Genomic DNA, 72089 nt, shown 5'->3' with positions numbered 1-72089 from the left:
ATAATACTATATGATTATTAATTTTTCTAATCAAATAATATATGCAGATAATTAGCAATGCAATTACCTTATAGGAAAAATTGATGATAAAGAAATGAAATATCAATCACATTTTTCTATTACTTATACTTGAACAAGGTTTCTAACTCTAATTAGTTGGAGGATGTTTCATTAAAAGACATCTTGATGAATGCAAGTTGAATTCAAGATGATTACAAATTTAAATGTAAAATTACATTGACTTTGCATTTTCTTGTTAGATTTTTGTCATGCACCATTACAAATTTTCTCTTATTGTGTGTGTGAACTTTGGAGTTACATACTAATCTTTAAATTCTCTCTATTTGTTTTATTTACTGTTTGGTAAAAATATATAGTTATAATTGTCTCCTCCATGATAAATAAGCAATAATGTTGAGAGTGGTTGTTTTATTTTCATAGAAGGCCAGATGTTTTTCAAGGAATAAGATATCGGGTGAAAACGATAACACTAACATGAAGCTCAGAGTGGTAAGTAAGTGAATCTCAGGATGTCCTGAAATTGTCACTATATTATTAAGTCCTATTAAATAAACACGAGCCAATGAACCCAAAATAATAACAAAAGTAAAACCCAGAATTCATGTACTTGCTGTTTGGCTGGTTAATAAACCCTTCAACTAATGGCCATATTGTCAAGCATCATACTTGTTGAGATTGTAATAAATACGTCGTCAGAAGGAAAGTGGAAAGCAGTAGTGCTATTATCAAATTTCAGGTCTATGTCACACATTGCTAGTTGCTCTAACATTGTGCTCTCAGTCTTAGAAATTGTTGTAAAGCAAAATAAAAGCAATATTTTTCAGAGATATAATAGATACTATCTTAGGGTTTTCTAGAGAAAAAAAGGTGGTAACTGACAGAAAGAAGATGATAGATAGATAGATAGATAGATAGATAGATAGATAGATAGATAGATAGATAGGCAGGCAGACAGACAGACAAACAGACAGATTGATGATATAGAGACAACTAGATGATTTGGGGTATTTATTAAGTTGGTTTGCATGATGCTCAGAGCAGTCTAACAGTGGCTGTTTCAGACTATGGTGTGTGGGTTTGGGGATGAATACTCTGTTGTCTGTAAGTGTGGATGCTTCAAAGACCCACTCTAGTATTGTAGAAACTGGGATATTCATGAACAACTGATGGTCTCAGTCCATGTTGGAAACCCCAAAACTTTAATTCTAATATGAGTTAAGAAATCTTTAGTGGCAGCAACCAGATAGAGTAACTTCCCATCAAGAATAAGTCAAGTTTTCCTGCTTCCAGATCCTTTATCTGAGCTGCCAACAGAGGTTCTACTCATATTTAGTGTGATTTTTCTCAAATCAAATAATCTAATCAATGAAATCTCTCAGAGGATAACCCAGGGAATTGCCTTCTAGTTTAAACCAGATCCAGTCAAGCTGATAACTGAGGGCTTTCAGAGACATCACAGTCCTTAGCTAAGAATGAATCATTTAGCTACAAACTGGCAGAGCTAACATGCAAATTCTCACATTTCTGCTACCTTTCTCTGACAATATCACAAAAGATTTTGAAATATATATTCAATTAAACATATGCAAATCAATTATTGTAATAGTGTCACATAATATAAGTATTATAGGATGGTATTATATTTTGCATACCTTATTTAGGAAGTTTTCTAATCATTAAACTCACTGTACAGTGATTTCCTTAAACTAAAAGAACACTGCATGAAATTAGATTATCAAATTCAGTATATTTAAATCTCTTAACAGAAATGATTTTTTTTTAAGTCAGTAAGATCAATTACTTTTTTTTTCATTTTCTTTTCTTTTCTTTTCTTTTTTTTGGTGGGGGGATGAGAAAAGGTTTCTCTGTGTAACAGCTTGACTATCCTGGTGCTCACTTTGTAGACCAATCAGGCCTCACATGTGCCTCTGCCTCCTGAGTGCTAGCATTAAAGGTGTGCAGAAAAACACATGTTCTGAGTGAATCCTGGTACAGCAAGTATTGGTAATATACACTTAGAGTTGATACAAATATATCAATTCACATACTGCATATTATATGGTATTTATAAATAATGTGATGTTTTCGTATTATTTATAAAGATTAATAGCATTCCTAAATTGATTTCTCTCTACCAGGTTTCACAAACTGGAGATACAAATATAAGAGACTTCTGTTCATCTTTCCTTCTCCCAAGGTTTAAATCAAGATAGAGAAAATCTTTTTCCCTCAGATTATTCAAGGAAGAGCCATTTTGAAGTCACCTTTAACTTAAATCTACCTTCTTCATAACAAGTTTTATTTGTCTCCAAAAAGCTAGCGAAAGAATTTCATTGATTAGAATACTAGAATTCACTTCTCTGTGCCTAAAGTCTTCATGGAATGACTTTATGTTTGGGTAAACCTGTGAGTCAGTCTTTGAGAAAAAGTTTATTTAGCCCTCTCAACACTTCTAGGGGAAGCTAATACTTTAGCAAAATGTGAGTGAGGGCTGATGTGTATCAATTTTATATAATTTATATAACACATTTGTAGTAATATGAGCGGCGGCTGGGCTGCGTCCCCAATACCCCAGCCGCCCGGCTCCGGCTAGCTTATGCCCCAAATAATTACACGGACACTGTATTCTTTTAAACACTGCTCTGGCCCATTTCTAATAATCTATGTAGCGCCCCTAGGTGCGCTTACCGGGAAGATTCTAGCCTAAGTCCATCCTGGGTCGGAGCTGGGGCATGGCATGCGTCTTCCCTGGAGCGGGTAGCATGGCGTCTCTCCTGAGGCGTCTGCTCCGGAGAGGAGAGCTGTGGAGTCTGACCTCACTTCCTCTTCCTCCCAGCCTTCCCTTCTGTTTACTCCACCCACCTAAGGGTGGGCCTATCAAATGGGCCTAGCAGTTTCTTTATTGCTTAAACAATGAAATCAACAGATTGATATATGACACTCCCACATCACTTCCCCTTTTTCTGTTTAAACAAAAAAAGGAAGGCTTTAACCTTAACATAGCAAAATTACATATAACAAAACAGTTATCAAGTAAAAGTTACATCAGAAACATTTATACATATAACAAAATTGACCTTAAAATCCATACCAATGCAAATTATTCATACCTATATCATTTCCCCCTTTAAATGTAAAAGAACATTTATAAACTATATTTGGGAACATGGGCGCAGTTTTTTCTCTCCAAACTGCTTCCTGCTGAATGGGGGCGTCGTTAATCAGATTATTTAGGGTGTAACCTGTGTGCCAGGTTTATCTCAGTTGGCAGTTGAGCAAAGCAATTTTCTGAAGATGTTCACAGCAACCCTTCAGGAGGACGTGGTCCATCATACCAAATCGGAATAGAAGAAATCCATAGAGTCTCATCCTCTGTGAAAACAAAAGAAGACTCTCTCCAAAGCATCATATCCTTAGACCCAAATTCTGAAATCGTAATACCCTTATATCCATTCTGGTTTAGCTTGGCAGCCCATGTAATGAAATGTCTCTCTGTACTTAGCTCCTTCACAGTCAAAAATTTTAAAGAAAACACAATAATACAAAGAATCCAGACTCTCTGTGAATTTTTCATCTTTACGCGGCTTATTTTTACTCTATCACTTTACTTTATTCTGTCTCTTTAAAGACTTTACCTTTTTTTTTTTTAAACCATTAACTTTATTCTCTATATTCTTTTTCTTCTCTCTCCCAAGCCTACGTACATTCATCCAACAGTGTGACTCATTCAGTGGTCTGAATCTGTCCTATTGTGAATCTGCAATTTTTTACTATCCAGGAGCACTTTTGATTTACGCCTTTAAATCACTAGGCGCTTAAGAATCTAAGCTGTGACATTTCTAGGTTAACTTTTTGCTTTTTGAGCGCATATCTTTGACCTGGAATAACCCTGTAGACCAGGCTGTCTTTGAACTCTCAGAGATTCGCCTGTCTCTGCCTTCCAGGCATTGGGATTAAAGGCGTACACTACTACACCTTGAACTCACAGAGATCTGTTTATCTCTGCCTTCTAAGCACTGGGATTAAAGGCGTGTGCTACCACACCTTGAAGCCACAGAGGTTTACTTTAAGAATTTTAACTTTTAGTCTGCATATATTTTTAACACTGTAAATCATTTAAAATTTTTCTTTGTCTTTGAATCTCTCTTTACTGTGTATCTCTCTTTTTCTGACCACAAGAGCCTTTAATTTACCAAGCAATATCAGTAGGACTGAAGGCGTGGCTTTGCCAGCTAGATCCAGTCCATTCCTTAGCTTTCCAGCCTCATGGCTGAGGTATTGGCTGCAAGGTCCCTGCCAGCCAGCGAGCTACAACAGACAACACTCAAGTCCTCTCTCTGTAGCCGGCCCTCCTGCCTCAAACAGTCAGAGTTTGCCCTGGCAGGATGGCCCAGAAAGCCAGCATTTTTAAACGGCACAGCTTTTTTCCTGCTACGGCTGAAAACCGAAAAGCATGTGTTCAGCTTTTCATCAACACTGTTTAAGTGTTTTGTGGCAGGACCTCTTAATGAGCCGCAGGGTTTTGCAGCTAAAGCTGAGTCAGGAAGCCTCTTGGGGCTACCAGGTAGGAGCGGCACTCAGCTCTTTAATTCTGAGACTGAGCGTGCAGCACAGAAATTCTTTTCATCCAAGTTACATCCAGATCTGACACGCAGAGCACTACGCAGTCTGAAAACACATCTCTGTATGGCAGCAGAAATCCGCCATGCTCTTCCGCCTGCCTAAGCCTGATTCTGCCTTCTGCCCAGGAGCAGGCGGGGAGCTCTGAGTCATCGTCAAGGTCTCAGAGCACTCTCCTTCCGATCCCAAGCGGGAACACAAACATAAAGCCAGAGTTTGCACTGGCGGCACAGCCCCAGGAAGCCACTCTTTGAAATGACACAGCGTTTTTTCTGCTGCTGTTGCCGAATCAGGAAATCTCTCTACAGCACGCCATGAACAAACAGCAAAAATCTGTGTTAAACTCTCCCTCCATTATTTTTAAGCCTTCTCAGGTTTTTTAAGTGGGTTTAGTTAGCCACACGTCTGGGCGTCATTTGTAGTAATATGAGCGGCGGCTGGGCTGCGTCCCCAATACCCCAGCCGCCCGGCTCCGGCTAGCTTATGCCCCAAATAATTACACGGACACTGTATTCTTTTAAACACTGCTCTGGCCCATTTCTAATAATCTATGTAGCGCCCCTAGGTGCGCTTACCGGGAAGATTCTAGCCTAAGTCCATCCTGGGTCGGAGCTGGGGCATGGCGTGCGTCTTCCCTGGAGCGGGTAGCATGGCGTCTCTCCTGAGGCGTCTGCTCCGGAGAGGAGAGCTGTGGAGTCTGACCTCACTTCCTCTTCCTCCCAGCCTTCCCTTCTGTTTACTCCACCCACCTAAGGGTGGGCCTATCAAATGGGCCTAGCAGTTTCTTTATTGCTTAAACAATGAAATCAACAGATTGATATATGACACTCCCACATCACACATTTTTGTTAAAATATGTTTCTGTTGCATCATGACACAGTTAAGAACACAGACATTTTGCATGGTTATTGACCTGTGCAAAATAAGTAGTTAGTATTGACATTGCAGGATTCAACTCAGTCTGTTTTTTTTTGTGTGTGTGTGTGTGTGTGTGTGATTATATTTGAACACAGCGTGAACTATTTGACTATACTTGTGACCTAGGTCACAAAGACAGGCAATTTATTTTTTAAGGACACCATGTACAGTGGTTGACATTATTTTCCTTATCTCATCCACTTTCCAAATGTTTATAGCAAAAACCAACCAAGCCTATAAACTGAATTGAAAATAGGAAATAGTTCCGAATAATTTCCACTGAGGATAGACTAACAGAAAATGGATCAACACATATTTGGTTTTTATATTTAGATGTCACTATCAGACATCTGTATGTCCTTACATACCAGTATATGTTTTAATTATTTCATAGAAAAGCCCACATACATTTTACTTGCTAATGCCATTTTTTTTCATGTATAACTGAAACAATACGCAATAAATGAGTCAAAGTTAAAAGGTAGATTCAGAGGTGATGGTAATTATGCTGTGTAAATTTAACAAAACAAAATCTCCTTGTATTTTTATTTATTCAATTTTCAACAAATATTTTCTGGTGCTATCGTCAGCCAAATGATTTCATAAGCCTCATAAGCATATTTATTAGACGTCCATCTCTCATGGTACTTATCCTCCTGAAGACAGCTTTCAGGGAGCCCCTCCATTTTTGGGGTGCAGCCAAATCCATTATTTAAAACGCTTTGCTTCTAGAATCTGGCACAAATCTAAAGTTCCAGCAAGCTGGATTTCAAATCCGGGCTCAAATATTAATTAACTGTATGAACTTTGTTAATTCCTTTTATTTTACTGATATTTACTGTCCATAATTACCACAACAAAATAAGATATCTGGTAGTATTGAAATAGTTGAACAAGTAACACGTGTAATATATTCTCTAAAAAAATCTATTTCTACCTGTAATTAAATAATCACTTGGATTTTAAGTTAAAAACAGCACAATAAAAAAAGTAAAATCATTATTCTTAAAACTCCTTGGAATGTCAGTTTTAAAGAATTATATTTTAACATTCCATTTCTCTCCTTTTCTTTACAGTGTGACTGTCTATTTATGTATAAAAATGTAACTCTTTCTCTCCATCACTCAAACATCTCAGAGGATATAAAAGGATCTAAAGTTTCAAAGAGGAAGAAAAGGAAGCATGAAAGCATGCCTTTCATCATATCAAGTGTGTGGTGTTTTCTCCTAAAACTAAAGTTACAGTTCACAACGGCATTAGAACAAAGACTCATGACTTTGTAAGCACCTTCTCGGTAGCCTAGTAATAATAGTAGGCTAGATAGTCTGATTTTAGTGCCAAATAAAATTGGTCAGTACAATTCTGAAGGATCTGAATACAGTATATAGCTATGTAAAATACTTTGCGTGGCCTTTCCCCAGGGATCCAGGGTTACCTGTTGAAGATATTTCATCTACATTATTCCTCTTTCTCATTGTCAAAATTATCCTCTAAGTAGATATTCTAGTTGGAATGGAAAACTGGGGGGAGAGGGGGAGAATACAACATTCACTTTTGGCAGCAGTTTTCCATGAAATTTATAAGACTGCCCAAATATAAATAAGTCGTGGAATTTATTTGTATACTATAGAGAAAAAAATTTAGAGTCTGTTGGAGGTCATTATTTTTGAGAGTCCCCTTCAAGCTGTCAGATCTCAGAGACCAAGTTCTTAAGTGCAAAGGAATTGGGCTACAATGATTTTCTCATATTCTCTCTCCAGTGAGAATGTTACTTTTAAGAAATACTAGCATTAGCTTTACTTCTGTTGGGGCTCAGAGGACATGGTTGTAGACTGGAGAGATATTAGCACTCTTTTTTTTTTTCCTTTCTGGGGACTCTTGGTGAAATTTCTATTGCTACCTTTGTTGTTTTTCTTTTTAAATTAAAAAACATTATTTTTGTATATGAATATTTTGTCTGCATATACCATGTATATGCCTGGTGCCCATGGAAGTCAGGAGAGGTTGTGGGATCCTCTGGACCTGGAGTTTATGGATAGTTGTGAGCCACCATGTGGATGCTGGGAACTGAACCTGGATCCTCTGCAAAAGCTACAAGGACTTGGTCTCCTCTGACATCTCTCCAGGTGCTAGATGTGTTGTTTTCCCCATCCCAACCTGTGCAATTAAAAAAGGGCTGCTTAAAAAAACCCAAATTATCCTGCTGTTTTACTACTTGGATTTTGCTGTGTTGGGTTGGGGATTGGGGCAAGCGGCAAGATAAACACAGGAAATGACGTTTGGAGCTTGTTGCTTTGAAGCTTTGCTTTTGAATTGGTGCCATGCATTTCATTTTAATCCCTAAACACCCATGCTAAATGTTTTAATTTTCTTACTGCTTAAGTATTTTACAGATATGTATTATCTGTGTAATAATCAAAGCCATTAAAATGTCTTAAAACTTCTGTGAGAAAAAAAAGAAATACAAAAATTAAAATTGAAATTTGCTTTGGTGCTAATTGTAGTCTAGGTCCAATTTTGGGAGGGTTCAGACACTGTTCCAAAGGTACTGGGAGTGCTGCTGAATTAGAACTTAGTGCACAATGTTGTTCATCTGATGAGTATCACAACAGAAAGACAGTTTCCACAAATGATTTTCAGTCTAGCAAAATTTCCCTTGCTGTGTGTCAGTTGCATGGGGTTAGAGATGCGAGGTTAAAATACAAAAGTCTGACTCCATGGACACACTAGCAAGAACTTGTCTGCTTATGTTCTCAGAGTCTAGAAAAATAAGTCAGCACAGCTTTAACCGCTGTCCTCAAATAACTCTCTAATTCCTTGCTTACCACAGAGGAGTAATAAAACTGCCCTTTGCAGAATCCTAATCTCTGGAAGAAATCTCAGATGCCCCAAATCAAAGGTGAAACATAGTCTGGACCCAATGAAATTTAAGGATATTTTCTTTCTCAAGTGAGAAAGACATTCACAAGAAGTCTGGGAATTAAAACTAAATTTCAAATTCAAATGTTTTGTTATGCATAGTTTCCAAAAATATGAATATCAGAAATTATGAATGACAATTTTGCCTAAGAGTTTGTTGTCATGAATGAAACATTAGATAAAAAATTAACTATTTTTAATATTTTATTTCATATAATAGAATATAGAGACTGTGAAAACAGTCTATATGATTTGAGATTTATATTTTATATCTGTCATGTAAATATATTGGCCTAGAACTCTGATTGCAAGAATTGTATTCCTAAACCGGGCAGTGGTGGTGCACGCCTTTAATCCCAGCACTTGGGAGGCAGAGGCAGGCGGATCTCTGTGAGTTCAAGACCAGCCTGGTCTACAAGAGCTAGTTCCAGGACAGGCTCCAAAACCACAGAGAAACCCTGTCTCGAAAAAAGCAAAAAAAAAAAAAAAAAAAAAAAAAAAAAAAAAAAGAATTGTATTCCTGTTTGTACTACAAGAACACAAGATAAAGGAAGTTCAAAAACCTTCTTCATTGTCATATCAGATATAAGAGGAAGACCCAGGATTTGAGCATAACACTAAGTAGATGTGATCTAAGATTACTTATGCTTCTCAGCAACTAGCAAAGTAGCTGAAAGTTTATAACTTAGGTTCCTAAGCCTTTAGTATTTCTTTATATTGTATGCCATTTACAATACAAGATAGTACAAAAAAAGGAAAGAGATATTATGTAGGAGTGAATTTTATATACACAGCAAACATTGAGTAATAATGTGAACTAACTTATTGCAAGTTAACATGCTATTTATGGTCTAGAACATCTAAGGGAAAAAGAATAATAATATTAAAAGCACTGGAAAATACTTAAAATATTAACAGACACTACACAAAATTATTTATTATTGATTGGATAAAATACAAAAAAGCATACACAGACACAACTGTATACAGATACTTGTACAGCTATCATTTATTCATCAATTTGTCACATTTTTATACCTTATCTCTCTGTCCATCTTCTATAGGTATTTGCCCTTGGCATAATGTCAGAATATAGTCCAAAATGGAGTCATGTGAGAACTTTGAGTACTTCTGAGAAAACGCCCAGAAAATAATTTTGTGATTTTGATTTCTTCAAAGCACAGAATTGTTTTGGAATGGGTTTTTGTGCTCTTTCCAGTTTTCACAAATTGAAGTGAGTTTACTTCAACTGTTATTCTTTTATCCCTCAATAAAAAAACAAGTTTTTACCGTGTGTGATTTGCCCTTGGGCCTAAACACCGTACTCATGTGATTCTTCTTAATTTTCCTTTAGAAGATAAATTGTCTGATGCTTTGAATAGGTTGGCTATTGCATGAGGACTTTAGCCTGCCACACTTATTGGCTCCATTCTCTAGCTTCCATCAATTATAGAATAAGTAATGGGAAACATATTTAAAAATTGAGAGTCATGGCTTGTTGCTGGTGTGTATTTGAAGTCATTTCATTAAATAGCACAGCTGTTAAGCAAATAAGTTCAGATTAACTTTGATATTATAAGTTTATATATTATATAAATATATAAACATTTATATGTGTGCTATATTTTAGACTTATTTATGGACAAAATATAATTGGAATTATTCTCATTATTGAGAATTAGCAAAAGTAGAAATAGTCCAAATACATATGAATCTATGAATCAGTAAGAAGCATATAGCTCATTAGTGGATGGACTATTATCACCAAAGTTGTGAAGTACTATTGCTTATTATAACATGACTGAAGAATAACAGCATTACGAGTAAATGAATTCAGAAAAATGTCCATATATTGCATAATTTTATCTCTATGAAATGTCTTATTTAATAGGGTAATACCTTAAAAATAGACCAATGGTTTCAAGAATCAGGTAGAGCTCCTGTGTGACTAGTTAGTGTGTTAGGAATTACTTAAGAGTGACAAAAGTGATTCCCACACAAAATTGAGGTATGTGAAATATACTACTTTAAAATATTGAAATAATTATTTTTTGTGTGGGGTTATAGAGATTATCATGACACAGCATTCATGTAAATTTAAGAAGACAAATTAAGTGTGTTATATCCCTCCTTCCACCATGTGTGCCTGAGGTTTGAACTCAGATTATCAGCTTTGGTGGCCGCAGGTTTTGAACCATATATTTGCAATTTATGCAAATTTAGAAGAATTGTTTAAGAGGTATCATTGACATTTGCATGTGGTTCAGTCAGTGTACAAGAAGATTATTCATGGTGTTCATGTCCTGTCTTTTCTTTGGGGTTGAAGATACATTGCTAAATTTCTTCACTGCTGAATACAATATTCCCAACTGAATTTATTTCTCACAATATCATAAAAAATAGCAGCTCTTTCATTCACAAAGTATGTTCTCTAGGAACCCAGTTTTCCTGCAATAGTACTGGTGATTCATAAAGAGCTTTAGCTAGTGTTGGTCACATCATCATCCTTGACAGAGCATCACCCTTCCTTCTTTCCATGAAATCAAGCTTCCAGCTGTTCCACTGGACATACTGCTTCATTCTTTATATGATGGCCCAAACTCCAAGTTTTAACTGAGAGAATGCAGGGAAATGTGAAAAATATTTTTTTATTTTCATGATGGATTAGTAACTGGAATCTTAAGCAAATATTTGAATATGATAGCTTAAATGATAGAATAAATAATTTTAATAAGATGATAATAAAATAAAAATAAAATAATAACTTTAAGTGGTACATGTTCTACTTAGGTTTTGTAGAAATAGCATGTGCATCTCAAGAGATGGTTGACTCTCTAGGACATTCCATTAATGTTGTAATAGGAGTGGCGGGGCTGCGTCCCCAGCACCCCAGCCGCCTGCTAGCTTATGCCCTGAAATAATTACACGGAAACTGTATTTTTTTAAACATTGCCTGGCCCATTAGTTCCAGCCTCTTATTGGCTAGCTCTTACATATTAAACTAACCCATTTCAGGCTCCCTCTCCTCAGCTGCCCAAGGATCTAGCTGGGGACATCTCCATGGACACCTGGGTACACCTCTAGAGTCAAGTCTCTTGCCAACCCTAAAATGGCTCCCTTAATTAAAGATATATACTTCCCTGCTCCCATATCCACCCTTCCTCCATCCAAACTGTCCCATTCCCCCATGCTCTCCCCATTCTCTCTTCTCACTTTTTTCTCCCCATCTCCTCTTATCCCCACCCCACCCTCACCCCCAAGTTTCCAATTTTTGCCTGGCAATCTTGTCTCCTTCCAATATCAAGGAAGATAAATATATGTTTTTCTTTGGGTTCACCTTCTTATTTATCTTCTCTAGGATCATGGATTATAGGCTCAATGTCCTTCATTTATTGCTAGAATCCACTTATGAGTCAGTATGAGTCAGTACATACCATATTGGTCCTCTTGGGTCTAGGTTACCTCACTCAGGATAGTGTTTTCTATTTCTATCCATTTCCATGCAAAATTCAAGATGTCATTTTTTTTTTACCACTGAGTAATACTCTAATGCATTCTTTATCCATTCTTCCATTGAGGGGCATCTAGGTTGTTTCCAGGTTCTGGCTATTACAAATAATGTTGCTATGAACATAGTTGAACAAATGCTTTTATAGTATGATAAAGCATCTCTTGGGTATATTCCCAAGAGTGGTATTGCTGGATTCTGGGGTAGGTTGATCCGGAATTTCCTAAGAAACAGCCACACTGTTTCCAAAGTGGTTGCACATGTTTGCATTCCCACCAGCAATGGATGAGTGTTCCCCTTACTCCATATCCTCTCCAGTAAACGCTATCATTGGTGTTTTTGATTTTAGCCATTCTGACAGGGGTAAGATGGTATCTCAAAGTTGTTTTGATTTGCATTTCCCTGATCGCTAAGGAGGTTGAGCATGACCTTAAGTGTCTTTTGGCCATTTGAACTTCTTCCGTTGAGAATTCTCTGTTCAGTTCAGTGCCCAATTTTTTAATTGGGTTAATTAGTATTTTAAGGTCTAGTTTCTTGAGTTATTTATATATTTTGGAAATCAGACCTTTGTCTGTTGTGGGGTTGGTGAAGATCTTCCAGTCAGTAGGTTGCCTTTTTGTCTTAATGACAGTATCCTTTGCTTTACAAAAGCTTCTCAATTTTAGGAGGTTCCATTTATTTAATGTTGTCCTTAATGCCTGTGCTACTGGGATTATACGTAGGAAGTGGTCTCCTGTGCCCATGTGTTGTAGAGTACTTCCCACTTCTTCTTCTATCAGGTTCAGTGTGTTCAGATTGATATTGAGGTCTTTAATCCATCTGGACTCGAGTTTTGTACATGGTGATAGATATGGATCTATTTTCATTCTTAATATGTTTATCTTACACCTTTCAAGTTCCTTAGGGTCGATGAAGAATATTTAAATCACCAAAAATTGCAAATATTTGAAGAAAATTGATATAACATCTGAATTCAGATTTCAATGCTTATGATTTTACGGTACATTAAGATGCATCAGTTGTCTGGTGAATGGATACAATGAGATTTCTAGTATAAAATGAAGAATATTTCCTGTTTTGTTTTCATTTCAAGGAATTACCTAGTTAAAATTTCCACCTGTTAATATACTATTCATTTTTTTAAAAAATGGCTTTTACTTGTGATAAAATAAGCTCATGCAGATCCACTTTGTATTTGACAGTTTTAGTGGGGATGTTGCCTGAAAATCCAAGATTTATTTTTTTAAATACTGTTCTTTGTGCAAAGCTTTTCATCATTTATGGGTATCTGTGGCAGATTCTGTACCACTTGACTGAGAAACTTCTTAAGGAGAAAGTTGATTTTTTTTTTGTCCTTCAGTATCTTGACTTTTCTTTGAGTATTTTATTTTTTTAATTTATTTATTTATTAAAGATTTCTGTCTCTTCCCCACCACCACCTCCCATTTCCCTCCCCCTCCCCCAATCAAGTCCCCCCTCCCTCGTCAGCCCTGAGAGCAATCAGGGTTCCCTGACCTGTGGGAAGTGCAAAGACTACCCACTTCCATCCAGGTCTAGTAAGGTGAGCATCCAAACTGCCTAGGCTCCCACAAAGCCACTACGTGCAGTAGGATCAAAAACCTATTGCCATTGTTTTTGAGTTCTCAGTAGTCCTCATTGTCCGCTATGTTCAGCACGTCCGGTTTTATCCCAGGCTTTTTCAGATCCAGTCCTGCTGGCCTTGGTGAGCTCCCGATAGAACATCCCCACTGTCTCAGTGTGTGGGTGCACCCCTCGCGGTCCTGAGTTCCTTGCTCGTGCTCTCTCTTCTGCTGCTCCTGATTTGGACCTTGAGATTTCTGTCTGGTGCTCCAGTGTGGGTCTTTGTCTCTGTCTCCTTTCATCGCCTGATGAAGGTTAATATTCAGGAAGATGCCTATATGTTTTTCTTTGGGTTCTCCTTATTTAGCTTCTCTACCTATGCTCATACTGGATGACTGTTCCTTCCTTATATAATATAAAAATGCTCCCAATTTATATTTAAGAGAACTGAGAGACGGTGCTGTTAACTGATTATTCTTGTGGCTTTCATTGTCATTTATATGATGACCTTTATTTCTATTCTCTATATGGTTACCTAGTAATCAACCTAGGATTAAGTTGAAATCTACAGTTTGTTTTGTTTCTATGTCAACCACTCTGCTCAAATCCCATGTCCCTTATAAATGTAGAAGAGATATATAATAAACTAACATATTAATTAAAAGGAAACATATTTTACATTCCTCATCTTAGAACAGTTTTATAAAGTCACTGAGTCATAAAAGTATAAAGTATATAATGTTATAAAAATATTCAGAAAATAGTTTCTTAGTGAGAATATTTTCGGTAAGTTAAAACATTTTTCTAAGGAGAGATTTTTGTGTTTTCACTTAGGCCTTGGAGCAAAATCACAGCTAATGAGAAACAGAGGTCAAAGAAACAAGAATAAAACTGAACTGTTGGTAATAAGGAAGGGCACAGATTGAGTGTGCTAAGATATACTTCAAGGTCTTAAAGATGAATAACAATGAAGAAGATGGAGTAGAAAATCAATAATGAATTTTAGTTCTAAGTCTGTGAATCTTCTCACCAATTTAGTGAACAATATTTATTCAATCCTAATGCATGATAAGCCCCATGTTTGCAGTGGGGAAAAGCATATTACCATGGGTACTATAATCTAAAATACATACGACAAAATTAAAAGAAATGAGTCAAATGAATTAGAAATTCAACTATGATTAGTAAACTACGTACAGGGTTAACAACTTTGTGTGGGAGAAACTAAACTAGCTCCTATATTACTGGGGAACAGGCATAAAATGTCTGTAAAAGGATTACATAGGAGTTTAATTTGACTGATAAGAGCATGAATCTTAAGTAAAAGGTTATGAAAGGTTAAATGTTAGCAGTGGGAAATACTATAATATGCCTTAAGCATGGAGGAATCTTTGGAAATGACACGTGGAATCTGGGGGCCAAAATCGTTTATATTATATATGATACTTTGTTGTTCACTCATGAAGGTAATGAAAAACCAAGCTGGTCTATGTGGCTACAATGAAGATATTCTGTCACTATCCAAGGAGTCTAGAAAGAAGACTGGATTTCATAAACTCTAAATATACCCCAAGTTATTTTCACTTACTATTAACCACAGCCTGTGTTTCAACCCTTAATGTAGGAAGAACTTTTTTTGTGTAGGGTGTAGGAGGTCCTCTTGTCTATGTATATCTTTCATTGGTTAATAAAGAAACTGCCTTGGCTTGTTGAAAGGGCAGAAATTAGGTAGGTAGGGAAGACAGAACTGAATTCTGGGAGGAAGAAAGCAGAGTCAGAGAGATGCCATGAAGCCACCAGATACAGACACTGGGAATTTTACCCAGTAAACCACTGCCATGTGGCAATATACAGATTAATAAAAATGGGTTAAATTAATATAAGATTTAGCCAATAAGAAGCTAGAGCTAGTGGGCCACACAGTGATTTAATTAATACAATTTTTGTTTGATTATTTTGGTTCTGGGTGGTCGGGACAAACGAGTAGCCTCGGGGCCCTCCCCCTACACTTGTTACTTGTTTCTATTTCAAAGAATATAATAAAATATTGGACACCATTGTTCACAGTAAAAATGCATAACTATATAGCTTCTAACCAGCATCTCATTTGATAGTTTTATTTTTATTTACTTTTAGTTTTTCTTTTTTTTCCATTTTTATTGATTTTTATTGAGCTCTACCTTTTTTTTTCTGCTCCCCTCCTTGCCTCTCTCCTACCCTCTTCAACCCTCCCCAAGGTCCTGGAATTGTGGTTTGTAGGCTGGTTTTCTTTACTTTATGCTTAAAAAACACTTATGAGTGAGTATATGTGATAATTGTCTTTCTGTACCTGGGTTACCTCACTCAAAATAATGTTTTCTAGCTCCATCCACTTTCCTGCAAAATTCACAATGTTATTATTTTTTCTGTTGTGTAGTACTCCATTGTATAAATGTACCACATTTTCCTTATCCATTCTTCAGTCGAGGGGCATTTAGGTTGTTTCCAGGTTCTGGCTATGACAAACAAAACTGCTATGAACATAGCTGAGCACATGTCCTTGTGGCATGATTGAACACACAGTGGTATTACTGGGTCTTGAGAAAGGTTGTTTCCCAATTTTCTGAGAAATCACCACACTGACATCCAAAGGGGCCATACCAGCTTGCATTCCCACCAGCAATGCAGAAGTGTTCCTTTTACCCAACAACCTCTCCAGTATAAGTTGTTAACAGCTTTGTTTTAATGGAGGCACAGCCATGTTTGTTGGACAAACACTCAGAGGAGTCTACCCCCAGATCCACTCTTTCTCTTGTTCCTTTCAGAAAAGAGCATAGGTACCATGGATATCAACTGAGCATGACAAAACAAGAGACAATACGACGACACAAATCTTCAGTTCAGGACTGGGTGAGGCAACCCATTAGGAGGAAAAGGGTGCCAAGAGCAGGCAAAAGAGTGAAGAACATCCCAACATGCCACCATTAGGAGTCTCACAAAATCACCAAGCTAACAACCATATCATATATACAGAGGACTGATCTCAGACTCATGCAGGCTCTGGGATTAGAGCTTGGGTCTCTGAGCTTCCATGATTTGTCTCTGGGAATGAGTCTGCTCTGTGCTGGAGGCCACTTCACAAGGTTTCCACATTGTCCCTAAGTGCCATCCAATTCCAGTCACTGCTCATCACACTCCCTCCATCCTCCCCCATCTACCTCCTCCCACCTGTTCCCTTTCCCACTATCTCCCACTCTTCCCTCAAAATCTATTCTATTTCTCCATGAAGATTCATGTGTCCCCTTAGAACCCCCCTTGTTACTTTATGGATGTTTCTGGGTCTGTGTGATTTTCTTTTACTTAACATCACTTTAGAATGTGATTACTCAGCACTGTTTAAGATAGGTGACTAATTTGTGGAAAAGAATACAGCATTAGATAAGGACAAGTCAATGTTATCTAGTAGTTTCCTACAAGACTAAAATCTTCTGTCTTAGAGATCTTTGCAAGAGTCAGTATGTTTTAAAAGGGGTGAGGCATTTCATACTGCAGGGAAGCTCCTTAAACCCAGGAAGTAAGGTACAAGTCCAGAAGTTTCTGATCCTGACACAATTAGTCGACCACTACTTCCAAAGCTTCTGTCTGCAGTAATAACTGCAGAAAGATACAAGTAAACCAACTGAGCTTAAGACATTTAGAATACTTGAGCTGTCTAGAAGGACATTCTTACAATAAAGTGATATCTAAACTTTAATGAGATGTAACCTATATTGGGATGGGCTTCTGGTGATGCAGCTGTCTTTGAGCCACTTCAGTTCCTTGTAATTAATCCTTCAACACACTTCAGTAAGAAATCCCAAGAAAACTCACTAATTCATCAAGTTCAAATTTGATGGTACACTTACTTTGGTTTGCTATAGTTCTCATAGATGAGCTGAATAAAAGTGTGTTCACAAACTCCCAGGAATAGTGTCACACAATGACAATTTCATGACATGGATGCAATTTTTGGATATACTCCCACAGAACTACATTCATATAAGGTCCTGGTATCATTATATGTATGAAGCTACATGTTTCTGGAAACATGCAGTTTTGCTGTGATAATTTGGCTAAAGCAAACTGAAGACAATGAGCTTTGTTTGGTTCTTCTGTAATGAATACTGATTAATTTCCCTAACGTGGAGAGGATGATCAAAACCTGAAGACCTAGGCGAACCATGAAATAAAAACCATTCAAATCTTTATAAGGTGTCCAGCATAAGGCCTGAATACTTTGACAATCATTATACCCCTGTATAAAAGTTAATGGATATTTAATATCTGTCACATTTCTCATGTATCTCACAAACATGCTGTTGCTCAAAATTATTAATGCAGTTACAATTTTGCAAAATATATTCCTACTAAAGCTTATATGTAATCATTACCATTTTTCAGCTTAAGATTTAACAGAATTCACCTGTTTTGCTATTGGGATGATACAATGATATGTCATATCTCAGAATTGGTAAAAATACCTTAAGGCAGGAAATATCTTTCATCCACAAATCCCTGGTATTTACAACTATCAAAACATATCATTACAAGCAGAAGGCAGGGCGATAGGAGGGAATAACACATGCATTATTCAAGGCTTCTCTTTTCTTCTGCTAGCTTTCTCAGAACTGTCTTCTTTAGAAGATGCCCAGAGGCATGCATTTAGATTAGTTTATTAACAAGGTCGTTAATCCATGGTCGGAAGCCATGGTTTGTTGATCAGCAATTTTAAAGCAGCATGTTGACTATAGAATGATATGCTATCTAAAATAGTTGAAATACATTAATAAACACCTCAATCATGATTTGGCACTCTAATAATCCAGTAAATAAAAAATTCATGTGTGATTAATTTTCTTTACAAATCCCAAACCAAAGAAATCATATATATCAAAAAGTTATGTGTGTGTCTATTGGAAAAAAACAGTTTTATTGGAATTAAAAAGTAATTTTTCTGTTTTTCATTAAATATTAAAAATAGAGTATAGAAATTATCCTGATCCCCAGTATACTAGTAGGAAAGTTGAGCTAACAGATTCTTCTAAGTCAGTGGTTGTTAGAAAGTGCAGGTTTCTTTCCATTTAGTCAGTACCTGCCTAAGTCTTGAAACCAGTAATTTGTGATAAATAAAATTATGCTATCTGTGAACTTTATTTAGTTTATTTTGAAACTTATTATTAAGCTGATAGTATTTTGGAGAAAATCATTAGACCTAAAAATATTTTAGAGAACATTTGCAGTCTAAATACTAGCATTATAAATAATAGTTACTAAATGTCTTATAAATGAAGAACAATCTCTGTTATAATTTTTTCATTCCATAACATGAAGATATTCCATCAAACACATTCCTTAAATATGCAGTAAGGCATTCATTTTACAGATCTGTTCTCATCATCAAATACATTTGAATTTAATTGTTCTGTTTCCAAGAAAACTATATAAGTACCTAGAATCAAAGAAAAATTTCAGTTAGAGTACTGTTTTGTAGTTACTATTTTTATGGTGCATATGCATTCTGGAACATAAATTATGTGAAAGTTAATAATACCATCAAAGTGGAAAAATGCAAATCCCCCTCCTATTATTAGTGAAGAAATATCCTTACTTTTACTTTGCTCAACATTAAGTATAAGATTCAAAGTATTTGTCTAATGCCATGGTTACTTATTAAATTTGCATAATATTTGTAAAAATCTATTTATAATATTTATAATATAATATATAATGTAGATCTTTCTTTAAATCTTTAAATTATTTATATTTAGAAGTTTCTGTGAAATCATTTTTTTGATCATTGATCTATTAAACTTTTATTGATAAATCACACAGCTTTTTTTCCTTAGGAAAATCATATGCATATTATGTAGCATTTAAGAACCTGAAAAAGCAAAAGAAAAATGATTAATTTTCCCAGGAACAAGGATAACTACAATGATAGAAGTGGATACTGTGCCTTTTTTACTTGTTATTTTCAGGGCACTTGCATATTGGTTTACTAAAAATCAAATATATGATCAATTTCTCATCCAGATACCTGCAGAAACATTAATTCCAACAAAATTGCATATATTCCCCTTTTAGGATGAGAGAATATAATGGTTAAAATACCCGACAGGCTAATTGCCCAGTCTATCCATCATCCAGTCCTCTTTGCCAGGTTTTGTGGTACAAGAACTCTGGAGGCAGAGAGAGGTGACTCTCTGTGAATATGATGTGAGCCTTATCTACATTGATAGCTCTAGGCCCACCATGACTACTAAAAGAGACTTTCTCTCGATAGATCGATAGATAAATAGATAGATGACAGATAGATAATAGATAGATATAAAATCAATAAAATGAAAGAAAAGAAAACCTGTGATACAATTTTCTATTTGATAAAAAATCATCAATACCAACACCAGCAAAACAGCCAAAATAAAAAAGCCAAGAGGTGCAGTGATTTAAAATTATGTTTAAAGGTTTCCTTTTTAATTTAATCTCTACACTATTATAAAATCTATTATACAGAAATAATAATAATTATCTTGTCTAGGAAGGACATTGTTGAAAGGTTTTCTCACACATCTAATACTTAGCCAGAAATGTTTCTTGTTGTGCATTCACTATAGGCTTCACTCCATGACCCATCTCAAGAATCCAAGCATATGTTGTACGCCATTTAAATAATAACAAATATATTGTGTGCTATTTAAATAATGACAGGTATATCTATGAATAAGGTATTTTCTGCTTCTTTAAGATAAGAATATTCAAAATCGGTTCTATCTGTTGGAAATGTATAGTTTATTAAGACATCTATATTCAATATTTTAGTGTATTATAGTCACTATTTTGCATAACATATCTACTTTCGTATAATTGTTACTCAGTACCTACTGGTCAGCCTTCCTTTTTCCAGGATTAAGTAAATATCATTGAAAACTCAACTTATATAAAATCAATATTTGAAGATTCCATTTGCAAGTAAAATCTTATCTTTCAGAGCCTGGCTAATTTCACTTAGTTTAATTATCTATTGTTTTTTATTATGTAGTTACAAATGGCAGGGTTTCATTCTTTTTGTGATGTATGTACCTTAATTTCTTTATACATTCAACTGATAGAATTTTTTATTTTTCATAGTTCTTGAGTATTATGAATAGTGAATGAATAAACATGAGAGCACAAATAGTTTTCTCAGACTATTGATTTTATTCCTTTTTACTATAAATACACAGTGATGGGATTGATCAAAAATAACATTCAGGACATTTTTAAACAATTTCATTTAAAGCTCCAACGAATTGACCTTGAAATGAAGATTTAATTACCAGTCTTTAGATTTTTCTTTGAGCTTGTTTCATTTTAAACAATGAATTTTTTCAATGAAAATTTTATTTTAAATTTTAATGTTAATGAATTTTTATAGGTACATGCTCAGCCATGCTCCCTGCAATTTTATTCACAATAGCTTATAAGGGAAACAACCTAGAAGTCCTTCATCTAGTGAAAGGATAGTGGATGAATGGATAATGGAAATGTGGTGCATACACACAATGGACTCCTATTCAGCTGTAAAGAGAGGGGAAATCATGAAATTTGCAAACAAATGACTAGAACTGGAAAATATGACCCTGAATGACGTAAACCTGGCCCAAAAGATGAATGTCACATGTTCCCTCTAATGTATTAATCCTGGTTCTGAATCTTTATATTTGTGTTATAACCTGAAGTCATTTCAGATGCCAGGAAATTTTTAAAAACTATGGGATAAGAGAAGTTATAGAGAAGGTCACAGTGGATGCAGCTGCTATGAGGGGAGAATCAGGCACTCTATCAAGGGAGGAGTAAGAGAGGGTTGTTTAGGTGAGAGAAAGAAGGGAGGGATAAATAATAGTGTGTTTGAAACAGCTAAATAATCTGGAAACAAGCACACACTCATATTGTGAAGTTACGACAAATGGGGTGATAATTATTTTCCCCAAGAACCATAAACTATCTAACAAATTCCACCAGAGTCAGGCATAAGAATCATCTTTTCCAGCTGTTGTTTAATGGTGGGCGATGGTGGAAGGATCCAACAGACTCCAAAAACAATATAGACTCTTTCCAAAGACATCACAAACTTTAGAGCCTATTGGAGGAATTGAGCTGGAACTTACTGGAAAACTCCTCCCTGATAACTAGCTTCCATGGTATTATTGGATGGTGATATGAAGGATACTGAGAAAGAAAGCTATCAATAGTCCTAACCAGCTGTAAAATCTATGAACCATCCCAGTGAGATAATCCCCGAGGTTTAATACTGGAACTTGGGATAACAGTCAAATGCCTAGCTGAATCAGAGTCTGGTGCTATAAATCTAACCAACTCCCTGTGAACTAAGAAGTGTTAGACCCCAGAAGAGGACCTACTACTGTCATTTTCATAAACTGATGTGATTTCTAGTTGCACCCAGAGATATGCACTGTTCATGAATGAGTGCAGTTTTTAGAAAAAAAACTTAAATAAGTCACACTTTTATCATACATACTAATTTTAAACATGAATTTTCTGTTTTACCCCAATTCAATCAGATGTCATGTGTGGAATACAATATTTCGAAATTCCAACCTTTGTTTTCTGTAATTTATTGTAAACCCCGCTCCTCTTCCTTAAGAGCTAAATTAGGTAGAATTTGTTTCACCAGAAATAGTGACAGTGAAATTTTGCATTTAAGCTTTATCTTGGTTGAACTGATAATGTTACAAATAAATGAATAATGAGATTCTGTGCCTCATTTCTGTTAAGGTTTTAAGACTCTTTATGCAGGAGCAGCGTGCAGGCGCTGGGATGTAAGATAAGCCAAAAGGTCTTAGCTTTAGTTGATCTCTCCTGCCTTCCTTTTCTTTGCCACATTTTTTTTTTTTTTTGCAGTAAAAGCCAAATGACACTCACATACTTGGGATATTTGAGAGCAGAGAGGTTGGCAACAATCTCAATCCCCTCAATATCTTGAAGAATATAACGTGATTTTCATGTGTAGTGAATATGTCAAAGGTCATTTAATGCAATGGTGAGAAAATAGAGCAATCTATTTCCCAGTGCTAAGTATTTTTCTCCTGCAGAGGAGAGGCTACTTCATTTGTGAATTTACAAAGAGGAATGGAGTGTAAACATTTCCCATCACCAGATTTTGCTCTTTCAAAGCCCATATTTGACACTGATTTCAGCCAGTAAATTGTACAAAAGTGAGCCTTTGTAAATACATGTATGTGGAGATGTCATCACTTCTAAATCACCTTTGCAGAAATAAATGAGGTATTTTGAGCTCCCTATAGCTGTGTAGCCTTGCCTCATTTTGTTATAAAGTCACACTGAAGGTACAATACTGATGATACACATATTCCTAATTTCTCACCTTACAATTTGTGGCTTCCCTTGTGAGTACCTATACGCACGAAAACATAAGGCATGCCACTTTAAAAATGAGGAAAGAGTTTCCCAGTTAGGAATTTTGAACTTCATAATGATGCATCCCGTTTATAGAAAATTCAGTTTGCTTTCCTATCTAGACATAATAGCTAAAATTTATATCTACCACAAACACTGGGAATTTACAGCTAGGTAGTAGTGAATACTGCTCATCTAATCAAATAAATGTGTCAGTAATCTATGTATGTTATGGAAGCACACTTAAGAAAAATAGTTAAGCTTTTTGCAATATATTAACGTGCTTTACTCTTTTATCTGTATAATTATATATTTTTTCTTTAATATCTTAGTACAATAAATATGTCTATATGAGGTGGTTTGAATGAGGACTGTCCCCATAGATTAAAATTTTTTTCCCCCATAGATGGAACTCTTTTGGAAGGATTAAGAGTTGAGTTATGGCCTTGGTGGAGGAAGTGTGTCAGGGGTGAGTTTTGAGGTTTCAAAAGCCAACATCATTTCCAATTATCTCTCTTTGCATGATGGTGATGTCTCAAGATGTGATCTCATAGCTACTACTCTAGTACCATGCCTGCCTAAAGCCATCTTCTGTTTAGAATATTACTTTTTTTTAAATTATTATTATTATTTTTTTTGGTTTTTCGAGACAGGGTTTCTCTGTGGCTTTGGAGCCTGTCCTGGAACTAGCTCTGTAGACCAGGCTGGTCTCGAACTCATAGAGATCCGCCTGCCTCTGCCTCCCGAGTGCTGGGATTAAAGGCGTGCGCCACCATCGCCCGACCTAGAATATTACTTTAACTGTGTAAAGTTGTGTTACATTTTTTATGCTGCATTTGTTTAATAATGCAAAGATGTGCTAATTTGCCTGCCCACAGCACCTGACTGATGTGGAAGGTCCTTCTGTATGTGTGTATATATATAGCTTTTATTGGTTCATGAATAAAGATGTTTTGGCCAGTGACTTAATAAAGTAAAGCCAGGAGGGAAATCTGAGCAGAGATATAGAGTAGGTGGAATCAAAGACATGCCATGTAGATGCCAAAGGAGAAACATGACAGAATAATTACCCATAAACCACAGGGTCCATACATTAATAGAAATGTGGTAATTTAAGAATTAAGAACTAGCTAGGAATATACCCGAGCCATTGTCCAGTGTTGTAATTAATGTAGTTTCTGTGTGATTATTCAGGTAGGCAGAAAGAATAAGTAGGAAGAGAGAACAAGAGTGAGATGAGAGCGAATGAGGAAAAAAATGTAGCCACCAGACAAACAGACAGGGAGTAGGACATATAACATAAAAGAAATGTAAAAATCTCTGAGGCAAAGTGTGAATGAAGAAAAATAGGTTAAATAAGTTATAAGAACTAGGAAAACAAACGTAAAATAAGGCTGAACATTGATTGTAATACTAAGTCTCTGTGTCATGATTTGGAAATTGGTGGTCCCAGAAAGTCTGCTCTAATTCTTTCTACTATGAGGGTGCCCTCTAAAACCCTCTGAAACCATAAGCCCCTAATATGTGCATTCTTCTATAAGGTTTCTTGGTTATGGTATCTTATCACATCAATGGGAAAGTATCAAAGATAGAAGTAACTATGACAGTGTATATATGCAAATAAACAAAAAGTGGTTATATTACCTTCTTGGTTAAATAATTCTGAATGTTGGAATAAATTCAGCATTAAACAAAACTCTTGCGATGGCTGTCAGAATTAGTTTACCAGCTTGTGATTCAGAAACGTTTTGAAAACATCTTTTCCATGAGTTGCACTTTCTTGCTGTTGCTATTAGATAGCTTCATTTCATAAATAATGTGTGAATACATTCTTTAAACATACACTTAGCTCCTCTAATTAATCACACATTTTAAAAGCTAATTAATCTTTTTATAGTCATCATTACACATATGTTCTGCGAAACAAGCACATGGAGAGAGTCAAAATATCTCAGTATTTGTTCAATTTTGTTATAATTATCTTGAATCTTTTTCCCTTATATATTCCCACACTATTTTGTGAAAGTCTGCTCTTGTGCTTTAGAACTAACAGAATGTTTTTAGGCATTCTTTCATTCATGAGCGTTAATTAAGTACCTGTTGCATACAGCAGTTTTTCTCAATGGGGAAGACACAACCTTGATGGAATTTCTTTCTTCCACAAAGTTCTCAGTCTAGCACTGAGGTTAGTAACTAGTGAAAACAGACTTCTTTGCTCTTCTGTTTTTTACTGTTAAGTGTGATGCTAGCTGAGTTTTAGGAAGAACTGGCTTTTGCAACCTTTTTAAAAACAATTCATATAATCAAGTTTATTTTTCTTTTGATTGTGTTAATATGGTGAAGGATCACTTATTTTTAGTACTGATGGAACAAATACCACTTGGTCATAGTGTATTGCAGTTGTTGCACAATTTAAAATTAAATTTACTGACTTTTGATCTTAATTGTCACAACGTTATCATCAGAGTTACTGAAATGGATCTTCACCAACCCCACAACAGACAAAGGTCTGATCTCCAAAATATATAAAGAACTCAAGAAACTGGACATGAAAATTCTAATTAACCCAATTAAAAAATGGGGTACTGAACTGAAAAGAGAATTCTCATTAGATGAAGTTCAAATGGCCAAAAGACACTTAAGGTCATGCTCAACCTCCTAGTGATCAGGGAAATGCAAATCAAAACAACTTTGAGATACCATCTTACACCTGTCAGAATGGCTAAAATAAAAAAACGCCAATGCTAGCCTATGCTGGAGAGCATGTGGAGTAACGGGGACACTCATCCATTGGTGGGAATGCAAACTTTGGAAATCAGTGTGGGAATCAATCTACCTCAGGTCCAGCAATACCACTCTTGGGAATATACCCAAGAGATGCCCAATCATACCACAGAAGCATTTGTTCAACTATGTTCATATCAGCATTATTTGTAATAGTCAGAACCTGGAAACAACCTAGATGCCCCTCAATGAAAGAATGGATAAAGAAAGTGTGGAATATATACACATTAGAGTAATGCTCAGCAGTAAAAAACAATGACATCTTGAATTTTGCGTGCAAATGGATGGAAATAGAAAATACTATCCCGAATGAGATAATATAGACCAAAAAGACGAATATGGTATATACTCACTCATTAGTGGACTCTAGCCATAAACAAAGGACATTGAGCCTATAGTTTGCAAGCCTAGAGAAGCCAAATAGCAAGGTGAACCCAAAGACACACATATAGATCCTCCTGGAAATTGGAAGCAAACAAGATCTCCGGGCAAAAGTTGGGAGCATGGGGGTGGAGGTGGGGAGATAGGGTAGGGAAAGGGAAAGGGGGAGAGAGAAGGGAGAAGGGAAAGAATGGAGAGTGCTTGGAGGAGTGGGAGGGTGGAGATGGAGGAAGGGCGGATATAGGAGCAGGGAAGAAGGTATCTATATTAAAAGAGCCATTATAGGATTGACAAGAGACTTGGCTCTTGAGGGGATCCCAGGTGTTCACGGGGATGTCCCCAGCTAGGTCCTTGTGCAGCAGAACAGAGGGTGCCTGAACTGGCCTTGCCCCACTATCACACTGATATTTATCTCGAATATCACCACAGAATCTTCCTCCGGATGGAGATAGAGACAGAGACTCTCATCAGAGCAACGGACTGGGCTCTAAAGGTCCAGTTGAAGAGCTGAAGGAAGGAGAAGATGAGCAAGGAAGTATGGACCTCGCGGGGTTGGTCCACCCACTGAGACAGTGTGCCTGTTCTAATGGGAGCTCACCAAATCCAGCTGGACCGTGACTGAATGAGCATGCAATCAAACCGAACTCTCTGAATGTGACTGACAATGGGGGCTGACTGAGAAGCCATTGATAAAGGCACTGGTACTTGTTTCTACTGCATGTATTGGCTTTTTGGGACCCTAGTCTATTTGGATGCAAAGCTTCCTAGGCCTGGATGTAGGGGGGATGGCCTTGGACTTCCCAAAGGACAGGGTTCCTTGCCCTCTCTTAAGGAGGGAGGGTGAGGGAGGAGGGTGAGTGGGGAAGTGGGAGGGAAATGGGAAGAGGGGAGGAAATGTAAATTTTTGAATGGAAAAAATAAAAAATAAAAAACATACTAACCAATATGTTTTATAGACCTGAATATTCTAAAGATGGCAAATAGTACATGTGTGGTTGAATAAATTATGAGTTTATTTATTTTTTACTGAAGTTACATAAATATCTGCTATTCAAGTTGATTGATATAACTAGTAATTAGATTTGCATTCTTACTAATTTCCTAGCTACTATTAATACTAAAAATTGTAATTATAAATTAAAAAGTACTTAAATTTTTTTTGGAATGTTTAATCATATATTTGTATTTCTCCTTATAGATCAGTAAGATATTGTTTAATGAAATCTGAACTACTGTTATTAGATACAAAATTGTATATATTTGTTAAAGTCCTGATAAATTTTGTCATCATCATGAAAACACAATGCTTTCCCTTAAAATGTCCTTCTACTCTGTATTTACTCTAGTGTAAGTAATATAACTTCTTTAGCTCCTCTGAATAAAAATAATGCTTCTCACACTATATTTTTCTATCATTTTGCTATTAGGATATTGACATTTTTCAATACATAATTATTCTTTGTAAATAGTAATGTTATCTTTTCTCTTTGAAAATTCTAAAATTTTTCCTTTTATTATTTAGAGCAATTACATTAAAATTATTTGCTCAAATCATTAGGTTTAAATATAATATATTTCTATAAATTTTTATCTCCTCACAATTTTCCTTTCACACATGTTCCCATTTCAGCACAATAAATTGTTTCCCTTTATATTAAATATCACAGAAGCCACTCTTTTGCACACACAATAGATACACACACAGACACAGACACACTATTCTCCTTTGAGTTTTCAGAGAAATCTTGGCCTTCTCACTCTTACTAAGCCTAGAATATTAATCAAGAAAGGCATTCTGCAACAGAAATTCCCTCGTATAGACTTCTGGGCAGTTTAGTAATAGCTGACTAGACTATTTACACTCTTAACACATAAGGCAGGGAACATTCACATGTTTTGGTGTTTACCCAAAGAAATGAAAAAGTTGTGACCAGACCAAAAAAACTGTGTCTTATTATAGAAACATTGTTTAATTTATTTCTATTTCATGTGTATGTTTTAGCTGCCTGTATATAAGCATATCATGTACATGCAAGTGCCCACAGAGACAAAAGGTGAGCTGAATTTATAGCTGATTTGCTCTTCCATATGCCAGTAAGAAACAAATCTTGGACCTCTACAAGAGATGGAGATCCTTTTAACCAATGATCAATCTTTCCTGCTCCAATATATAATAGGAAGTTAATAATTGCTATAACTTAGATACAATATGTTTATTATTACATAAATAAGCTGCTGTATATCTAGTTAATGGAATATTATTTGGTGATAAGTGGAAACAAAACATTAAGTCATGAAATACCATGTAGGAATCTCATTACTGAGGTAAATAAGAATTTTAAGAGTATGATTACATGATTACAACTACACAATAGTCTGAAAAAGCAAAATAATGAGAGGAGTAAAAATATATCAAAGGTTGGCAGAGGAGTGCAGGGATGAAGTCATGAGTAAATAGATGTTCCATTGAGTATTCTTGGGGTCCAAAAACCTTTCTGAATGACACTTCAAAGATGGATGCATCCAATATATATAGGTTCAGATACATAGAAAGCCCCATATCAAGAGTGAAGTCATCTGTAATTTCTGTCATCTTCTTATAAAGGTTGGTAAAGAGGAACTTATGAAGCCAGGTCTTTGAACTCTTGCTATTTGAACAGAATTTAAAAATCTCAAACCTTCCTTCGAGACCCCCTGTCTCATTAACTTCAGTATGGATTTTGTCAGCATGAAGACTGCATGATAAGGCATTAAAATTAATTTCCTGCAAGTTTAGATGAAATTAGATTCCACTGGGTTGGATAGTGAAGTATTTTTCGTGGGACCTAAGGGGCTATTAGAGGAGTTACATTGAATTTTAAGTGGATGTAACAGAGGTATAATGTAAAGTGTTTTTTTACCATGAAATACTTCGTGTGTGCCCCTGCAGTTACAAATGCTAGTTTATATTAGTCATTCTACAGAGTAAGAGTTATTGTTAAGTCTTTGAATTCCATACAACATCAGGTTTCCTCTATGTGCTATCCTTTGATTCTCTCCTCTGTACTTTCATCCTGATAATAGGCCTAAAAGTTTAATAATATTTTTCTTCCAGGTCCTGTATGTATGTGTATTGTGTGTGTATGCATGTGTATATGTGAGTATGCATGTATGTGTGTGTGCTTGATATTGATATTGAGAATGATCCGCTTTCACTTTTCCATTGTATTCACTAAAACAATGTCTCTCAAGCAACTCAAGAGTTTGCTTGAAACATATTACATGGGTTCTAGGGGTTGTAACACTAATCCAACTTAAATAGGAAATACTTTTGTCACCCAGGCCACAAATATTTCATCTTGTGTGAAACTATCAAAATTTTGCTGACACAATTATTAATTATCTTGATAAAAATAATTATTTTAGTGAGTTCATTAGGTTATCACTATAAAATGTAACATTACAATTAAAATGCAATGCCATAAATTTGGTAGGAATAACAAACCAGAAAGTTAAAAAATTAAGCTATTTTCAAGTACACAATGCACTTCAAGTATCTATAATTTTATTTTGAATATAATTTGTTAATTATAAATTTTTAAATGGTTACATCTGATTTGTTATAATATTCCTGATATATAATTGCAAAATGCATGAGATCCTTGTGCTCACAGATAAGCAATAGGGAAACCAAGAATGTTAAACCCTCAAGGTTGTCTCTTTTAATGAAGAAGTATGTACACTATTTCCAGCCTAGAAGGCTGGAAATGGATGTGGCTGATAGCTGGGCGATCTTTGTGTTATCTGTATGACCAAGGGTTTCTCCTATACCTTAAGAAGCAGGATTGGAGGTGATTACTATTCTAAGTTACCTCTGCACTATATGTATGACAACAAGAAAAACAATACCAGATCCTCCCACAGGTCCTTAAGATAACACATGTAATCCATCTATGAAACTCAGTTTTATGGAATAGCTGCCATGTACTTTGAAAACATTTCAATGTAATTCTGCCTTAAGTTTTATTGCACACATGTGATTATTTTCCACCAGGAACTTCTAGTCAAATTTCACTCTACTTAAGATGGCTACAATAAATAGCTCATTGTCAAATTCTAGAAGTTTAATGCAACATCGGCTACTGAGTCATGTTGTACCAGACTTCTTTCTTTCATCACAAGGATATTATGCTGGTTGTGGTGTTTTCAGATACCTCCACAATTAACATTGGTCATTCAGAGACTGGCATGGTAGCTGCAATTCACTCAAGCATAGAAAGAAGTCACTGTATTATGCATCACAGATACTCAGCAATTTTGTGTTCCAGAACAGTTGGGTCCTCAGTTGAAGAGATTCAAGTAGCAGAGAAACTGGTCTGTAGGACACAGACACATGCACACGCGCATGCACACAGGCACACACAAACACACACATTCACTTGCCTTTTTGCATGGTGATCTTGACTTAGCAGGGTCTCACAAGGTATCTTAATGCCCTCCTCTATCAGGACAACCTAAAGAAATGCAATTTTGTGTATTCTTCTCAGAAGCATTGCACTTCCTGATCTAACCTTAGAAGACCAAGATTATCACTTTTCTATCTTTCTTTCTTAAAACATTCATACCCTCATCTATGATAGAAAGACCTCGTATCCTCTTTACTACCAATTACCTTTATTATTTGACAAATTCATACATGCTGCAACAAATTTAAATTGCTGTTACTTCCTTAACAATTTTTTTTAAAAAGTAAAATAATAATACATGTTGAGAGAGGATATTTAAAGAGAGAGTGCAAAAATTTAAAGCACAAACTTTCAAAAAGTCTCAATTCTCTATTATAGAAATAACTATTATTGTTTCATTATATAGAGTTATGATTTTACCCCTATATAATTTTATTGCACATTTACAAAATAGCCAATAATGCTGGGTTCTTATACTTTCCTTCTTGGCAGAAGAAATTACTGAAGAACTTGAATTCATGTTTTAAAATCACAACATTGTGCATACAATTTTGTATTTTGCTCTCTCCCATAACATTATATTATAAACATAAAATGTCTTTCTATAAACATCATTTAAATACCTATTCAGCATGATCCAAGTCTACTTGCCAAGGTCTTCACCATGGATGCAAATATCAACTTATATTGCTTGGATGATTCAGGCAGGAAAAAGTTAGCATCTGTTTATACAAGGGATATCTTCATAATAAGGAATCATGAGAGAATAAAACGACTTCATGAACATTTACCTAGGTAAAATTATATCTGCACACACAAATATGTCTTCTGCATTCCATGAAAATTACAGGGCATATTTAATCTCATAAATGAATCGTAGATGTTCTGGGTGTACTTTAGCAAGTGCAATATAATATCTCAGAACCTACTAAACTGCAAAATTTCTGCTGCATCAGCCAATCTATGTTTATATCTACAACTTTGTCCAAAGCCAATAAAGCAGAAAAGCTTATTCATCTCACTAAGGGATTGTAAGCTCTATTTATTTAAAGTAGAATTTGGAGATTGGATTTTTCCATTTTGATATTACTCGTGTATCACTTTCATTTGGTGGCATCAAATGTTAAGTGTCAGTAAAACTGCCTTATAGAAGAAAAATATGATGTTTACTCAGTGTCAATTTCTAGATGAAAGAGGAACCTGGGGAAAGAATTAGTTGCACAGATTTTGAAAACGTTTTCAAAGTTCTGGCAGTATGTCTAGATTCCAGTTATTTAAAAATAATCTATTTAAGAATGTTAACTAAGATAATGTAGCATGTCAATTAAAAGCTCTCTAATTTATGTGCAATAATTGGTGAACTATGATGAGGCTGGAAACCAAACACTGGTGATTGAATTGGATATACACTAGATGGTTCTAACTCTAAATCCATCACACTTCTGTAAACTGATTTGAGAATGTTGTTACTGCTATGGGTGTTCTCTTAGTTAGAGTTACCATTGCTGTAATGAACACCATGATCAAAAGCAAGTTGGGGAGGAAAGGGCTTATTTGGCTTACAGATTTATATCATAGTCCATTGCCAAAAGAAGTCAAGACAGGAACAAAATGTGACATAGCAGGAGCCTGAAGGCAGTAGATGATGCAGAGGCCCTGAGGAGTGCTGATTACTAGCTTGCACCCTATATTTTACTCACTGAATTTTTATAGACCCCAGGACCTCCAGTCCAGAGATAGCACATCCCACAGTGGGCTGGGCCCTGTCCCATCAAACAGTAATTAAAAGACTAACCTACAGGTTTGCTTGTGACCTGATCTTATGAGGCATTTTCTTAATTAAAGTACCGTCCTCTCAAATGACTTAAACTTTTGTCAAATTGACCTAAAACCATCCATCACAGTCATATAATTCATCTAATTCTTCTTACATAGTTATTCTTCTGGTTGCACTGTTATTTTCTTATATACTATCTTTTGAATATTATATTTTATCTATTTTTTGAGAATTTCATATGTTCATATATCCTACTGTAGCTTCTCACTCATCTCCCACATCAAAACTTTGTGTCTTCTCTCTTTTTTTACTACCCACTGAGTCAAATTTTTGCTGCCCATGTATGCATGGATGGATATTGGTTCATCTAATGGAATATAGTCAAACAAAAGTGACCACATCCATAGAAAAATGAACCTCTCTCTTTTTAGCATCCATTTGTCAAAAATTCCTGATAGAAATGGAAACTTGAAATGCATCCTAGATAGTTTAGTTGTTTGCTTTGGGAAAGTTCTTGTCCTGCAACCATAGCTGCTGGGGGTTCTTGAGTGCAATGGTTCTGCCATGTCCAGATGACACTGTTGCTCCAGTCCTCCGCAATCATGGCTTTCTGCCTCCTCTTGTGAATGTGATATACACATCTCCTCTTTTCATTTATCACTGAACATTCTACTTACAGTTGTTCTATGACTGCTTTGTCCAATTTCCTAAATATATATAATGTCAAAGTGCATTATAAATTAAAATTTCTATACCCATAAATTAGTATAGCTTTCAGTCATCATGGGACAGTGATGTTAGCACAGTGGATTATGGAAATTTAAAATCATTTTATATCCATTTTTCATTTTCACTTTATATCTACTATCATCATCTGTAGAATTTTGGAAATGTGCGTAAGTGCTTATATGTTTTCAATGCTGAAATTGTTCTTTAGTAAAGCCCTATTGTCCAAATCAACATAAAAATAGTGAATTCATCTAAAAATATCTTGTTCATAATAATCACTTTACATTCTCACCCAAAAGCTTATACTCCAATATACCTTTTATGACTCAATATCTACATTTATCTTGGGTTTCAGGATAAGATTTTGACTGTAGTAAAGGCTTATGCTGGACTAGCACTGGGGCAGCAGTAATTTTTTTCTAATTACTGAGGTTCATGACCTCAGTAGTCAAAGGAAGCTGGCTATGTTTGATTTCTTCCCTTAGACAACTGTTGGTTACTATCAGCATGTGAGTACCATTTTTTGCACTTTTTAAACATATTGCCATAATGGTCATTTTTGTGATTCATATGTTTTGCAGTTAGGTAAGACTACTTAATTATTTCTTGTAATAAAGGGAGCAGTGGGCTGCGTTCCCTGCACCCAGCTGCCCAGCTAGTTTTCACCTGAAATAATTACACAAAAACTGTATTCATTTAAACACCACCTGGCCCATTAGTTCTAGCCTCTTATTGGCTAATTCTCACATCTTGATTAACCCGTTTCTAATAATCTGTATAGCACCACGAGGTGGTAGCTTACCAGGAAAGATCCTAACCTATGGTCCGTCTTGGGTAGGAGAATCATGGTGTCTGCCTGACTCTGCTTTCATTCTCCCAGAATTCTGTTCTGTCTACTCCACCCACCTAAAGGTTGCCCTACCAAAAGGCCAAGGCAGCTTCTTTATTTAACCAATGAAATCAACACAAAATGGAAGACACTCCTACATCAATTTTCCTCTCTTAGTAGCTTGCATAGTATTATGGAAGCTATGCATACTGCAAGGAGGAGGCTTTCAGATCACGTCTAGCTCAAATTAGCTCAGTCATGTATTTTAAGTATATCTTACCAATATTTGACTGCCCTCATTCCCTGAAAGGCAACCAAGTGCTACATCCATAGCACCAATAGTTACTGTTGTTTGGTGTTACCAGATGTCTTGAATGGGGAGGTTTCCCATGCTTTGTAACATTTGGCTTGTTTCTGGTTTCATGCGGAGCATTCACTTTTATTTTTAAAAATGTTTAGTTTTATTATTTCTTTTATTTTTTTGAAGTTACAATGCAATTACTTGTCTTCTTGTCCTTTGTTCTATCAAAACCCTTCTATATATTGATCCTTGCTCTCTTTCAATGCAAAACCGCCTCTTTTTTATTAATTGTTTCGATTATACACATCAATGTATATATATATATACATATATGTATATATATATGCAGAAAGACTTAAATGAATTGTGTATAATTTTAAGTAAATAATAAATAATATGATTCCTTGAGGCTTATCAAAACTATGTTTAATTTTCTATCCCTTAAAAAGCCTCTCTTTACAGCAAATCGAGCCCATCAAGAATACCACAACTGAGTAAGCAGTAGGGCACACATCTTTAATCCTAGGACTTTTGAGGCACAGATAGGCAGATCTCTGTGAGTTCAAGGCCAGCCTGGTCTACAGAGCAATTTACAGGACAGCTACAGGATAGGGCTGTTATACAGAGAAACCTTATCTTAAAAAAAAAAAAAAGAAAAAGAAAGAAAAAGAAAACTGCAACTGAACACAATAAAGACAAGGGGACAGTATGGACTTTTGATAGTCTTGTATTAAGTACCTTTTATTGATCTGATTCTATTAAATTTCTGCAGCATCTTCTGTGCCTAACTCATCATAGATCTTACATTGACATAAATTTGTACAGATAATGCTTAGTACCTCCTTTAACTTACAATATTACAATACCTGAATCAGCCTTTAACTGAATAAGATGGGATAAGCTCATCTAAATTAAGGCAGTTTTCTAAGTACTGGAATTGGTCAGAATGAAGAAAGTCAGATGATGAGTATGAGTTACATCTTGTAGTATTAACTCAAGTTTAAATGACAGATTGGTACTATGAAAACAGCATAGGTTACTGCTGTGGGAGCTCCTTCAGCTCCTTCAGCCAACAGCCTTTAAGATACCAGCCCACTTGGGCAAGGTCTCTTATACTGTAAATGCAGCTGTAAAGTGTACACTCACTCTCTTGCTTCCAGCTGCTAGACTCTGTTCCTGTTCCCTGTTTGTGCAGAGGACTGTGATCTCTGAGTCTCCCCTAAATAAATAACCCCTTATTATACATAATTCTGAACTAATGTTGGATTATTCCATATCTTCTGCCATCATCTGGCATCCAAAAGTGAGGAGGTGGAGACCAGTCAACACTTTTTGGGAATGGTCTGCCAGCCGCACGGCACATTGGGTACTGACTCTACTGCATGTGGCTCTAGCTGGTCCTCAGACACAGCAGGCTGCTGCTCAATGCTCCCTGGCTTGCCTTTTTGTGTACATGCCAGCCCACACCACTGCTGCCTGTGATCCTGTGGTGCACACAGTCAACAACTCACACTGACAGAAAAGTTTGGATTTTCTCTTTATCCTGGGCTGCAACACTTGGAATCATTTGACTGCCTTAATGACTGGTCTTAATTTGTTAAACAAAATATATTTTTCAGTTCCTAAGTAAAGAACATATGCTGTTCATCTTTTTGCCACATGGCTGCAACTGCAACACCTGTTGGCTGATAACACTGACTCCAATTCATTGTAATTGCCTTATGACAGGTAAGATCTGAAAAACTACAAAAAATGACTGATAATATCCAGGAGTTCAATAATTATTTTGCTTATCCTATGGAAGGTATTCTGCAAGGCTACACAATTTTCCTTCTACATCTTTTTATTTAGTTCTAGGAATTAGCTTTGTTTTCAATATTATCTCATTAAAAATGAGATAATAATACTAATACTACATAACAATAAAAATATTACAGAGAGATAGCATCAATTAAACAACATTATCTGAAAGAATTTGTGCTGTTGAATGTAACTATCAGAATCTGTTGAAAAATTATTGTATGTCTAAGAATTTGACAATATCTTTATTGGACAAGTTCCATACCTTGGAATCCTCAGTGAGGACATTAAAACAGAACACTAGACAGGAGATTCAGACTTTTAAAAAGGCAGTAGTTAAAAGAATTGAAAATATTGAGGAATTTATTGAAATTGATGAGCAGGGACTGAAGGTACAAGGACAGGATTTAGCCTCATCAGTACATGCCATACTCTGGGATGACTTATACAGAGTTTCAACTGCAAATCTGGCAATTTCCTCGGAAAGACCATATGGCACAAAGTACCCTAAGGTAGTCAAAGAATATGCACGGGAACCAATATGTATGAACAATCTGAAAGAAATAAAATGAGTAATAGTTTTTAATGGGGTACACTGATAATTTGCTGGGGAAATGGTGAAAATGTGGGCTTCAAGCACTAAGGCTACCCCACACAGTTGGCTTAAATTAATCTCAGTGGTCCTAGAAAATGGATATCAGATTCTTTGGAAGTGTTACTGGAGAGAAGAGGTAATAATTTTAGAACAACAGGGAAAAGCAAATGGATTTGAGACTTCCCAAGATCAAATTCTTGGTGAGGGTCATTACTCTTATCCTTAGGAACAGGCTAGCTGTGATGAATGCACCTTGTTCCTATGTAAAACAGCAGCTTTAAATTCTTGGTACAGGATTGAGGAATCAGAAAAGAGAATAGAGTCATATATTAGGGTTGAACAGGGCTAAAAAGAACTCTTTACCTACTTCTTACAAAAATAACTAAGGCTGTACAATTAAGACTGACAGATCCCGAAGCTAGATGTTTATTAATTGAATCCTTGGCTTTTGAAAACAGCAAATTAGAATGTAAGAAGATCCTTGGACCTTTAAAGGTTAAATCAGCACTCTTAGATGAATGGATCTTACGTACAATGAATGTTGAAACATTTGACTATAGTACTGAAGGTTGGATAGAAGATGTGATTTTCATGGTATGAGGAGACACCAAAATGCCAAATTTTTTAATTGTGGAAGAATAGGGTTGCTAAGAAAGGACTTGTAGACAAGGAATTTCTAGGAATTTCTAGGAATGGCAAGAATAGGAGGACTCAGCCTTCTGGTATATGTAGGAGGTGTGGCAAAGGCCGACATTGGATTAATGGATGTAGTTCGACAACAGACAGACAAGGCAACCCAATATCACTAGGAAATTCCTTGAGCGGCCTCTCTCAGGCCCCAATATCAAACAGGGTAGAGTCATTCCCAAGCACTGTGGAGAATACGTCTCACCAGGAAAATTAAACAATCCAGTGCGTATTATTCTGGATAATGGATAGGCATGGAGAATTAATCAAAAACTCCAGTAAGAAATAGAAAGCATATATTTTGGCTGATTTTGATAAATGATCAATGACCAATGCTAACAGTGTGTATAAATGACATTGTAACTGAAGAATTACTAGACACAGGTACAGAGGCGAGTATCATTACTACAGAATCTTGACATCTAGACTGGACTCTTCAAGAGGCAGATATTCAATTTCTAGGAATTGGAACCCTATCTCAAGTAAAACCTAGCACAAGATGGGTCAAATGCATAGGGCTAGAAGGACAGCAAGGAAGGTTCAGGTCATATGTAGTTAATATTGTAGTGAATTTATAAAACCATGATCTATTGTAGCAATGGAATCAACTTGAAAACAAAACACATCAAGTCAATTTATTTTTAGATTTGTTTATTTTATTTTATGTTTATGGATGTTTTGCTTGATACACAGATATTCACAATCACACACACAAACACACACTCAAATGCATGCATTATGTTTTTGCCCAGTGCCTGTGGAAGTCAGAAGTCATCAGATTCCATGTAACTCTAATTACAGATGATTGTGAACCACCATGTGAGTTCTAAAAACTGAACCTGAAACTTAGTTGATTTTGGGGAATCTTACAAATGAAATATTTACATTTCACTTTGTGCTATTGGTGTAGGAGGTCATTCCATATTTTTGTTGCTTTCATTAGTTATTAAAGAAATTGCCTTGGCCTAGTTGATAGGGTGGAATTCAGGTAGGCAGGGAAGACAGAACAGAATTCTGGAAGGAAGAAAGCAAAGACAGGCAGATACCATGGTTCTCCTGCCCAAGATGGTCGCTGGTTAGATTCATGCCAGTAAGTCACAGTCAAGTGGTGATACACATTAATGAAGATGGGTTAAACCAATATGTGAGAGTTAGCCAATAACAGGCTAGAGATAATGGGACAGGCAGTGTTTAAATGAATACAGTTTCTGTGTGATTATTTCGAGGGGTAAGCTAGCTGGGTGGCGGGACCCACTCCTCCCACATCCTACTATGGCTATGAGTCTCTGATCACCTATGGTAGAATCTTATGATTAAAAGGGATGTGTTTAGGGTCTGGGAAGAAGAACAAGCAGTTAAAAGCACCCCTTTTTCCAGCAGATGACCCAGGTTGAGTCATATCAGGAATTCAAGGCAGTACTTAGAGATAGGAACTGATGTAGGAGCCATTGAGGAGTGCTGCTATCTGGCTTGCTCTCCATGAGTTGCTCAGCTTGCCCAGGAATGACATCCTAGTAATAGACTGGGTCCTTCCACACCAATAACTAATGAACATATACTATGGACATACTTATAGGCAAATCTTATGGAGGTATTTTATCAGGTCCAAGTCCCTTTAGCCAAATGACTCTTTGGGTCAAATTTACATAAAATTGCCAATATAGTCTTCAGTGAGTAGATATGTTTTGTTCCTGGGGGAACATTTTTCTATTATCTCAGTGCAGAACACCACATTTCACTTTAGTGATATTGATCTCTTCAATGATTTATCTGTACTTATTTTTTAATGCCTTTAAACTTGTGCATATTGTTTTAATCACCAAACTGCACATAGTAATAACTTTCTGTTTTCTGTCCTTGTCAAACTGGGAACAGTGAGCAGCAATCATGATACTATACGAGTGCTGTGCAATCTGGAAACTCCCTTGGCAACCAAACATACAAATAAAATAATGTTGCTCTTTTACTTTTGAATTCAGTCTCACTCATAATGTCAGGATGCATGGAATGCGGTCTGATTCTTTTCCAGAATATATCAAGAAAGTCCTGTAGCGCAAGTCTCATTAGAATGTTATCATTTAAAACCTCACTCAGGTCTCCACTGTCAATATTTCTATTGACATTTTGGTTCCCACTGGAATGGCCTCTTTATCTCTGCTTTTAGCCTTGGTTAGCTCATCTTGCCTGTAAGGCTCTCTTCCATTTTTATTAACCAGTTCTTCAGGTTTAAAATGTACCTTGTCAGGCTCATAATAGCAATAACCCTGCTTTCAGCACCAGTTTTGCATATAATTGTCTCTATTTGCTGTGTTAAAATACCTGATAGAATCAACTTAAGGTAAGGAGGATTTATTTTGGCTCATAGTTTGAGGTGATAAAGTCCATCACTTGTAGGAAAGCCATGGCAGCAGAACAGTTCTCTCAGCTATAGCGGGAATGTTAGGTGGCTAGATTTATGTCATACAGTCAGGAAAAAGAGATGATGTTGTTACTCATCTTATCTCCTGGTCACATGTTTATTCTGTATAAAGCCAATCTTGGTTCATAGTCACCCACTCTCAGCGTGATCTTTTTCTCCTTAGAAAAACAATTCTTGAAATACTCTCCTGTGTTTCCCAAGTGATTCTAAACTCAATTATCATTGAAAATTACCCGCCACAAATGGTTAACAGCAAGGTGAGTTTCCTTTAATTACTGGTATTTGAGTGTCTGTTGTGTACCTACTGATTCTGAAGAATAGAATGGATCTGAGCTCCTGAAGTTTGATACCCTAAAAGGGAACAGAATATAGGCAGGGAAACACAGGTCCCCTGTATACTAACAGGACGTGTTTCAAAGCTCTGAACACATTGCTATGTAGTAGCTTTACCTTGCTTAAGTGAACAAGGACATTTTGTGAAATTTTCTGTAACTTTCAAATAGTTGATTAAAATTTGAAGTGGGTTGTTTTTTTGGTATTTCATTGTAAAAGACACTAACAGACAGGAAATAATATCAAATTGAATTTCTTCAGGAAAGTTCTACTAATGCTTTTCAAAACATCTCTCAATTTTTCTCATGTATTTTGTATTTAATATATCTACGAAATATATTTCTGCAAAATAAGTTAAATTTTTTTTCATATCAGCTCAATATTTTGAGACTTTTAATTATCATTTTCTATTGTACTTATAATTTCTGTTTGGCTTTTTAATTTTGTTAGATGACTTTTCTCAGAATTGTCAGATATTTTTAGAGATGTGGGCTCAGTTTTGTTATTTATAAATACTTTAAAAATAAAAACATAAGTAGGACAGGTAGATCTTCTATATCATCCTTATTTATTTCTAATGGTTTTTTTTTGTTTTTTCCTCCCTCTCTTCCTCCACCTTTCCCTTCTTCCTTCCTCCTTCCCTCCCTCTCTTCCCCATCTCTTCTCTCTTAGTCTTTTTCCTTCCTCCCTCCCTTTCTTTCTCACTTTACTTGAACCTTTGAAATCCAGTTACTGCTGGCCCTGTGCACATGAATGTAGGTTTGTTCACTGCAACCTGGGGAACCTGCAGTGGTAACAATCCTAAGGGAAGGTTACCCCCTCTCCCCAAACAGTCATGAATTGCTAGATAGTTACAAAGCTATAAATAGGTTCTCAGGTACCCCTATCCTGTTAAAAATTGTTAAAAATCTTACTGTGTCATGTGTTGGTAATCACAACAACACTGAAATCAATTTTGTAACAGCCACGCTCTTTCTACAGGTCAGTATTTCATAGAATTCTTCCACTTTTTCTCACTATTCTTTTCTTTCAGTATTCTTTTCCTCAGAGCTTCCTGGACTTTGAAGGAAAGTTTTGTCATAGATTTCCCTTCTGGGGCCAAGAATTCAAAGTAATTTCTTGACACTTTGAACATTACTGCATGTATGCATTAAAATACTATTGAAATGAAAAGTTTAGGTTGACAGGGTTTGGAATACATGAATCTGTGGATTCAGATGTAAATTAGGAGGCTCTTTGATAATTTCGCCATTTAGCAAAATGCTCATTATCTTTCCCCTATGACTTCCTTACCCATTGCTTTTGACCATGGCACAGTACAGGGCATGGATATCCTACTATGCAATCAAGAGAGCAGTTCTACACTTCCTTCTCTTCTTCCCACTTTTGAATTGTCCTCCTCCTCTTCTTCTTCCTCCTCCTCCTCCTGTTCTTCCTCTTTCTTCTCCTCCTCTTTCTCTTCCCCTCTTCCCCTTCTCCACCTCTTCCTTGTCCTCCCTCTCCTTCTTGTTCTTCTTCTTTTATCCCCATATTAAGCCCAGTTTGTTTAGTTTAATTAGCCATCAGAATTAGGCCTGTACTGGCATAGTGGAATGCCAACCAGAGGTCACAACATAGAAAGTTGACTTTTCTAGAAAGTTCCAATACCAGTAGCTTCTCAGCCATTAATAAGGTTTTGTGCCTGTCTTCTCTATGCTTTATTTTGTCTGACTTAATTTTGAGTTTTCACAGGTTAGCTTCATGCTGTCACAATCACTGTTAGTTTATATGCAACTAATATTGTATCAGGAATATACTGTTTCCTTGAAGCAATCCACTACCACTAGGTCTTACAGTGCTTCTGTTCCATTTTTCTCAAAGATCCCCCCTAAGCTTTGAGGGAGGAGTATATTGTCATTTAGACATAAGCTCTGTCTAGTTTTTTTTATTTCTTTTTTGTAAGTACTCTACATTTAAAATTTGATTTTTGAGATTATGACATAATTATATTAGTTCCTCTTTCTATTCCTTCTCTTCAAATCCCATTTTCATTAATTATTGTTGCAGACATATGTTCACAAATACAATGTTCCCAGTTGGTATAATATTACTTGCTATGTTTTCAAAGCTGATCAGTGTTGTAGGAGCTGCAGTGGGCTGCGTTCCCGCCCAGCTCCTCATAGCTAGCTTTACCCGAAATAATTACACAGAAAATGTATTCTTTTGAACACTGCCTGGCCCATTAGTTCCAGCCTCTTATTGGCTAATTCTCACATCTCGATTAACCCATTTTTAATAATCTGTGTAGCCCCACGAGGTGTGGCTTACCAGGAAAGATCTTAACCTGCATCTGTGTCAGGTGGGAGAATTATGGCGACTGACTGACTCGGCTTCTTTCTCCCAGCATTCTGTTCTGTTTACTCTGCCTACCTAATTTTCTGTCCTATTAAAGGGCCAAGGCAGTTTCTTTATTTAACCAATGAAATCAACACAAAACAGAAGACTCCCACATCAGATCAATCCATTAGTGATAACTCAGATTACTTTGGCTATTACAGGGTGCTTTGAATTTTAGGAATTTTTTCTATTTCTGTGAAGAATAAATAGAGATTTTGATTTAGATTATACAGAATCTGAAAATAATTTTTGTGAAATGGTCATTTCTCAATATTAATTATACTACAAGCAGGGTATGTCTTTCTATTTTCCAGTGCCTTTGTCTGTTGTTTCTTCAAAGTTTTTAAGTTTTCATTGTCAATGAACATAACTTAGCCAGTTAGATTTATTCTAAGATATTTTTCCTTTAAGGCTATTGTTGGTGTCTATGACCTCTTTTCTCTTTATTATTGGTATATATATATATATATATATATATATATATATATATATATATATATACATGCTGTTGATTTGTGCAAGTTGATTCCGTGTCCTGCTGAATTTGTTTATCATTTCTTGAAATTTTTCAATAAAATTTTGGAATCTCCAATGCACAGTATCATATCATCTACAAATAGTGATAGTTTGGCTACTAGTTTCCCTATTTATATCTCTTTAATTTCCTTCACTCATCTTGTTGCCTGACTATTATTTAGAGCACACTATTGAAAAGGGGTGGGAATGGTAGACACCTTTGTTTCTTTCATGGCACCAATTGATAACCTACTTTTTTTTTTTAAAGGATGCTGTTGGCTATGAGTTCTCATATATAGGTTTTGTTGTCTTGCAGTATATTTCCTTTCTGGAAATTTTATCAGGAAGGCATGTTATATTTTGTCAAAGGCATTTTTATGTATCCATAGCAGTGATAATGCGATAATTCATTTCTAGACTTGGGACAGGAAGAAATCAACCATGAACTCGCCTGGCAGACACCATTATGGTGAGTGAATACAGGGTGAGGAAATGGGAGAGAAAGAGAGGCAAAATGATTCACTGCTGGGGAGTGAGGGAGATCTGATGAGGCAGTGGCAGTGAGTAATGGGCTGACAGAGATTACAACCCAAGGTCATGGTAATATCTTAGCTTGAGCTGCTGCCAAAAACCATGACCTAGTTTGTGACATTAATGCAGCTTTGGGGTCTGTGTTAATGTCTGTGGCTCCTGTGACCACTGAGGACCCTGTGGAAACCTAACCTGTGACCATGTCAAGGTCTGAAGAATGTGCCATGCAAATACAGCTGTCCTGTGCTGCCACCCAGGACCATTTTTTGCCTGCTTTTCATTGGTTTCTGCAAAGATTTCTATTATTCCTTGTTGTCAATTGTGTGTGGATTTGCTTTGTTCTTAATTTTTGAAAATTTTGAGTTACATCATTAAATAATTTGTGATTTTCCTGAAATTTTTCTGTAGGTCCTCAAAAATACAAATTTTCTTTGTAGGAATCTTTTCAATGTATCTCAAAGCTTTTGTCTCTCTCTTTTTCTGTGTGTGTGTGTGTTATGTTTTCATTTTACTTTCATTTTATATGTTTTAAGTATTATGCATTGTGGGAATTTTCTTTTCTGGTCTTGTCTATGTTGTGTTCGGTGGGGTTCTTATATCTGAATGGTCTTTTCCTTACTTTAAGAGAGGTTCTTTCTAAGATCTTGTTGATTTCCCATGGAACTGACTTGGCATTTTTATTCATCTATGCCTAGAATTAGAAAGTTTATTTTTTCATTGTGTCCCATATTTCATAATATATTTCTTTCCAGGATCTTTCAAATTTTAACAGCCCTTACTTATTTTGCCTATATCCACTATTTTCTAGATCTGAAAATATTTCTTCTACTTTATTCATTTTACTGGTAAGGCTTTCCATTGAGTTTTCTAACTGAGTTACTGGATTTTTCAATTCCATCTTTATTTAGCTTGAGCAGTCTTCTATTATTCTTACTCCATATTGAATTCTGTTCCCAAGTGTTCAATTATCTTAATTTCCATCAGCCTTATGTGGTATTTTTTGGTTCTCCATTCAGGTATTTATTCTTTTAAACCAGTGGTTTTCACCCAAGGATCACAACCCATTTGGGGTACCATATCAGAAATCCTGCATAGCAGATATTTGCATCATGATTTATAACAGTAGCAAAATTAAAGTAATGAAGAAACAACAAAAAAATTATGGTTAGGGGTTACAACATGATGAACTATAATAAAATGTGGCAGCCTTATGAATGTTGAGAACAACTATCCTAAATTCATTTTTCTCCTTGATTTCATAAATCTATCTTTTATGTCTTAATTCCCCAAATTTTTTGAAGTTTATGATTATTCCTTTAAATTCTTTTTTCTGTTGTCCTTTTAGGTAATGAGACTTTGACAAAAATTTCCACCAGTAAATTTTAGAGAAAAGTTGCTGGGCTTATCTAGCACACTATGTTTTTGTGATGAGATCTGGTGATGTGGACTCTTCTGTCAGTTCTAATTCTGATGTGTCAGATCAGATTGGGGCAGAAGAGAGTCTGCACAGGCAGGTCGGTCCCAGAGGTTGGAAATGACAGAATGAAGTCAAATAAATAGAGGAGACTGGGCAGATAAACAGAATGTACCTCCTAGTCCAAACCTGGATTGTAGGGTAGATTTGAGTGGGTGAAAGGTAGTATATGCCAAAGGAGGTCCCTCTGGCTTTTGTTGTAGGTAATAGGTGTCCTGGTGGAAGCCTAGATATTGATTTCATATCAGGAAAGGCTAAAACAGTTTGGGACAATGAATGTGGGACCCAGACTGGGTCTGGAGGCTTGGGAATTGTGATTGGCTATGGACAACCAGGGAGATTCACCAATCTAGGCACTGTTTAAGGATGTGAAACATTTTGCTGGGTTGGATATGGCAGGGCAGGGACCTGCAGATGTTGCCACACTGTAGTTTCTTTTTTTTCCTTGCATTGACCAGCTAAGGATTTTTGTGTTAACTGCCATCAACTTCAAAGGAAAACATCTCTGATGGCCACTGAGATATACTCTGGTGTATGGGTATTTCAATAATTCATTACTATGTCACTTTAACAGAATAATATTACTGATTTCTTCTTTTAGGGTCCATGATAATTTGCTCTTTTATAAAAACACAGTATTTTCTGAGACTTTCACATAATCAGAAAGAGAAATTAGTGAGGATTTAAAGGTATCATATGAGGCATAAAATTACCTTATATACAAACAAACCAAAACATAATTTTAAAACATACAAATGAAACCATAGAAAACTTAAGTTTCCTTTTTATATATAAGAAAATTTAAAACCAAAGAGATAAAATACAGACTTTTTTATAAACAAGGGTTGTGCATTTTTGGTCAACTTTTAGAGAAAACCTGAAGATACTGCCCTTTGTTACATATCTAAATATGTGCTCAAAGGACACTTGTTGAATTTTTTTAAGGAATTGATTTTATGGTAAGGTCATTTTGAAAAGAAAACAAGGCTCTAACACAAATCGTTAATAGCACTCTTTCATCCAAAGAAAGATCCTGAAGTTACCTATGAGGAAAACATCTTACAGCCCATGCAAATGGCAAATCAAGCAATCTATAGGCAGGGCCTGTCCTAGAGATTCAGTACTTGAACTTCATAGTTCTGGTTTTATTCAAAGAAGCCTTAAGTGGGTTCTGCATGAAGTTCTTCAGTTAATTTATGCATGCATACCTTACTATCGAACATCTACATTTAGTACTAAAAATATGAAATCTTGTGGTTCTTTCTGTGCATCTATAAAACACTTAGGCTGTGTTTACTATGTCAGGGACTGCTGTAAAGATTTTTCAAACAGTGAAGCTTCTGGTATTTTGCCGGCCACTTATGGTAAATTGTATTGGTTCCTCTGTCAGAGGCAATGAAATCTAGAGATGAAAGCAATTGACTTACAACTTGTAAGACACAAACCAAAGTTTTAATACAGTATCTAGCTTCCTAATAAATGCACTGGCCACTGAGTCACTCTACTTTTAAAGAATCACACCAGATACATAATGGTAGAAATTTATTTCTCTACTATGAATAAGTTGTATGTCTGGCAAAGATCTAGAGATCCGTGGTCAGCCTTAGATAGCAAATGTCAATTCAAGAGTTGAGATGCATGATCAATATAATAATTAGTGCCACAGTTATCTAACTCATTTTTTGTATAAACTTTCATATATACTTTTCCAAAAATTTATGATATTAATATGATTATAACCTCTAATCTGTAAATATAATAAATTCTTTGATATGCTAGCTAATCCAGAGTCTTGTGCATAGTGGATCCTAGATTAGGATTTAGATCCATGGTCTTTTACTCCAGGGTTTGCTGGCAAACAAATCTCAATGTGAACCATCATTCATGAAGTAGTTGATTATCCAAATCATGCTGTCATTTCTTAAAAGTTTAAATTGAAATACTCTCCTTTAAAGGCCTATGGCAAATGTCTATGATATATACTGGTTAAATATTTGTATAAGCAAACATTTTCCCCAGTCACTTGAAGATATAATTTCATTATCATGCTGACCTAGCTAAAAACTTGGCACTGCAATTTCTCCATGTCCTGCTCCCTCTAGAATTAATGTATAAACAGTAAAGGGAGATCTAATCGTAATTAACCCATGTGGTAGAAACATTTGTTTAACCTCACAATTTGATTACTTTTAGTAATATATACATCAGATAACTAAATTTATTTTAATTGGCTATTATTTTTTATTTTCTATAATAAATTGTTTTTAAAAACATAAAATTTAAATTGAGTCAATCCCAAGTCCTAAGAATACTGAGCATATGTAGATTTGCATAGCTCCTTTGTAGCGGCTCATAATTTCAGAATTCCAATTTGGATGAACATTTCTTAAAAACTATCAGGGAATGTAACTACGGGAGAGAGAGAGAGAGAGAGAGAGAGAGAGAGAGAGAGAGAGAGAACAATATTGACTAACTCTTAATCTTTTCTTTATACAAATTGATTTTACAAAAGTGGTATTGTAGAAATTCCAGTCTTTTTTAAAATTAATGGCATTTTACAGATAGTGTTGGGATTTTGTAGGTGATAACAATATTTATTTGCTGCATTTTGAATATACACAATAGAATGAAAGATTTCTTATAATGTGTGTGTGTGTGTGTGTGTGTGTGTGTGGAAACAGACTGTATTGCTGTATGTGTGCCTGTGTGTTATGTGAGCACTAAACTTTTGCCTGCATATACCAGTGCCACAGAAAGAATCTCTAAAGTAGTTGAAAACAGTTCATGTGAGTCATCTCAAAACTGTCATTCATGAAAATCTTATTGAAAGAGGGCCAGCTGTCTGTCACCTCTTTGTTTCTATGTAATTCTGAGTTGACTGAAATATACATGTTAATACTATTGATAGCCATTATTTATTGTGAATGTGTCATTTTCTTACTAAAATCAATTATTTCCTTCAAATTTAAAGATAATTTAACACAAATTTTCATTAAAATTGCACGATCATTTCACTTTTATATTTAAAATTTTTACAAATACTAGTTGAAGACATGGCCTTTAATGATAGGCTTTACTATTTGATTACACAAATGAAATGCGTTATTAGTCTATCCTGGTACATATATAAAGCTATTTGTTAAAGAACAAACAGATCAGGACATTCAGTTAACAACCTACTTCTTTCACACTGATAAACAAATGTTCACAACCTACCTTTAATGATACAAAATCTGAATTATATACATAATTAAATAATAAGCAATTTTGGCAGAAACAAGAGGGAAGCAGGGACAACAACACAAGGTGCTGTGGTGACTTCATATTAGCCTTTGCCAAAACTATCCCCACCTCTCACATACCAATTGGTGTTCTATATAATCAAAGCCTGGCAATATCTTATTATGGACCATGTTACACCCCACAGGTTGGATCTTAGTCCCATGAGATTTTTCCCTGCTCAGAAATTAAGGGCAAGTAGTTTATCAGCTATAGTTTTGGCTATTGCCTTACAAATCAAAGTGTGTAATTCATTTCCTAGAGTTTTGTTGTATGATATATTGCTAACATAAGTCAGAGAACGGTTACATTTACTAGTCCATTATAAAGGATATTACAGAGAATAGAGAACAACCAGAGGGAGAACTCTAGCTTTGGGGGAATTTTTACGTGTGTGTGTTTGTAAATATATGTAATGTGCATATGTGTCTTTTTGTGTAAGCGTCTATGAAACTTTAAACATGTATACCGATGGATCCCCAAAATGGTGGTCAAACACTTTGGAGATAGAGCTAAAGGAAGCTGTGAGATGCCCAGAGTAGGTGCTTAAGAGCAAACAGGTCCTCCAGAAAAGAAGGATGAATTCTTAACATTGGAGCAATTCTTTCCAGCCCTGATGTGTAGCATTTACTAAAAATGTTACCACCCAGATACCTCCATATGTTTGATCTTGTCTTTGAATAATTTTGTGGATGTGCTATTATATAGACTTTACTGGTTACATCTTTGATTGTGGGTCATGAACTCAACCTCTCATATCTTCAGTGACTGTGTCTAATTGTGGCTCAGTCTTTGTGTAGACCAGTCCCATTCTGAGGGAAACTAGTTGTACTCATTTTCCAATTATATTATTACAACACATCACTGGGGATTCCAAGGAATTTTGTTATGTGTAATAGTGAACACTTAATAACTGACTAGCAGCAAATACAAAATGAGTAGTTTTATTATATTAGAAATACAGCCAGATATATGAAAAAATCCTTAAAAATTGTGTAACCCAAAGATATATATTTTAATAGATAGAATATCATTAGGAAAGAATAGACTATGTGCATGTTAGAAGTGAATCTTCTATTTCAAGAAAATAGTCTCAACATCCTTAACTCTTCATTAATTCTTTTAACATAAAATATCTCATTTTAGGAAAGAACCATCTTCCATTAGATAAAAAAAACTTTTTGCAAGCCATGACAACCACTTACTTATATTTTTTTCCTAGCAGAAACTTGTTTGCCTTCATAAAATGTCCAGGGTGATATACTTTGCAGAAACGATGTGAGAAACCTTGAACATTTTACGGATAGAATGCGCCAGGCTGCATTTCTGCAATGCTGGTGATTGTGAGACCCTTTGGAATTTGCAGAGCCTTACTGTTGTTAAAATGAAATATAGATCTGCATGAGAAGTCAGAAGGCTCCGAGGAGAGTAATATTCAGGACAACTCCAGGAGTTATCCAGTAACCTCCCAAAATAAACCCAGCTGGGAGCAGTGAGCCTTGCCAGATTTTCAAAAATCATACAAAATAAGTTGCTTCCCTCAACTATTCTGTAAGAGAAAATGTCACTTATAAAAACAGGAGTAGTTTCCCCAAACAAGTATATTTTTATGTTACAAACTTTGAGAAGTTTGTGCATGTATTTGAACATATCCATCCTTCTTTTCACTCTAAATCCTATCAGATCCAAAAACTCCTGTTCCCAATTGCATGTTGTCTTTTGATTTTTTTTTTTCGAGACAAGGTTTCTCTGTGGTTTTGGAGCCTGTCCTGGAACTAGCTCTTGTAGACCAGGCTGGTCTCGAACTCACAGAGATCTGCCTGCCTCTGCCTCCCGAGTGCTGGGATTAAAGGCGTGTGCCACCACCGCCCGGCTTGATTTTTTTTTCTTAGCTCACTGAATCTTAATTAGTGCTGCCAGTACAAAACCTGAAGAAGAACAAGCCAATCAAAATTCTAGCATGGATAAAGGGAAGGGCTCATGAAGCCAGCAAGACATTGTCAGTTAACGGCTGCTGGTGGAGAGAACATTAGTTTTCTTTTGAGGTATGATCTCTGTATGTTATCCATGCCTCAGCAGAAAGACACACATTTATTCATGTATGGACAATACTAATTAAGATCTTTGAACTACAATTATGAAAAACTGAGTTTTATATATTTATGAAAACTTAGATCGTATTTAAAATGACTATTTAGGCTTCTTGTGCAAAAAAATGAAAACTCAAATAAATTTGAACATGAATTCATGTTTCAATTTCTGTATTTGTATTGTGTTTGTTTAGTCTCTCTCTCTCTCTCTCATGTGTGTGAGTGTGTGTGTGAGTGTGTTTGTGTGTGTGACAGTGTGGGGATAACCTATAAGGAGTTCTACCCTCCTACCGTAAGGAGGACCAGGAGATTAAACTCACGATATCAGGCATAGCTAAAAGTGCCTTTGCTTATTGAGGTGTCTTTTCAGCTCACAATGGGATTTTAGATAGTATGGACCAATGGGGCTTAATTAAGATATTCTTCACTAAGGAGGTTTTAACCCAGAGTATAAAAGCTTCAGCAGGCTCACAAATACCTAAAGCCTCATTCTTTTCTGTGTTTGTTTTATTTTCTTATATTGGAAGACAACTGGAATTTGGAGGTCATTTGGTGGTCAATCTGGGAACCTTAGTGCATTAGAAACTCCCTAGAATCTTTCTGACCCTTGTGAATACTCCCAGAAATAGGGAATAAAGAATCATGTTCATCTTTTATAAAAAGGCAAAACTTCAGAAGTGGGAGTGGGACACCAACCGAGGCAAAGAACCTCATTTTTTTTCTGCCTCCAAGATGTGCTGGGGTCATTGTGGCAAAGGAATTATAGGAATGGCCAAGTAATTCCTGGTCAACCTGAGGTCCATAAACCAAGAGGGAGCTCATAGCTAATACTACGTAGATGGAAGGGAACCAGAGATAGAACAGTCGCAAACCAAGCATAGAACAAAAAACCATTAGAAAAAAAGTTCCATGAAATAATTCCTAATGATAGTCTGCTATACTCATAGATAAGTGCCTAGTCTAATTATCATCAGAGAAGAGTCCTCCAGCAACTGATGGAGCAGATGCAGGGTCCCACAGCCAAACAGTAGGTTGAGTTGGGGGAAGGACTGCAGGAGCCAGAAGGGTCAAGGACACAATGAGACCATAGCCCACAAAATCAACTAAGCAGGGATCATAATGGATCACATAGACTGACGTGACAAACACAGATCCTGCATATGTCTGAGCTAGATCCTCTACATAGACCTTATGGTTGTGTAGTTTAATGTTCTTATAGGACTCCAAAAGTGGGAATTGGTGGTATCTTTGACTCTTTTGACGGCACTTGGGATCTTTTTTCTCCTACTAGGTTGCCTTATCCAGCTTTGATATGAAGGGTTGTACCTAGTCTATTGTAACTTATGTCATATTGTTTGATATCCCTGGGAGCACCCCCCTCTCAAAAGAGAAGTAGATCTATGGGAGAGAGGAGGTGAGGTAAAAGACCACAAAGGGTGGGTAAGGCAGAGGGAAAACTGCCTTTGGGGTGTAATGTATCACAGAAGAATAAAAGAAAACAGACTTTTTCCTCAGATAAATACATCCTGTTTACAGTTTCTCTATTATTGTTTCCTCTTAACTCCTCCTCTTTCATCAGGAACTAACTCCTTTCTGTCCTCCATTTAAAAAGAAACAGACTTTAATGAGATAAGAATAAAATAAAAACAGATAAAAACAGAAACTAACACATAATAGTACTAAATGGGATGGGATAATATATTTAAAGGCAATCTCAATGAAATCACCAAGTAATTGGGAGACAGAGTCCTAAATGGACATCTAGTGACCAAATGAAAGTTTCAGTACATCTGATTGTCTAATTGAGTTTTTGACCAACCTCAAACATGGAACCTCGAACAACCCAGGATGTTGTCAAGATTGTAGATTGTTCTCCATAAATTGATGGCAAATCCCCATTGCTAAAGACAACTACAGAACTCATTGAATATGGACAACTAGAGCTGCTGCTTTTGTGGAGTCTTCAGACCTGCATTCTAGCGTCTTGGGTACAGGGAGGCAGTCTGCATACTACAAAAAGAAACAGAAACACTAAAGCAGCCATAATACTTTGATCTACAATGATGTCTTCCTGGCAAATAAGCTAAACATTATTTAGTGGTCAAAAACTTGTGGAAATGACCAACCAATATTTGATTTGATTTAATGCCCATTCCATGAAATGGAATTTTTATTTGGCATGGCTTGAGTGATCAAGAACCTAAGACTAGACAGCTAAGGACCTACAGTTAAACGAAATACTAGTATTCTGAAAAAATAACAATAAAATGACTACTAATGACATTTTGCTATACTCATAGATCAGTGCCTTGCTCAGCCATCATCAGAGAAACTTCTTTCTGCAGCAGATGGGAATAAATATCTAGACCCACAGCCAGATATTATTCAGAGACTGAGAAACTTTGAAACATTCAAACCTAAATTAGATGTATTCATTAAGTTCCTCACCTCAGAGTCCAGGGAACCCTGCAGAAGAGAAGGCAGAAAGTATGTAAAAGCTGGGGGGAAGGGGAGGGGAGATGGAGAACACCATGAAAACAAGTCCTGATAAATAAACATGAGCTAACAGAGACAGAGGAAGCATGAACAGGACCTGCAAGGTTTGTATCAGCTTCTTTGTGTTAAGTTTAATTCCTGATTCACGGGAGCCCCCCTCCCAAACATTCCAGACTCTTTGGGTATATCAATGCCAAGGGGTAGAGTGGTGCTTCCTCCCAAACACTCTGAATACATCCTAAGACTTTCATTTCTGTTTTTTTTTTGGGGGGGATTTCTGAGTAGGCAAAATAGTCAGTATCTGATTTTTGTGTTGTTTCTTGGGTTCTTCTCCTTTTGTTTGTTTTGTCCTGTTCTAAAACATTAGGAAATAATTTAGGAATAAAATAAAGAGTTATTTTAATCAAGTGACTAAATATTCCTGAAATGTTTAGTTCATATAGGAATATTATAAAGCTGTCAATAAGGCATATTTGCAACTACCCTGACAAATTCCACGCATCAAATTTGGTTCAAATGTTGATAATAATGATGCCACTCAGACACAAAGGTGTCATGGGAATATCTAGTGCTCTCATGCTTTTTGGTAAAAATATAACAGATTCCCATACACACAAGTATACACCACATACATACACAGAGAGAGAGAAAGAGAGAGAGAGAGAGAGAGAGAGAGAGAGAGAGAGAGAGAGAGAGAGAGAGAGAGAGAGGTGAATCTGATAATTTAAAACATGAGTTACTAAGGTTTTTACATTGCTTTAGTGCATGTCTTTTTCCTGTTAATGAGATTTCTGGTGAGATTCTTGGAAAATTGCCAGTAGACAACTAGGAAGAGAACAGGGGTTTAAGTAGTTGTTAACTGTACCTCCCCAACTGAATTCCAGGGATAAGGGCTTCTATACCATCTCCCATGACCCCAAGATGTTTCCCTCTTTCTAATCTTCCACACAATCAATATCTATATGAAAGCTTTAGGAACATATAAGGGGCATGATAGATATAAATAACAATGACAACTCACAATGCACTAATGTTCTAGGTTTGCTTCTAAGACCTTAGCAGTTGCACCCTGGTACTCAACCTGCCGACTGTCACAGGAATCTAGCTGCACATCTTCTATTTTTACTCTCATGAAAGAAATGGAGAAACTCAGTCAATAAAAAATAATCTATCCATTATTAAATAGCTTATAGTTACAAAACCAGTTTCTATCAGACTAAGTCTCATAAGGAGCAGATTCCACAGTTACCCTTGGCAGTTTCCCCATGTTATTTCTTATTGTGTACATCGAAAGAAAAAAAAAGCCTTGGTGACCTGTGAAGATACCCCAGCTAATAGAGTGATCATCCAACACACGCAAAGCTTTGCTTTGGATCCACAGCACCACCTAAACCAGGAGTGGTGGCAGAAACACTTGGGTAATAAATCAGTGTTAGCAGAACTTCAGAGCTGTCCTCAGATACGTGAAGAGCTGAAGATGGCCTGGGCATCAGCACCAGAATCCTTACAAGCAGAGTATGAGTAGGCACAGTTCTTATGCAAAGTACTTGGAGAATTTTCTGCTTTTTCTGTTTTGTTGCAGGAGAAAGTAAATGACAGGCAGTTTAAAACACTCTTTGCCATCATGAAATACTTTCGGAGTAAAAAGAACTTAGTTATGTGCATACACAGCCTATATTCAGCTATGTGGTCCCTAGAGTGATACACTCCATCTCATGTCCAGGTAAACAAGTACCATAGATTACAACTAAAGACAAGCAATCACTGGTTGTTTAGCAGAGTTAGAAGTAATACATGACTTTGACCAAGGCAGGAAGGCTAATTATTTTTGTTTTCTTGTTCATTTATTTATTAGTTTATTTATTTTGTTTTGAGCCAAGATCTCACTGTGAAATTCTTGCTGGCCTGCAACTGGCTCTGGATAGTAGGCTGGCCTCAAACTCACAATTTTCTATCTACCCCCGTCTCTCCAGTGTTGGGATTAAAGAGAATGTGAGACGCTACAGCCCTAAAATGACACTAACATGACTGTCTAAACATGAGCTCAACAAGAACAACAATAGACATGCCAACCTAGATGAAGGATATCCACAAGACCTCACATCCTACATAGAGAACTACAAGCAACCAAGGAATGCTAAGTATGGGTGAAGTAGTCTTCCCCAAAGAAAAGTACGCCTATGCGTTATTCTATACCAAACAGTCATATAAATGCAAATGACATTATACAAACTAAGCAGGCTTTACTTGTAGTTAAGAACATATATGTATATATATGCATATATACATTTATGTATATATAGCAACAATTAATGAAAAAGAGGCCTTGAATTTGAAAAAGTAAGAGAAGATATGTAAGATGGCTTGGACATAGAAAGGGGGCAAGAGAAATGGTGTAATGTAGTCTCAAAATAAAATAAAAATATTTTCAAAAATATTTTATTCTATTTATTTTGATTTATTATTCTCTCATACAATACAGCCCAACTAAAGCTTTCCCTTCTTTCACTCCTCCCAGTCACTCTCAACTTCCCTAGGTCCCCTCTTCCTCCATTTCACCCCAGAAAAGATCAGGACTCCCAGGGATAGCAACCTAACATGGCCTAACAAGGTGCGCTAACACCAGGCAGAAACCCTCATACCAAGGCTGCAAGAAGCAAGTCAGTAGGTGAGGGGTCCCAAGAACAGGAAAGAAGAGTCAGAGACACCCACTCTCCCATTGTCAGGAACCTCACAAAAACACCAAACCAGTAACCAGAACACACTCAGAAAACCTAGCACAGACCCATTGATGCTCTGCAATTGCTGCTTCAGTCTCTGTAAGCCTCCATGAGTCCTTCTTGGTTGCCTCTGTGGGACCTGTACTTCAGGTACCCTGGTCCCTCTGACTTCCGCAATTCTTCTCGTGTCCAGAGGAATTGGTCCTGAATTTAGTGCCTATGCTAGTTTATTAAGCATATTTACTTTTCATAAAATGAAAATGAAATACTTAGCATGTCCCTAAGGAACAGAAAATAATATTTTGGATGATGTATCAGACAAATTTATGCTGAAATTATTCATTTTGCCTGCAGGTGTTGAAGCATAAATTGTGTGTATATGTGTATTTTGTTCAACAACTATTATACACAATAAAATATGAACCATGTAACTCTCTGACTCATATATAAGCATATAGATAAAAATGTATACATTAAATATTGTTTAAATCTGTTCATAATATTTTTGTTGGCTTTTTTAGACAGGGTTTCTGTGTGTAGCTTTGGAGCCTGTCCAGGAACTCGCTCTGTAAGCCAGGTTTTCCTCAAACTCAGAGATCTGCCAGCCTTTGTCTCCTGGGAGCTAGGATTAAAGGCATGCACCACAACCACCTGACCTGTCCATGATCAATTAATTAAGACATTGATTAAAATTTGCCCATGAAAGAACAGTCTAGGGAGTCATAGCATTGAAATGACTACTCAGAAAGAAAATAATGAGACTATAGACCAAATATTCGGATTTGCAATTATTTTCTTATAGCCATCATCTTATTGATAGCAAATATGTCATGTCATTGTAAATGTCTTGTGCTCCCTTGTGGCAAGGGATTCTGAACCAGAAACGTAAAATTCCAGTGTAATATTTTCTCAATAGTCTGGGATGGAGCATTTGTTTATTTAGACTGCTGCTGAAATAAACAATTATAGGCAAGGACAATGCATGTGGAAGTTAGTGTTTATCTTGTAGGAGCCCGTTCTTCTCTTCTATCAAGAAAGCATACTGGTTATTATGTACCTTTTCTCATTGAGCCATCTCGATTACTCCTCTAACTTGGTTTTTATGTACTTCATTTTTTCATGTAGTAATTTTTATTACTATAATCTAGTGCTACTTAATGGATTGGGTCTAGTTATCTCCCCACTGGAGTTTAAAGTCTGTGTGGGCAAGATTGTTGTCTGCCTTACCTGTTCCTGCTTGCATACGGGACATGAGCAAAACAATACACGATGCTCAATGCTGGTTGACTAGATCTGTAACTCTGTAAATGATAGAAATCCTTATAAAAATTCCAAGTTAATTCATTTAGTCTCCCAACTATAAGCCAAAGCCTCAAAGGGAAAATTCCAAATTAATTGAACTGAGTTTGTTTTCACATTATTAAATATCATTGAATTAGCAAGAGATATGCAGTCAGAATTCACATGCTGTTCAGTTTCTGTAATTTTTATATGATCTAGAAGATTTGGCTTTTCAGTCATAATCCTAACTAAACCATCTATAGAAGCCACTGGCCACCTGTAGGCTGCTGCCTCCATCAAACACAGCTCTTTCTGCATTTTATCTTCATCATCCCTGAAAATAAGCTCACTTTCTCTTCTTCACTCATCTCCCATTACTGCATTTGCAAAGCAGGTCCATATTCTTAATGCCATGACATTTGATTCCTATTAATACGTTGCTCTGTTACCACTTTCCTGAATTAGTGAAGATGACTTCATTGTTGGCTTTTGGTCTCCAGATAACTTTCCGGTGAGGAAATTTGCTGGAAGAAATGAAGAGCTAAAGATTTTTTAAAAAAATAGACTATTAAATTTGACTAATTTAAGTTTCACTCTATAATAACCTGCCTTATACCCAATTTTATTAGAATTTAGACTCTAGACAGAAAATCTTGAACACTTAGTATTTTGGTACTTATTTGGTAAGAACTCTTAGAACACAATAGGCTGCAATAGAATTTGATATCAAGTACTTCCAAACAATAATGGGTAAAACTTTGTGTGTGTATGTGTGTGTGGGTGCATGCAAGAGTATGTGAATAAACTTGTATAAACATAAAGGCCAGAAATCAGTCTCAAGTATTGTTCCTCAGGAGACACACTTTTCAGTTTTCTTGAGAGGAAGGAACTGAGATCGCTCACTAATCCGGAACTTAACAACTCTGCTAGACTAGCTGCTAAGCAAGTTCCAGAGTTGTTCTGACTGATTCTGTCCTCTCATCACTATGATTGTAAGTGTGTACCTCTTCTTCTTCTTCTTCTTCTTCTTCTTCTTCTTCTTCTTCTTCTTCTTCTTCTTCTTCTTCTTCTTCTTCTTCTTCTTCTTCTTCTTCCTCTTCCTCTTCCTCTTCCTCTTCCTCTTCTTCTTCTTCTTCTTTTGCATAGATTTCTGGAGATCGAAAAGACATAGGTTGACTCTCGACACTTTTATCTCTATTTCTCGGAAATTCAACTCTAACATCTGGCCTCCATAGCACATGACTACATGTGTCATGCATACATAAAAACATACATACACACACACATATATAAGTACAAATTAAAAATCTTATATAAAAAGAAGGTTCAAACCACACAGAGAGTGTTTTTTGTCTAACATACATCGATTGGCATTTTACCCCTGACTGTGGTTGAACATCAAATCTTGATTTGATCTCCCTTTATTTTCTCAGTGGTAAAAAAGTATTTTCCACAATTAAACCTGGAGAGGCTTTGGAATATCTAGATGGAATTTGGATAATAACATAATGCTACCATGTCATAGTTCTTTAGATTTCTGAATTATTACTCATAAAAATAAAGTCATAACAAAAACAGAAAAATGTAATTATGCTATAACATTTAAAATGGGCTTTCAAATATTAATGATGATGATGATTATGATATAATTATTAATGATTTTTCTTTTGCTTTATGATTTATAGTTTGTTATATGTTCTGATTAATCATACCAACTAAGCCATTCTTTCTTAAGTTAAAGAATTGTGTGCTAGAATGATTTTTAAAATTCTTTTCATGTTTCCTTTTGACTCACATATCATAAGAAATCATTAAATATAAGAGTAACTGCCAATATAAATTTTAATGTGAACCCAGATATTCCGGTTATCCTAGAAATCAAATGGCTAAATCATGAGGATTGTGTCTTCAAGGTCAACCCAGCGTACAAAGAAAATTTGAAGGCCGACTGTGCTATTTAATAAGTATATATCTCAAAACAGTCATTTTCCTTGTTTTTATATAAGAAACAAAGAATTGAAATGTTTTCTTAAACTTACATGTCTGATATGAAATAGAGATGCTTCTGTGAGGACCATTGATTCTTACAACAGCAATCATTACCTTTATACCATATATATAAAAGAAATTAATCATACAAGCACCATTGCGCATGATCTGTATAAACTGTATTTGAGACTATTTTCTACCAATTATAGAGAGTCAAATAGTCCTAGAATATTGAAGGATTGAATCAAGATTACATGACTTACAGAAATATAGTGGACATGATCATCCGTTATTGCTGTGATATAGTCAAGCAGAATAGTAATCACATATTTTATTACTATTTATTAATATTAACACAAATAAAAATGATTCAAGGAAAAGGCAGATACACATATTTCTTTTTACATAATATAGCTGAAGGTGACCCAATGGTTATGTGTGCAGTTAATGTTTTTAAAAAGTATCAGAGGCATTTCTATCAACTATTAAAAGTTAAATGCTAAAATCCAAGTTTTCATCCTTCTTATTATTTTTAAGAATGCAACTATGAGTTCATATCTGTAGTTTAATATAACAGTAAGCTTAAATATCTTAAAGAATTAAAATGTTCCAATATCTTCTGTGGTATCATTTTCTTTTAAATTGAACAATCAATAAGAATTTTTCTAAATTTCTTTATAATCTTCATAATCATTACTCAATAAGTTTATACCTTTCTCCTGTACATTTCTGAGAGTTTAATTCCAAAATAACTTGTTAGTTGAATGGGTAAATGATGCATTCATAGAGTTTTTGATGGTTCAATTATTGGGGTCCCTTTTAAAATTCATTAACATGTTATTAATTACTAAGACTTAGAAATGTCAAGTGGAAATTTCTAATTTTTCAACACACTTCACTTTACATATATAAATTAATATTAGGTACATACTGATAACTTTTTTAAAACGTTCTGATATTGTGAATAATCTTGCCTTGGAAAGATGAAAAGTTTTCCAAAGGCAAATAAACAAGTCTATAAATGTATTCTGAGTATGAAGATTAGCTCAAGAAACTTTGAGAACACAGAGATATTTACACTTGTAAAGCTTCATGCAGTATTATAGCCATAAAAATGAATTTTACTAATGCTTAATTATCAGAATCAAGGACATCCAGAAGGAATGAACATCACAATTTGGAGATCAGGTTTTAGTTTTCTTATATTTGAGTCAAAGTGTCCATACTAACTGAATACATAATTTTAGAGCTGACATTGTGTTCCTTAAATTAAAAGAAAAATAGAGGACTAACTACCAGGGTAGCTATAAAGTTGTTTCTGTAGATATTGATATGTATCCTATAACACATTTGAAAATGCTGATCACAAACATTAACAACAGAAAACAAAATACTTATTAGCATGACTTCCATGGGGGGTGCATCTAACTAATTACATCTAGTTTTATGATATTGGCCTCTCATTCATAAAAGCCCAGTTAGTATACTAGCAGTGACAATTCCACAAAAGGCTTTATATGAATCCTGAGTAACCTACTTCATTCAAGCTGGAGAGGAAGCCAATATAAGAAATTGACATGGTTCAGTGCATTATAGAAAAATTCCCTTGTTGTACCATAATCAAGGAGAGTAATAAGCTTGCTGTAAAGTTACAGGTGAGAAATGATAATGATTGAGATTTTACTATAACCACTGGGTAATTCAGAATTAGTAAGGATGAAGAAGACAAAGCTGCTTTGGTTATTGATCATATAGGAGGGATGAGGGATCAATATGAAGTGTCATTTGAATATACCAATGAGTAGGGAAGTTATTCTAGTCACATGGAAGAAACAAGTTGTTAAAGAAGGAGGTAATGATCATCAAGTTGGGAACACTGACCATTGGCACTTTGTTGCTTCAGAGCTGGGGTGGAACTGCTTTAGGAGAACTGCAAGTGATAATTAGGATTTTGTGCAGTAGCTGTTAAACTTTGACCACAAAGTATTTGAGTCACAGAAAGCAATAGGTACTGCAAATTACTTTCTCATCTATAGTGACAAGTTGACTATAAGCTACATATGCTGGGGTCAGTTAAGTGTCCATCTAGAGATATGACCACAGTGATCATCACCATGCCATTAGAGCTTCAAGAGTAGACGTGATGATTATAAATGTATGAGCCACATAATAAGAAAGGACAGTGAAGGACACTGCCGAGGAGACCATCCCAAAAGAAAGGCAATTTTAAAAAGTACCAGAGCAAACACAAAATGCATAAGAGACTACTAGGAACTTTGGGGGCTTAAGAAACAAAGGAAAAAAGCTTTTAAGTTACAAAACTAGAACTGAAAGGCATGTCTGTTTCTTTGGGGGAAAAAAATTTCCAGAGAGTAAGCAACATAATAATGCTAAAGACAGAACACACACACACACACACACACACACACACACACACACACACACACACCACAAACCAGCAATCACTGTTTTGTGTCAAAGGATATAAGCACAAACCTTTTCATCCTAACAGAACGTGCAGAAATTGCTGTGTTAGCTAGATACATAAGAGTGTTTGTATTTTACCATGTCAGAATTGCTCCATTATTGCTGGACTGATGGGTGTGGGTGGGGAAAGTAAAGAACAAGAAGTTGGCCACTCTTGTAGGCAGCACCCAGAAAAGAGGAACATGTTCACACTGGCTCTGAGGTTTGTTAGGTAAACGTAGTTTCCTCAACTTTATTAGCTATAAACCATCCTTTCTCTTACATAGGCACCATCAAAAGACTGAAAGCACAGCTCCTGATTTGTTTCTAACTTCAGATATCTTAGCACTAAATTCAAGATTCTATAGTTCAGTCAAGAATTACATATTATTTAAGTACAACTTGATTGACAATAACAGACAGATGTGCATTTATATGCAAATGAAGTTTTTCTTCTACAAAGGTGAAACAGATGTTAGCTGCTAATTGTTCTATGATTCTGTGTTTCTCTTTTCCTTTTTCTCAGTATTGTAAGAGGCTGTTACTGGGTGGTTATAGCTGAGATTCCTGGCAAGAAAAGAGTGAGGCGCGGGGCAACTATGTTAATTTTCTGTCTATGCTGACGGGTATAACTGCATCATTTAGTGACGCACATCTACAAGAGAATTTCCTAATTGTGAAATAGCTTAGACCAAATGATCAAGTCGTGTACATTATATGAGTCAACCTAGAATATCTGTCTCAAAATTGCTTATTCAGAAGCAAAAGTGATACATGGTGGAGATCAAAGTTTTGAACAGAGAGATGAATATGAAAACTGCAATTGACTTGTAAAAACAGTATTACCAGAAGCATGCAGAGAAGTTAGATTTCAAGTCTCTGCTGATAACTATTAGTCAGAAGAGTGCTGGAACAAGGAAGAATTTGTGAGGGTATAAGTAGGATGTCTTGATGGTCATTTTGAGGTAAACCTATTGCAATCTGCGGTGCATGTCTGATTAATTTTAGTGGTCCTAAACATTACTTCAAATGTGATAGCAGTAGGAACTTTCACAGGAAATCTGGGAGACATAAAAAGAGAATCACAAGAGATTTTGAGGAAAAATGCTGATTCTTTTGTAGCATAAATCCCTTGTCTCCTGTCACTTAGTCACTCTCTCTCAGTGGCAATCACAAAAGAAGATTTTTAGAACGGTTTTGTATCCTGTAACTGAAAACATCTGCTACCTACCAGAAGCACGGCCATTTGTTTGCCTAAATAACTGTGTGACCTCAAGGAAATCACTCTGGCAAATTTCCTGACATTACCACGGTGTTTCAGTAATAAACTTGGGAATCAACTTATGATACAGATGGCTACAGCAGGATTATGCCACAGTGGGCTCATGGAAATGAATTATCCAACCAACAAGTTTAGATTCTAAAGTGATTCTGACTTGCCCGTGATAATTGACTATAACTTAATGAGAGCATTATGCAGTTGCATTTAAGGACCCCTAAATATTCCCCAAGGAGTTTAAATGTCAGACTTAATTGCAGTACTTGCTTTTGACTGGAGAATATTGCAGGGCAACAGCTTCACTCTTAAATGGTATTCAAACATGGTCAAATCAGTCCCCTTGAACTTGTTTATAATTACAAGAACAGTGCTTATATTTTCTGCTTATTCCTTTATAAAAAAGATTTGCCCTTCCCATAGTTTCTTCTATTTATGTTAACTCCCTTGATCCTTGTGATAATGCTATTTAAAATCAGTATGCTCAAGTGATATACTTGATAAATAAAATAAAGTCTTCTATTTGATTTGTACTAATAGAGACAACCCAAAACATGCCTCACCCTTCAATTTAGAAAGGTGCTCAAATTATTTATATATGATTTCTATGTCTGTGTTACTGAATGTATGAATAACTCTTGGTATATTGCTTCCTGGTATATCACACTAGAAAGAGATATTCTTTTGTTTTGTTTATTTTGTTTTGTTTTTCTGGAAAGCCTCTGTGCCTTCTATAAGCCATCACTCTCACTCAATAGTTGGAAAAATAATTAGAAATGTGAGTAGATACAGAGATGTGAAGAAATCTTGCATATTTTTATATGTATGAGAATGAATAGAAAATGCTTTGAATTGTGAAAACACTTGTTTTGGTGACAATTTACAATCCTAAGAGTTCAATGATTACAATTACTCACAATGACCCACAGCATATGTTCATATAAATCACCATGTGAATTTCATGTTTGACAATGGAGAAGAATACTCTGTTTATAGAACAATTAAGAGTTGATGAATAAAATGGGATTTAAAAACATCAGGAGAAGGAATATTACATTATAGCATAAATCTTTTCTTTCCACAAAGCAACATTCTCAGTTTATATAGCTTGGTGTTCCTGCAAATTGAAGCCTTGAAAATGTCTTCCAAGACAGAAAGGGTCTCAGATACTTCTGATTAGAGAACTTGACAGGATGCAAACACTGCAGCCACATAGCAGAAGTTACAGGGTATCATAGAATTTGAAATCTACTAACTTTAGGTCAATACTCACTGAATTTTTTCTATTTTATTATCTATTTATGTGTGTGCGTGTGTGTGTGTATGTATAGGTATATGTGTCACAATGTGTGTTTGTGTAGAGGATAGCATGTGTTAAGCAGATCTTTCCCTCCACTATGTAGCTTCCAGACATCGAGCTCAGGTCTTCAGGACTGGTGGCAAGTGCCGTTAACCACTGAGTAAACTTGTGGACACTAGCTAAGTAAATATTTTTAAACACATTGCCTAGTTGGTACTCAACAGTGATTTCTGTAAAGGTAAGACTAAGTAGATGTAGTCAAGTAATGATTTTCTAATATATTTAGCAGCTATTGTTTATTATTTTAAAATGAAAGAAAATGGATGTAGATTTCTAAACAAGCAAAAGGGATCAGATTATCAACAAAGAATTACACAAATCAGGAACTCTACCAATTGCTAACCCTTACTAATTCTCTCAAGGACAAAATAGTCCAGAGGCCAAGGCACAACAGGTAGACATCTCAGAAGCTGAGGTAGACCCACTCTTTAAAAGCATCATTAATATGCATCATACACTGGCAATATTAAAATTATTAGTATAAGCCAGGTGTTGGTGATACACAGTTTACACATCTTTAATCCCAGAACTCCGTAGGCAGAGACAGGCAGATCTTTGTGAATTCAAGGCCAGCCTGATCTACAAGAGCTAGTTCCAGGACAGGCAGGGCTGTTACACAGAGAAACTTTGTCTAGAAAAAACAAAACAAAACAAACAAACAAAAAATCCCTGCTGTTGCTATAAGCTACAGTTACAGAGCCTTTCAGGCTATTATAATTAACTGAATCATATAGCTTCTAAGATTGCTAAATATAAGTAGATCTCTAGTCACTGATCTACTAAGATCTTTCACAAACAATCATATTCCTCTTATAAAATGTCATTAATTTTTTAAGAGATATTGGCTGTATAGTGCTCAGAAGGATATTAGACAAGACTATGTACGTCTTTATTCTTTTCTAGAAAAGTGGTTCTCAACCCTGCTATTGCTGTTACCCTTATTTAATATAGTTCTTCATGTTGTTGCGCTCCAACCATTAAATTATTTTCGTTGTTACCTTTTAGCTGTAATTGTGATACTGTTTAGAATCATAATATAAATATATTAAATGCATAATATCTGATATTGGATCCCTGTGAAAGTGTCATTTGACACCACCAGTGGTCATGACTCTCAGGTTGAGAACCACTGCAATATATTCCTTTGTAATTGTCATGAAAATTTTAAAAACCAAGGTCCAAATAAAAAGCAGAAGGAGGGAGAACACCAGCAAGAAGTCAGGACCGCGAGGGGAGCACCCACCCACTGAGACGGTAGGGCTGATCTAGTGGGAGCTCACCAAGGCCAGCTGGACTGGGACTGATGGAGTATGTGATCAAACCGGACTCTCTAAATGTGGCTGAAAATGAGGGCTGACTGAGAAGCCAAGGACAATCGCACTGGGTTTTGACCCTACTGCATGTTCTGGCTTTGTGGGAGCCTAGTCTGTTTGGATGCTCACCTTCCTAGACCTGGATGGAGGGGGGAGGACCTTGGACTTCCCACAGGGCAGGAACCCTGACTGCTCTTTGGACTGGAGAGGGAGGGAGAGAGGGAGTGAGGGGAGGAGGAGGAAAATGAGAGGAGGGGAGGAGGTGGAAATTTTTAATAAAAAAAATTAAAAAAAAGAAAAAAATTTAAAATCCTACTTTAACTTCTTTTCCAACAGCACGCCATTCCCTAAATAGACTTTGAGTCTTTTTGGCACAGAAACAATGCATATTTGATTGGTCTCATGTATTTTTATCAAAAAGATTTAGGTGAACTTAATGTTTATTTGTGATTGGTATGTTATTTAAATAATGCTATCTGTACGTATTGATAATTCTAAAACTGATGTGAGTACCATAAAGAGAATAGTGTTATAAACAAAATGTCAGTTAGTTATATAAAATAAAGGTATTTTGAATGGGCAATGGGGTAAGAGTATATTGTTTTCTGTCCTTATTCAGTAATCAAATACAAAGTCATACTTTACACAGCTTACATGTAGCTAGATGTACTTTACTGAATAGGTTTCAAGATGCAGTTGTGAATTAAACTGATTTCTCGATGCAGGCTGTACATACAGTGAAAAAATTTCATTGTTTTGTTATTGATTCTGGTTATAGTCCAGTACTCGCTTATTTGATTCAGTTTAGTGAAAGAAAGTGCTCCACAAATGAATATCAGCAGTCAGTGACACATCATTAAACTCTAACTATGGAAACCAGAAGAGCTTTAAAACCGGATTGATTTGGGTACCAATTCCAGGTCTGCTAATTATTAATTTGAGGCTCTAGGAAAGGTGCTTTTGTTTTCTTTTTGAACAACAAACAACCAACCATTTGAAAAAAAACTTAAAAACTCATATTTTTCACCTCTGTTCACATAACAAATAATTATTAAGCTTATACTTAAGTTCAGACATTTTACTAGCTACCATAGAAATCTTGGGGAAGGAGATTGCAGAAACCCGCTTCTGTCATCAGTGCTTTTTGATTAGTCATATGATAGTAAAACTACGTAAGAGATATGACCTCAATAGAAATCAGTTTACATTTCTGCTTTATTTTTAAAGCAGTACTTATGTCATTGTCGTGTTAGAGAGTCTGATGTGGGGTCTGAATTTACCTATTACTTTTAAAGTCATAGGTTCATAATTACTGGAAGAAATTTTCTAATCCACTGGGTCACAGACAAAAGATGTTTTATTATTCAGGGCAGCAGCACTAGTCAAGGATCATCCACTTTTATTCTTCGAGCTCTGGATTTCTAAAGGGAAACATGCTAAAAACAGAACATTAAGATATTTTGCTGTACATGTGTCATGGGGCTTATTGGAGTGGCCCTGATATTACAGATCTCTAATCTTACCTGGGCTTTGATACCTAAACTGCACAGAAATACACAACATGTGTTAGTGCCTGTGTACACGTGCATGTGTGTGTGCATTTGTGGACACATGTACACAACAATGATTATATATAAATCAGAGAATATCTCGACAAAGTCAGTTCTCCTTTTCCATCATGTAAATCCTAAAAATTGTGCTTGGATCAAGCTTGTATTATGTCAACAACTTTCGCCTGGTAAGTCATTTCTTCTGCCCTGGAAGGAGATATTTCTTTCTATGCCATCTTGACATTATCTTCCTCTAATCATTTACTTAAATAACCATTTCTTTAAAAGATGGTCTGTAATTTCAGAAGCTACACTTACAAGGTCTCAGCAGAATACCTTCACAAATGTGATCTGGATGAGAATATCACCAATGGACATGTCAAAGAAGAGTGGAAAAGTTCACAAAACCTCAATCTTACACAACTTTAAGCAACTAACGAAAGCTGGGAGCAGAAGAAGTGATCTTCCCCAGGAAAGATTACACCAATTCGTTGCCCACTGTGAAACATCCACAATAGTTATTATATGGAGTTAGCAGGTTACATTTAGAAATACACACACACACATACACACACAAAGCGTATAATTCATATATAAATCCAATAAAAATGGATGGATAAAAGAGGTCATAAACTTGAAGGAGAGTGATAAGAGATATATGGGAATGTTTAGAGGGAGGAACAGAAAGAGAATAAATGTAATTATATCCTTGTCACACAAGAAAATGTGGTCAAGAGATTAATTATCCACAATTCTATATGTTGAAAGATAAAAAAAATGTGAAGACTAACATTAAAACTTCATTAGTTAAAATAATTTATAATTTCCAGATTTTTATTTTTTGGGTTTATTTGTAAATTTCTCTTTGGCTAATATATACAACATCTAGTACCAAGAATTAAGTACCTCTTTATGAATTGTTGGCCAATAAATTTCAAACATTATAGAATACTTCCACTGTTCTTGATTATCTTTCAAGCTTGATGTTAAAACCATTCTACTAATATCCTGATTTTATCCTTAGAAAAGAGTACCTGTGACAATAGATGCTGTCCTTCATGTCACATCCATGATGAAGTAACTGACATCATTGTGCATGGTTGCATATAGGATCTTAAGTTCTGGCAGCATAGATTTGTGATTTTGATGGACAAAAATAATATGTTGTCAGTTTATTTCTATAAAATACATGCAACTTACGTGTTCAATCTTTTTCTGCATATACATCTTCACATTAAATGTTTTATACTTTTCATTGTTGTGCTCGTTGTGGGGAGAGTAGGAAACAGAGCTTGAAATTATGAATAAATCAGAATAACTAGCACTCTAATAATCCAATGTCTGTTATTTCCAATTAATCAGCAGTAAGATAATTCTGAGTTAAATCAAATATGAGCACTCCTCACTCAGAAGCACTCAGTGATTGAAACTACGCTAATTAGAGTTTAAAAAGAAAATGAAAATACTCATCTCTTAATGTCACATAGAAATATTCTGTTTTATTTATTTATTTATTAAAAATTTCCACCTCCTCTCATTTCCTTCCCCCTCTCCCCACTCCCCCTTCCCCTCCATCTCCAGTCCAAATATAAGTCAGGGCTCCCTGACATGTGGGAAGTCCAAGATCTCCCCCCCCCCTCCATTCAGGTTTAGGAAGGTGAGCACCCAAACACACTAGGCTCCCACAAGGCCAGTCCATGCAGTAGAATCAAAACTCAGTGCTATTGTCCTTGAGCAGCCCTCATTGACAGCCACATTCAGAGAGTCCGCTTTGATCACATGCTCCATCAGTCCCAGTACAGCTGGCCTTGGTGAGCTCCCATTAGATCAGTCCCACCGTCTGGTCCTGACTTCCTTGCTCATGTTCTCCATCCTTCTGCTCCTCATTTGGATTTTGGGAGCTCAGTCCAGTGCTCCAATGTGGGTCTCTGTCTCTATCTCCATCCATCGCCAGCTGAAGTTTCTATGGTGATATGCAAGATATTCATCAGTGTGGCTATAGGATAAGGCCAGTTCAGGCACCCTCTCCTCTGCTGCCCAAGGAACAAGCTGGGGAAATCCTCTTGGACACCTGGGGAACCCTCTAGAGTCAAGACTCTTGCCAACCCTAAAATGGCTCCCTTAATTAAGATATCTACTTTCCTGCTCCCATATCCACCCTTCCTTCATCCCAACCATCCCATTCCCCCAAGCTCTCCCCATCCTCCCCTTCTCCCTTTTCTCTCCCCATCTCCCCCTACCCCCACCCCATCCCCACCCCCCGTGCTCCCAACTTTTGCCCAGCAATATTGTCTACTTCCAATATCAAGGAGGATAACTATATGTTTTTCTTTTGGTTCACCTTCTTATTTAGCTTCTGTAGGATCACAAATTATAGGCTCTGTTTTCTATTTCTGTTGCTTTCGTAGCAGGTGAGGGTTTCATAAACTCACATATGGCTTAAAAATAAATATTTTGCTTCTACTCCAAAGCAAGGCCATTTATCAACTCCAAGGACACTGTCAAAAAGAAAGTAAGGAATGTCAACTGCAGTGAAGCTGTTGCTATCCTAGACAGTGACCCAAAAGGTAGAACATGGGATAGAAAAACAAAATGCACATTACCAGAAAGATTTATTCAATTTCTGAACTTTAAAAAGAATCTATGAGAAATGACATTTGTCTTACAAAACTATCAGGCAACAGAAAAAAATAGAGAGAAAAGAACTACACAGAAAGATGTCCTAAGGAAAACAAAGATTAGAAAGTACCCAGAACACTTACACAGCAGGGAAATTTTTTATTTATGCAGTGCACCTGAAAACTTGTGATTTGCATATCATTTTTGTCTGGCTTATTAATCTTAATGAGTGCTTATTAAGCACTTAACGATGAAAAGTACTATTTGTAATAATAGGGTGCGGTGTGCTATTATGCAAATTTGTTTGACAAGATGTCCATCTGCAAATGCTCCTTCTCACTAATTTTACATCTGCAATATTCTTTGATCCTTGTCCCTCACTGCTCCATTCTCAATACTGAAAACCATTATTCTTTTAACCTACCTAATCAACTTGACTTCCAAAATATCCCCCCTCAAATTTTCACAGGTTTATTACAGTATTCAAGGACATCTATATATTAATTTCAATGTATTGTTTTGTCTTATTCTACAGTTGTTGTCCTGCTTATTATAATTTAGACACTACCTTGTTTTTCCTTTTCTTGTTATCTGTAGAAATCTCAATTTTAGGTGCTCAAAAGAACTATCACCTCTCCTGTAATCTTTGTCTAGGTATCTTTTCAATATTTCTTACTTTCTTTGAGCCCTTCAAAATGGTATTTTACTCTTCTGTAGATTTAATATCTGTGTGCATTTTTTCCACTATACAGCTGGTCCTTCCTTTAAGTTTCCATTAGCAATTCCTAGGAATACATGAATATGTTCAGGAAAAACACTGACACCAATATTTTTGCATTAAAATGTTTAGCCAAATATGCAGTGGTTTGTAATTATCTAGATCATGTTTATTATACAAAGCAAATGAAATAATTCAATTTACAAAGAGAATTCCTAGTTATTAGAAAATGATTTGTTATCAACTAAATATCTGAGAAGAAAATATGGTGATTTCATTGTGTTTTTCTTTTCATTTTTGTCTGTGTGTGTTTGTGTGTGAGTGTGTGTGTTTGTGCATGCACACACACTAATGAACATCCATGACAATTCCAAAAGAATTCATTCTCTTTTGTATCCACTGTGGTTTTTGAGAAATGTTCTCTTGTCAAGCCTAAAGTTTACCATTTAAGTTTATATAGATGGCTTGCAAGCCCCCATGATCTGCATGTCTCCACTAGTCATTACAGGTTTATAGGCATGTGTGTCCATACACAGTTTTTTTGAGTGCTAGGGATTTGTTCTCAAGTACTCTTGATTTTTCAGAAACCCATTCTTACCTAAGGAGCTACCTTCCCAGTCCTTCTTTAATTTTGACATTTTTTTCAGTTTTGTGTTTTAAATTTTAGTGTCTTCAAGGTTTGTTGATCTTGAATTGCATATTAGAAACAAATATATGAAAATCTTTAAAAGAAATCTTTGGGGTTATATAAAGTATAAATAGTAATTATAGCTAATTTTAAGAAAGAAACAAAAAATATAATCTATTTAAATTGCAATTCAATTAAGTGAGGATTATCCGCACAAAATAAGAAAATTATCCAGCTAGAACATCCCCATTCTCTCAGTGTGTGGGTGCACCACTCGCGGTCCTGAGTTCCTTGCTCGTGCTCTCTCTCCTTCTGCTCCTGATTTGGACCTTGAGATTTCTGTCCGGTGCTCCAATGTGGGTCTGTGTCTCTGTCTCCTTTCATCGCCTGATGAAGGTTAATATTCAGGAAAATGCCTATATGTTTTTCTTTGGGTTCTCCTTCTTATTTAGCTTCTCTAGGTTCTACTGAGAACCCAAGAACAATGGCAATGGGTTTTTGATCATACTGCACATACTGGGTTTGTGGGAGCCTAGGCAGTTTGGATGCTCACTTTACTAAACCTGGATAGAGGTGGGTGGTCCTTGGACTTCCCACAGGGCAGGGAACCCTGATTGCTCTTTGAGCTGATGAGAGAGGGAGACTTGATTGGGGGAGGGGGAGGGAAATGGGAGGCGGTGGCGGGGAAGAGACAGAAATCTTTAATAAGTAAATAAATAAATAAAAAGAAAATTATCCAACGTGTCATATTGTTTTACAGGCATGTGTTGTTCATACTGCATAACAAATACAGGGCTATCTATCACAAATTTTCCATGTTTCCTTGTACTTTACAGTATTCACTTCAGGATATCCAGCATTTATTCTTTGATAACAAAAGAACCAAATACATTATCTCTAAGAATATTTCTGTGAAGGAATAATTTTGACCCAAGTACTTTAAATACCAATATCTAATGTGTTTAGAAAATCAAGAGCAAGAAAATATTGATGCCCAGTGACAGTCACATGGTGAATTATATATATATATATATATATATATATATACACACATTCACACACACATATATGTGTGTGTATTTATATATGTGCATATATATTGTTTTTAAGTAGTCTGAGATTTTATAATCACAAAATATTAAAAAGTAAACATGCAATGCAAAAGGACTGGTAAATCATTTACATAAGGTCACAATGATAGTTAATATTTTAATTCTCTTGATATGGAGAAATACAACTGTAGTAGGAGGCCATTTGTTTGTTTCCTCAATGCCCAGACATCAGAAATAACCAAAGAGAAATTCTATTAATTAAATCACTGCTTG

Source organism: Microtus pennsylvanicus, chromosome 2 (genome assembly GCF_037038515.1).
Source record: "Microtus pennsylvanicus isolate mMicPen1 chromosome 2, mMicPen1.hap1, whole genome shotgun sequence".
NCBI lineage: Eukaryota > Metazoa > Chordata > Mammalia > Rodentia > Cricetidae > Microtus > Microtus pennsylvanicus.
This window is presented reverse-complemented; position numbering follows the sequence as displayed.